This window comes from Syzygium oleosum, unplaced genomic scaffold (assembly GCF_021117445.2).
Source record: "Syzygium oleosum isolate NSW1041296 unplaced genomic scaffold, Sole_v2.1 Sole_v2.11, whole genome shotgun sequence".
NCBI classification, from domain to species: Eukaryota; Viridiplantae; Streptophyta; class Magnoliopsida; order Myrtales; family Myrtaceae; genus Syzygium; species Syzygium oleosum.
In genome coordinates, this window is record NW_026607495.1 from 10891729 (window position 1) to 10963817 (window position 72089).

Genomic DNA, 72089 nt, shown 5'->3' on the forward strand with positions numbered 1-72089 from the left:
CTCAACCCCTGGCACTACCTGCTGGCGAATCCTCTCCACCACTGCGAACATTACCATCCACAAAATCTTCCATTGACAAAGAGGAAGAATCTGAGAAGTTAGAAAAAGAGCTATCACCACCTGTTCCAACTCCTACTCCTACTACACAAAGCGACCCAAAGACTGAAACAGAAGAAACCGCTAGAGATAAAATAAAATAAAAAAAGAGAAGATGACGATGATCGAGTCTTCCAAAATTTTGAACCTACTGAAGGTTTCATTCTCGACCCCTCCTTTGATTCTGAACTCTTTTTTAATCAAGAACACAAGGATGCTTTTGAATCCTTTGATAACTATGATACTATTCCACATCGTTTTGTCGATTTCGACTATCTTGATGCCCATTGCATTTTTCTCTCTGAACTGTTTGAAGATCTTCGGCTAAAATCTTTCTGCACAATGCAAGATGAAGTGCACCCCACTCTCGTGGCCCTATTCTATTCAAATTTGCATTTGTCAAACAAGGACACTTTCAGCTTCTCTTTTGCCAAGAAAAACTACACTGTCACTTTAGATGAATTAGCCGAAATTATCAATACCGAGTTCAAAGTTTTCAAAAAGATTCCTGTTGAGCTAGACACTGCATACAGTTTCATTTTGGAAACTCCTGATTTTACTTGAGGCTCTAGAGAAATTATGTCACACCCCAAACCCCACGAGAGCACAACATCCCACAACGACCGTTATTAATGATGCGACATTCCAGGACTCGTCGCCGACACTTCATTTTATCTTTTAATTACGCATGCGGAAGCATCAACAACAATCGCCCAAATAACTACAATAAACAGGGATAGATAGGAAAACCACTAACAACAGTCACAACGAAACATCACATTAGTTATTTACTTGATTAACCCCTAGGCACATTTTTACAAGGTCACTTCGGGCATTCCACAAAAGCCTACAAAAAGATACCAGGCTGGGGTTAATCCACTTGCCAACCGGTCAGTCCAAAAATATGGGTTGTCCTAACCCATCACAAACCCCCATGTAGCCCCGGTGGTGACTCCAGATCAGACACTATGTAATCCAGCCCGGGGTCCGAACCCTTCGATCTCAAATCAGACGAACCGGTATTCGGATCGGTCACCTTCCCATCCGGGATATCGAGCTCCATGGGATCCCACAAAACCTCCTCGGTACCGCCTCCTGGAGGTCCATTAAAGCCACGAATTGGGCCAAAAATTTCATCACCCTCCCGAATATACCACGCTACGTACTCGTGAGCCTGCCAAGCGCCTAGACCCACATCTACCCAAACGGTGGACACTAGCTTCCGATAAGCTCTGTCCGGACCTATCGAATACTCTGTATACTCTGAATCTATGTCCATCGGGGCGCCAAATCATACGGACAGACGATTCATGCTCGAGGGTCTGAAATGGTTAATAAAACAACAATGAGAATAAAATCTCAATAAGTTAACGGCCTAAGCCCCGCTTAGAAGGCCAACTAGCCTCGGGGTTCCTAATCAGGCAACCACACATCATGCATAATATCGGTCATCAAACATCACAACAATGCAACAAGCATAACACATACTCAGAACACTTATCGAGATTTCCCATGCATCATGCATCCACACTCGCGTGTGTCCCATACCATGCCTAGTAGTTTTCACCTCACAATCAAGCACTATGCAGACATGTGTATTCCATTTATTACGACCCCTCTGGGCCACTACACATCAAGCGATCTGCAACAAGATGGCAGTCTTCCGGCATGACTGGGTATCGTCCCGCCCCATCTGGCACGGCAACGTCAAACGATCTACAGGATGACGGCATTCCAATACAACAACATCAAACGATCTAAAGTAAGATGGTATCCTGTAAGAAGCATTGAACCCACCATCGGGCCGCGATTCGGCATCCGGAGTATCGGCAATCCAGATAATCTCCAGGCATCCAATAAAATCGAGTGCGATCTGCAGCAGACCTCAATAAATCGGGCATCGTCAAGCAATCTACAGCAAGACGGCTTCGACATGTGACCACACGAATACACAAGCATTCAGGCCAATTCTTATCTGTTCAATTAGCCAATGCAAATATGAACCATGCTCGAATCAATGCCACATAACAATTTCACGCGATCACATATGCAAACAGTCGCTCGATTTCGTAAAAACATCATTTCGAAACATGCTTTTCTTTTCAAGGCATCAAACTCATTTCTCAAATATAATTATAAAATAATTTATTTTCAAAGGTTCAAAATCTTTTCTTGAAAATAGTTATTCAAATTATTTAGCTATATACGCTAATTTATATGTCGAAATCCAACATTGGCATCACAATTCAAACATAAAACAATCGTAATTCGGTATTAAAAATCATCCAAAAATATTAATATTTAATTTTCGGAATTTAAATATTTTATTAATAAATATATATTTTTTACGAATAAATTATTATTAATTAATTCCGAAAATTAATTTATTTATCGCGATAACTTATCGCCCATACACCAATAGCTTGTCACGCAAATAGTGATAGCCTATCACTCAATTAATAATAACTTATCAAACAATTCCCGATAACCTATCGTAAAATCACCAATAACCTATCAATCACTCACCGATAACCTATCACCATATCCATAGATTGCCTATCATCCGCCGATAACTTATCGCCAAAGATTATCCAATAATCCACCGATAACTTATACCTTAATCGGGCTTAATTAACCATTAACTTAATCTAAACTACCCTAAGCAATTTTAACAGCCTAAACAAGGGATTAGGGGTTAACTTACTTGTCTAACTACGGCGACGATGCGGGCTGTCCATAGTGGTTTCCGGCTTGGCACGGCGAGCGGCGGACGGGCGGCGAACAGAAGCGACAAAGGAGCGGCTGCTGGTGGCTGGTCGGTGGCTGTTCCAGGCATGAACAATGGCTGGTGGTGGTAGCTAGGCAGCTGGACAGCTGCAGTCAAGCAGCTGCAGTGGCGGGGACAGACTGCGAGTGACGAACGGCGGTGGACGAGCAGCTCAACCGGCGAGTGCAACCGGCGAGCGACGAAGCTAGCGTTCCAGCAGAAACCAGCCGGCTGTGGGCGGCTGTGATCAACTGTGGGCGGTGCTGCTCGGCTCGGAAGGAGCTGGGGTAGCGGTGGTTTCGTGGTAAGGTGGAGCAGCGCACGGCGTCGCCGTTTTCGATGGAAAATGGGCTAGTCGGTGGCTAAGGATGGAGAAGCCGAGAAGGAGCAAAAGCACGAAGAAGCAGTAGTAGCGAAGAAAGAAAAAAATAAAGGAAGAAGAAGGGAAGAGAATGAGGAGTCAATGATGGTAGTGGGTGGGTCGGTAGGGGAAGGTTAGCGGGAAGTCAGCCGAAGGGGAGGGTGGAGAGAGAGAGAGAGAGAGGGTGGGGTGAATGATTATCCTCAACAAAATATCCTCTAACAATTTCTTTTTGAAATTTCTCAAATTTTGTCCCCCAAATTACTATTTTATCCTCGGCCTGAGTACCGAATTACGGGCCGACTTAACCTAATCGGGCCTTGATGGCCGGCCTTTCTTGGGCGCGAGGCCCAAGGGGCTTTGCTCGGCTCACTTCCGTTACTTGCGTCAAATTTCCAATTCTTTGATCCTTTTCCGAGATTGAAATTTTCGATGGCAAACTTGTAAAATTATGAGGCGACGTCCTATGGTTCAGGTGTGAAATCCTTGAACATTCGATACTCGAAATCGGATCATAATTCGTGGCTGAAATCGATCAATCGCAACTATAGTACATCTCAAACTAACGGGCGGCTGTTGGAAGCAAATTCCTCGATAACCTTTCCCGTTTGATCAGTATTCCCTAAGTGATCAGGTTAGGGCGAGAATTAACTAATAGAGCGTCGATGAAATCACCATTTCGTAAATCACCAAAATAGGTCGAATTTTTCAGGATATCACAAATTGTTCCCTTGTACCTACTGCCTTTCAAAGCGAACTTCATTCAGAAAATCTTGACCCTCTGCCTGCGCCCCAAATCGTCATCAACCAACGATGTATCTCGTTATGAAGCACAGGTCATCTGGGCCATTCTCACTAAATATGAAGATTTTTCCTTGGCACACATGATTTTCATCAACATGTACCGAACTGCCAAACGCAAGACAGGCAAGCTACCCTACGGTGCCCTCATCACTCGCATCTTTAGGCACAAGCACATCGACTTCTATGATGTTGCACCACGTAGCTTACCTCATGTGGAGATCGGGAAAAAGACTATGGATAAAATGATGCTAAGAATGACGCCGGAGGGACGGGTCAATCAAAAGAATGAAGCTGTTCTCGTAGGTCAAGGAGATGATGAGAAAGCGAAGAAGGTTCTTCAAGAAAAGATGGTAGTACAGGCTGCATCATCCAGCAACGGGAAAGGCAAGGCAACCACACAGCAGCCGTCTGCTCGTCCACCTAGACCAAAGAGGTCCTCCTCTCCTGCCGAATCATCGGTTACTCCTGCTGCTACAATCTCGAAGCTTCAAGCTTATGTTCAGGACATCAAAAGTTCCATCACTTCTCTCACTAAGTACTTGGTGAAAATCAAACGAACATTGCTTAGCTTAGATTGCTATAACTCTGCCTGGCTTGACCATGAGGAACCAACTGTTCAACCCTCTACCACCCAGCAAAGAAAACGCTCTCGCACCTAACTTCTATTATCTGCTCATGTTTTTCTTTGCTTATGTTTGATGTTAGACCAGTTGTACCTATTTGCTCATGTTTGACTTCCTTATCAATGCAAGTACTCTCTTTTCTATATGCTGTCTATTATATGCTCTTTTTGCTAATAACAAAAAGGGGGAGAGAACCTGGATGTGAAAGATAGCGAAAGGAAGAGAATCTTGAAGAAGGAGAAATGAATTATATTGAAACAGGGAGAGCAACATACTGAAGTACAAAAAAATGTGAGATATGGCGAAATACTGTTTTGCATCAAAATAGGGGGAGCTTCATCGAAACAGAAAGAATAATGAATTGCGTAGATAAACTCTAATCTCTTGCAATCTATGTCTGATGATATTCGCTCACTAGAATCTAGAAGATCTACCCTTTTAACAAGTATACTATTAAAAGATCGTCTAGATATTGTCTCTAATATTTCTTGCAAACTTTTAAGAGACATTCTGCAAAGTATATTCTCTATGAAAAATCCTTACTCTGCAGATTTTCGTTAACAGCACCTTAAAACTCATTATAATTGTTTCACATCTTCAGGATAGTTTTGTTATCATAAAAAAGGGGGAGATTGTTGGAGAAACATCTCTAAAATGATTTTGATCATACCCAAACTATCCTTGGTATAATATCTACCTTGTCTAAGTGCAGATATATTCAAAGGACTAAGTGATAATCATAATGTTATTCATTGAAGAGAAGATCACAAGACTGTCCTTGAAGAATCGTGTAAACAGCACCATCAATCTCAAAGATCAGCTAAATGACGATGTCTTGTTCAAACTGAAGAGATCTAGTAATTGGTGATGTTCAAGTAACAGTTCATTTAATATGACCGTTATGTCACTATAATAGTCATTGGGACTAGATAGGTACAGCAAAAGATCCGACAGAAAGGAGATGAGTCATTCCGATAGGTAGTCAGTATCGCAGCTACAGTAAAACAGCATAAGCTATTTCGGAAAAGTCTGCAGAAGTTCAGGAAAAGCTATATGGGCAGTTAGTTTCAAGGATAGCAGCTGCAACGACTCTAACGGCTACTTTGGCTCTCCGGGACATCAGGAAGGACTAGTTTGAAGATGCCTATAAAAGAGAAGGTCTCTGAAGCCAACAAGTTAGAGTAAGAGTGTGTGTGCTTACAACAAGAATTTTGAAATCTCTTACTTCCTGTATACTGAGCAAAAAGCTCCTGCTTGTCGATAGCACTTGCTGCATTGTAATTGTGTTGAAATTTCAAGTGTACCAAGTGATAGCAGCATCCACCTCCTGGTAATGTGATCTACAATCTGATAGGAGTGGTGCTTGTTGAAGTGTAACTTGATCAGCAAATTACTAGTGTAATTCAGTACAACTTGTAGCTATTAGTGGTGAGAGTGGACGTAGGCTTGGGGATAAAGCCAAACCACTATATATCCTTGTGTGTAGCTGTTTATACTTCTGTTTATCATCTCTATCATACAAGTGATACTTTGTCTCTCATACATATGGTGCTTTCCAATATCTCTTTGCTACATGCTGTTTTCCGCAAAAAAAAACGGTAATATCTTTCGAAACAACCTATTCACCCCCTCCCCCCCTTTAGGTTGCATAGTTAGTCCCAACAAAACGGTCGGCTTTCCATCGATATCCACGTCCCCATGGATATGATCACTAGCCCGAGTCATTTTCCTAATTTGAACGTGATTAATGGATTTTGCGATCGTGTGAGTGATTGGCGTGTGATTGCTATTTTTGTTTTATTTATTCCCTTTAAAAAGAAAATCAAAAAAATATTAGTTAGGTTTTAAATTAGAAACATTGCATGTTTAGGGTATCTTAAATATCCTAAATATATCTAGAAGATAGGACATTTCTCTTATTTAAATTGGGACTTAGGGTAGTTTATTTCCTAGTTTAAGTTAGGGATTATTCTAGTCTTAATAGATTATTTAGGATAGTTAATTATTTCGAATTTTCATTAAAAAAAACTGTCAAAAAAGAGGTCATGTTATGATAAGTTAGAGTGTCTTTCTAGAATAGATTGCATGTTATTTTAGGCATTTTTTATTATTCCGAATTTTAATGAAAATACCAAAAATACTTCATTCGCCCGTCATTAGAAGTAGGTCATATCATTGCATGACATATAGTTTGCATGCTAGGTTTAATTAATAGCATGTCATATTTTGCACGTCATTGCATTAGGTTAGTTTTCATTTTAATAAAGAGAAAACCCAAAAAATACATTGAGTGAATTGCTTGTTAATTAAAAATCATATTAGGGTTGTTTGTATGATTTTCTAGCTAACATTGCAGATATTTATGTTGCTAAAAGGTACGTTGTTCTCCTAAACTAGTAATTTATTTACTGCTTTCTGGGTGTTAAATTGGTGGATTGCGCACCCGCATGGTCACCATGCATATTAGTGAATATGTAATAAAATGGATCTAGATTGCCTGCTCAAACATTTTTCATGAAAAAAAAAGGTACCGAAAGGGCGTTAGACTAGCTCTAGCGTAATTAAGTCCCCGAATTCAAAATCTCTAGTTCGTAGGAATAAAACATATCTCCCTATGTTTTATTTGGATTTCTAATCAACCTACCACAAAATAGATTAGTGGTGACTTTAACATGAAAACCTTTTCATGTTAAGAACTTAAACTCTAAGTCGCGAATTGGTAGGGTTTGGGAGGGCCCGAATTAGGTTTAGACTTAATAATCCATTAGCCGAACCCCTAAGTGGTGCACCCGCGGGAGGTGAGGTCGCGACACCTAATTTCCACAATAGTTACTAATTTCCACAAAATCGTCAAAGTTTATTAAAATAACCTATTCACCACTTCTAAGTTGTATCTTTAACCCTAACACGGTTGACGAGGGCTTGGCGGCCCTTGCCTAGTGCCGATGTGGGCGTGCAGGCCCTCACTGGCAACCAGTCACCGACACTTTTGGGAGTTATGAACAATGAAAAGAAAAAGAAAGGAAATAAAGAAAATGAAAATAAAAAATTTAGAAATTTATTTAAAAACTTGCAAAAATTATCCAAGTCAGTGCCGGCATTGCCACAAAGGATGGTCGACGTCCACATTAGCGATTTCCACTCAAAATTGGCCGAAATGACTATAGTGGCAATCATTAAAATGTTTAAGTGTAAAATTGGTGCAATTGAGAGGTTTAGAATTGAATTGGCCACTGAACAATAGGTTTATGACCTTTGGACAATTATCCTTATTTAAACATATTATCTATAATTTTATACCATAATTCATGTCATTTGTTAGAGAATATTGGTCATTTAAGAATATTGCATTTAGGATTTTAATATATTGCCTAATTCTTTATATTTATCATTTAATTAAAATATTCAAATACTACTATTTTATGACTTTTAGAATAGATTATTTTATGACAAAAATGACTTTCATTTAATTTTAATATCTTAGAATCAAATTAGTTACAAAAGGTTAAAATGGACAAAAATAAAACATTCAAATCCCAAGATATGGGTTATGTATTCTTGCTAATTAAAGCTTCGATTGATTTCATTCTAGTAATTTGATTTGGTCCCAGTAGAAAAAGTTATACTTAATAAATAAATTCACTTCGAGAAATAAAATAACTATTGTATATTTGTAACATGATCCATTAATTTTTTTTCTTTTAACTATGTGGATGTCAAACGGAATAAATCATACCCGTTACTTTAATATTACGAAAATAGATATTTGTAAACATGCAATAAAAGTTTGAAGGAAAAAAAATTACATTGCAATACTATTAGAAAAGAAGATAATTTTATATTTCTCTTGTTTTTATTTTTTACTTTTCGAATAGACTTATTTCAGATATTTATCATTATTATACATGAAACAACATTTTTTTATTTATATTTTATGTTCTCAGGAAACTCAACATCAAAAGTTTTATATATGCCACATTAGTCTTAGACCTTCGTAAAGCATGACATTTTTTCACAAAATTATAAAACAAGTTATAGAATTCTCATCTTTTTTTCTTATATGACACCTCATATTAATGGATTATTAATGATTCAAAAATATGCACAATGGAAATGCCCGCGCCTATTATCAAATGAATTCCCCGTTTGCTCGAGTCCTCCTCACCATCAAATTACTACACAGTCCTCAACTATTGCTTTAATTAGTCTTTCATTATCAATTTACTACATCAATTAAAAAGTCTTGAGAAGGACTTGCGAGAGAGATCGCGGGGGCACCCTAAGGGAGTGTCAAAATGTGACCGCTGTCTTTTGAATGATCCACTATCAGCAAGTGTCAAAAAGCACGCAGTATTTTAGGCCTTAATAAAAAAAAAAAAAGCAAGCAAATATCAGAGGAAGCTCAGATACATTGAAAGGAAATATCAGCAGAAACAAAAACAATTATCCGGATAACCAAGGCGAAGTAGAACGAAGACCGGTTCAATGACCTTGTTATCCAAGTTACACAGTGATGAAGCAATGCTCCATCAAAAGGTCAGACACCTTTTCCTTCAATTTTGGACTCAAATGCACAATAACCAAACTAGAGGGAAGTGCTGGCAACTCCTGAAGCATGTCACAGTGAAGTACATCAAGAATCTCTAGCTTGGGAAGATGCACGATTTCAGGAGGTAGCCTGGTAATAGTAGAATTTCGTAGCCTCAAGATTCTCAGATTTTTTAGCTTCCCAATATCTCCAGGAATCTCCCCATTTAAATTCCTACACGAGGAGGCATGTATTTCTTCAATGCTATGTAGGCGCCAAATAAAACTAGGAAACTTGCTTATGAAGCAATAGTCCATCTTTAACACTCTCAACCTCTGCAAATTACCAAAGGAATCTGGCATTTCAGAAATGCCTGTTCCCGAAATATCCAGCTTCTCTAAAGGGCTTTGGCCAATGGACCCTGGAAGTTTTCGTATCAAATGACAATTACTCAATGACAAGCATCGGAGTTTTACCAGCTCTCCAACTCCATCGGGGAGACTCAAGGACAAGCAATTGGAGGCAGAAAGAGTTTCAAGTTCCTTTGAATCACCTCCAAAGGGAATATCACGCATAGAAGTCTCATCAATGAGGAGCTCTTTCAAAGCTTTCAAGGCACCCAGTTCGGCAGGCAGCCTGTTGAGTTCAGTGCAGGACTTCAAATTCAGGCAAAGCAATTTTTTTAGACCACCGACCGAAGGATCCAAATGGACCAACCGTGAGCATCGCTCTAGAATCAGTATCTCCAAGTTCGGGAAGGTGAAAAATGTAGGACTTATCAGTAAGTCAGTGCAACCGGAGAGATTTAAGACTTTCAATTGCTCCATCTGTAAAACAGGAGAGAAAAAATTATAAGGTCCATTGCCAGATAATTAACAGAATAAATGCGTTAGAGCAGTAAATAGGAAACCACCTTGATTAACCTCCAACCTCCCCAATCTTCGGTGACCTTGCTCCATGAAAGATCAAGAATGACCAGTTCCGTCAGACTAAATTCTGCTGCTACGAAATCCCTTGGGCACCCTTGCCAACGAAGCCACCTTAAATTTGGAAATACATTTTCGAAATTTCCAGTCATTTTTGCATGATCCAATTTCAAGAACCTTATGCTTGGCATGCTCTTGAAATCGGTTTCCGTAAATGAATGGAGATGAAGATTTTTGAAGTCAAAGGAAAGGGCTTCCACCTCTTCCATTCCCTACATTTGCCAAGAGTAACAAATCAATCTGAAGCTATAAAACACAGCGGACAATTTTGCTAAGTGAAAAGGACTAAGGTGGTTCCTTTTCCGTGCATGCAAAGAAGACTTATAGATGGTAAACTAACTGAAGAACTGGATAACAAATTAGACCTTATACGTCAAGACTTTCATTTTACAGAAGAATAAAAACACATTGAAACAAAAGCCTTTACCTCTTTCTTGTTGATTACTTCCAGGTCTGTAACATGCATGTATTGTCTACTGCGCCTTCCAGGATATTTAGGTTCTTCTTTATCCATAGTTCTGCTGAGGCGCTTCAACAATTTATGCATCCACAGCACGTTGTCTCCTCCAATTTTTGCTAGGGGCATCAAAACATGGTGAGAAGGCAAAAGATCTTGATCGGGCCACATATATGAGGCAATTCGGCTGTCCACGCCATTGGCAAACCACGCTATGTCCCAAAATATTTGTTTCTGCTTTTCATGTAATGCTTCATAGCAGATTTTCAAAGTCTCCCTGCAATCCTTCAACCTCTCTTGAGATTTCTCCTTCTGTGGTTTTATCAAGTCCTCTATCTTCAACCAATCTTCTATTGGTTTTCCACGTAATAGTGGACCAATGACTTCAATAACAAATGGAACCTGTCCCGTGGCTTCGATAATGCGCTTCGCAGTTTCAAGATAGGAACCAATGACTTCCATAACAGGTGGAACCTGCCCCATAGCTTCGATAATGCGCTTCGCAGTTTCAAGATGGTCAAATATCGAACCGTGTATTCCTAAAGCATGATTGCAAAAAAGTTCAAAAGCTCGATCATTATCCATCTCATTCACTTCATAAATACGAGCCAGGCGTCGAGAAACATACTCTTGGAGAATTTCACCATTTTCTGAAGTAACAATTATCCGACTTCCAGGACCAAACCAGTCCAGCTGGTCTCCTACAAGATCATTAAGATGAGACTGGTCTTCCACATCGTCGAGGACAATAAGAACTTTTATGTTGCGAAATACATCCAGGAAAAACTTGATTCCTCCCTCGAAAGAAGCCACATCACCATCTTGCTCAAGAATATCACATATCAACTTAGTTTGCACAAACTGAATACCACCAACATTTTCTGCTTTTTCTCCAACCTCCGCGAGAAAGCTACAACTATCAAAACAAGAGGAGAGTTGGTCATATACGGCCTTTGCAATAGTTGTCTTGCCGATTCCATTAGTTCCATGAATTCCAACAATGCGCACTCCAACCTCATAGTCTTCTATATCCAATAATTTGATTACATCCTTCACTCGATCATCAATGCCAATTACATGTTCAATGGTGGCAACTGAGGTCTGCAACGACTCCAAAGGGAAACTAGGAAGTTTAAATTCCTTGAGATCTAAAATTGCGAATGTGGGCCACGTGACAGGACTAAGCCACATGTCATGCCATGTGTGAATTATGGAAGCAAAGTGATGTCATGTGGCAAGTACCGGAGTGAACATTCTTTCAATTCCGATTTAGACTATATATGATAGCTTAATGCAAAGACAATGAAACCAACTTGGAAAAGCATTACGAAGAAAAACAAATCCATATATTCATTTCAAAATCTGGCTCTGACTTTTGATTAAGAAATTGGTGGTATGCCACTACTGGATCTTTTATATCGGATTGTTTGTCAACGCATTGCACGCATTACTGGCAAAGTTTCTAATAAATATCTTATTACGTCCACTTAGAAATGTTGTTCCTTAAGAATTGATTTAAGCAATTAACAATGCCTTGTTTTACAGCAGGGTGCATTCAAACCTTTGATTGAGCTAATTCTATTGATACAAAACAAACCCCATCGTTTATGTAAGTGCATTTGGTAAGGCTCCATCACTTGACGACTACCTGGCCTCTAAGGTTACTTTGAGTAAGGGTGCTATGATTAGGATATCTAATATGCCCCATCCACAAGCGCTTGACCACTTAGCCAGCTACTCCTCGGATGTCTTTACTTTTATACACAATATCAAGGGTTTGTTTGTCATATTTTTTATTCCTTTATATTCGATCATTGTACAATTTTTGTGTAACATATAAAAAAGGTTGCATGCAAACAATCAACACAGTCAGAATGAGGTTACGCAACTTTCACTAGCACATTTGCATTTTGAATTTCTTCACTAGGTAGATTTGATTTTGTCGATCGTTAGAGACATTAGGTTTAGAAAGTATTTGAGCTTCATTTATATTATTATATAAAGTAAAGAAAACATCTTACTTTTGAGGGATTTCACTCATTCTTCCTATTCCTTCTATCAATTACGCTCAGTTACTTATATTACAACTATTATGCCCACAGACAGATACGTGAAATTGGTTATTCTATTTTATCTCACATATTTCAATATTAAAAATTTGATGCAATGACTTTAAAAAAAAATCTTGAAATATCTTTCTCTCCCACATATATTTATTAAATTTCATTGGATTGTGTACTTATTTTTAATAAAGTTGTTTACGCTTGATTTTTCAAATGCCAATTTTTCTGTACGTAAAAATATTTCTTACACAAGTAGGTGCACTATTACATAAAATACGTATATACATATACAAATGAAGAAGATAATAAAAAGGTCTATATAGGTAAATACTCACCTTAAATTGTTTTGGTTTTGCCGTTTTATCGCGTTTCCTCATGTCATGTCCCACTAATTTCTTTGGACCAGAAAATTTTGGAATCAAGGGAGCCGAATTAGGCCATTCAAACCATCTTAGCTTATTAGGAAGACATATAGGACCTTGGAAAGAATGATGTACGTTTCGCAAGATGAGCAATCTCAACCTTCTCATTTTTGTAAAAGCATTGGGATCAATACATATCTCTGTCAACTTGGGTGGCTCCAACACTATAGCTGTTACAGCACAATCTCCCTGTAAATGCAAAGACTATTTAGGTTAGGCATGTTCGGTAATTAGAGTAAAAAAGATAAGGAGCAGAATTTTGATGGTATTTGCAAGTCTTACCATGTCTCTTGATAGAATATCGACAACATCATCATACAACCATAGTCTGCTACGTCTCCCAGGATCATCGCGGCATTCCTGTCTCACAATATCCATACCCATCAATTGAATCAAGCCAGTCACTTTTAGGAGTCCGTACTCATCAATTTTTATCAAGGACCTCTCAATGAGAATTTGTAATCCTATTGCTGCCTCAAAATCGCAATTGTTGAGGACTTTCTTTACATACTCACTACTCCACTGGTTAAAGAAGCAGGCAATATGGAGAAAAATTTCTTTCTCATTTTCATGTAGTCCATCATAACTTATTTTGAGCACTTCATTAATTTCATAGTTGGGAATCCAAGAAAGTTTCTCTAGTGTTATTTCCCATTCATCTTCTCTTCTACCCAATAAGAAGGAACCCAGCACCACAAGTGCTAAAGGAAGACCTCCAGCATAGTTCAGAACACGATCCACCAAATCTGTCCTGATTTCTAATTTTTTGGGTGTCGTAAAAGCATGATTGCTAAGCAACTCACAAGCTTCAATGTCATCCAGTGGTTTAACTTCGTATAAATGATGTTCAATCTGATGATAAGTTAGCAGGTTTTTATCTCTTGTAGTAACAATGATCCTACTTCCATTGCCAAACCACTTTCCTTCTCCTGCTAAAGCACTTAATTGGCACAAGTGGTCCACATCATCAAGGACAATGAGAACTTTTGTGTGGCAAAGTCTATGTTGTAGTTGATAAATACCTCTATCAACATTGGACACATTTAATCTGTGTTGCAGTGATAAAATCTCAGATAATAATTGTTCTTGCAACAGAACTAAACCCTTGAAATCTTTTGAAGTTTCTCGAACATTTGCCAGAAAGCATGAACCCTTAAATTGTCTAAAAATATCATTGTAAAGAGCTTTTGCTAAAGCTGTCTTCCCTATGCCTCCTTGTCCCCATAATCCCACCATGACAACATCATCACTAGATTCAAGGTTTAACATCGATTTTAGCTCGACCACTCGGGAATCTATCCCAACCGGATGCTTACCAACATGCAAAGGTGTTCGTTGTAGGTGAGTGGAGATTTCCTCCACAATTGTTTGTATAAATTCTGATTCATCTCTGACAAAAACGGAAAATGAAATTGTGGCATTATTTTAACAATTTGAACAAGCAAATCACTAGCAGTCACCAGCCAAATGACAAAGCAACGCGTCAAAGTTTCACATAATCACAGCAAAAACAATTTGTATTCCCACTCAGTCGAATTAGAACTCCAGGAGCTCCGCACCAATCAAACAAGTTCAAGGTTTAACTTTTAGTCATTCAAGAGATTCATGCTCTTTTAATTTATGCATGATAAATTACTCATTTTTCCTTTTGAATGTTCTATGTGATTTATCTACACGCTTAATCAAAAAGAGCTATTTAGGACTTTGAACGAGGGTCAAAATTTGGAAACTATTAAATACTCTGAAGCACGATGTCATTGCCTTATATGGCCTATGCACACTAATTATCATGTATCAAGCAATGCGAACTTTCTTATTCCTTCCAGAGAGAAATGGGGTAAGTGCAATAACACTAATTAACATTTTGTCCATGAGTCGATCAAGTTTTTATCATTTTATATTTACAATCATGTGTGTGTCGATTCATTTTATTTTTTTACAAACAGTGTAAAGATTAGTTTCTTACACAAAAATGTGAACTCCACTCAACTTACCCATCATACAAATGCCACCCGGACAAGCAACCAGCAGAAGAAAGAGCTTTCTTCCATCTCTTCACAATCTTCGAATCCTTCCCGAACTTGGACTCGTGCTTAGCCAGAGCTCTCCCATAACTCCCTCTCCCCCCTTTCACTTCTCTTGGATCCACTTTGTAAAACAATGGCAGAACGGTGAGGTCATTTTGCTCCTTGCACTCCATAATCCTCACCACCTCTTCCAAGCACAACCATGAGGAAGCGTAATCCTCTGAGAAAACAATGATTGCGATGCATGATTCTTCGATGGCCTTCTCAAGCATTGGTGATATTTGGTCTCCCTTTCTCAGTTCCTCGCTATCTATAAAAGTATTTATTCCATTCTGACGTAAAGCTTTGTAGAGATGACTGATAAAGGTGTTACGCAGATCCCTCCCTCCGAAACTCAAAAAGACGTCGTATATCCATTGGGGTTTCGATGAAGAAGCCATTGGACGATGGAGCTTAGCAATCGGCAATAAAAACTTTCTTAAGATTTGGAACTGTATTTTACCAGGCGGCTCGTTCACCCCTTGATCTTCTTGTTGATCTATTCTTATAGCAGTGGACAGAGATGCACGACTTTTTTTAGTACTTTGGAAAATGGTGGTGCTTAGGGATGGACCCAGACATCTAAAGTATTGATCAGTTCTGGTCTAAGTGGACTCCATTATTGCACAAACCGACAAACAACTTTAGAGTGGTGGATTCTCGGTATCTAGGCCATGGGCTCGCTGATAAAAATAACTTTGCTGGCTTCCCCGAAATTTCTTACCCAACCTCTGAGAAGTTGTTTTTTTCTTGCTATATAATAATTTACCACGTGACCACTCAAGAGGTATATAATTACACCCGCAATTAAGTGTACCGACAGAAAAATGCGGATTGGGATAAGCAAGAAATTTAAAAAAGAAAAGAAAGCACAGATTTTAACTCTTCCTTAAATTCTAATAAAATGTTTTTCAGTGCAAAGTTCAATGGGAAATTACTAGAATAACGTGCCGTCACTAGTTTAATACTCTTCCAATTTGGAAGTGCTCTACAAAATTTATGGACAATGCTTTTATAACCTAGTTTAATACAATCGTTTTAATTAAGCACCGGCCATGATTGACCTCCTTCACCCCTCGCATTCTCACCTCCTGTACCGACAAAAGTTGAGCCAACACTCGCGTCCTTCCATGTTGCTTAATTACATCGACAGTCTAATTTTCGTGAAAAGGTCGCGAAAATTGCCGATCTTACCTTCATAAATTATGCGCCAAATTGACTCGTTGGATCCTACACCCTTGTCATGCCGATCACCGCCTCAACCTCCGAGTGGTTGAACAGGGTGACCTTGCGCCTACGCCGGTCACTTTCCAATATGACAACCTGGATGCCGACATTGCGATGGTGACTTCATGGATTGAGGTACATTATCATCCAAACTTCGGTTGGCTAGATAATTTTAAAAATAATACCTAATCGAGTTTTGATTTTTGATTGGCACGATGTTTAGAAAAATCCTAAAACAGGACCGTTCTGATGCTAAATTATGTTGGATTAAAACTTCCCCTGTTCCGCCCTTCTATCATCCTAAGAGAAATTGGTTAATAAAAAGTAACATGGTTAATAATGCACACCACAAACAAAACGGAGCATCCCATTTCATGTGGTGCCAGAATATTACGAAGACATGGAATCGAACAAAGAAGAAAAATAAAAAGGAGTCTGATGCCGAAACGCGATAGAAAAATTGACTGAACAAGAAAATTCGACAGAAGAACAATTCGTCCTCCAAATATGATTATCAAATCAAAAATATCCAAGTCTGCTGAAAAGAAACCCTAAAACAAGTTTATATAACCCCAAACCAAGCCCTACTAGGATTAGGAAACATCAAAACGTAAAATTACGAAACTACCCTTTACTAAATTAACCCATAAAAAATACTAAAAAAAAGAAAAACCCATCTAAACAATCTCGAATCGCGAAAATCCATCGTTAGTCACAGCCAAAGGCTGTGAGTATTGATCAGCACGCCGTTTCGCTTCAGCCGACCAAATTTGAGCTCAATCTGATATCGTTGACTTCAAACCCGCCGATTCGTCTAGTCGCATAACGGGTCTGCCGGTCCCCCTTAGGTGCATCATCCTCCTTGCTAGAGAAAGATTCGTCCTCGAATCTGCTTCGCCTTCATTGTTGTCGTCAATCTCCTCAGGATCTTCTTCCTCTTCAGGGTAGTAAGGTGACAAATCTGCTACATTAAAAGTTCCAGATACATTATACTTACCCGGCAATTCGATCTTGTAAGCATTGTCACTAACTCGCTCCAAAACTCTGAAAGGTCCATCAGCTCTAGGTTGAAGCTTGCCAAACCTACCCGCTGGAAATCGTTCCTTCCTAAGGTGAATCCAAACTAGATCACCTTCCTTGAAGACAACTCTTTTCCTGCGCATATCCCCGCATTGCTTATACTTCATGTTCTGCCTGTTGATCTGATTATGGACCTGGGAATGCAGCTCTTTGATATGCTTTGCATGTTCTTCAGCTTCCGAACTAAATTGCTTGAGAACTGGTATCGGTGTGAGATCTAAGGGAGTAATTGGATTACGCCCATAAACCACTTCAAAAGGAGTCTTGCCAGTAGTTCGGTTCTCTGACCTGTTATATGCAAATTCCGCCTGAGGCAATGCCAAGTCCCACTGTCGCGGATTATCTCCAATCAAACTCCGCAGCAAATTCCCTAAGCTTCGATTGACAACTTCTGTTTGACCATCAGTCTGAAGATGATGAGATGAACTAAACTTCAAACTTGTACCCATGTACTTCCAAAGAGTGCGCCAGAAGTGACTCACGAACTTCACATTACGATCTGAGGTAATGGACTTAGGAATTCCATGCAGCTTAACAATTTCCTGCAGAAATAATCGAGCAACCTGTGAAGCATCATAGGACTTGCTACACGGGACAAAGTGGGCCATCTTCGAGAATCTATCAACAACCACCATTATTGAATCCTTACTCCGTTGCGTTCTTGGTAAACCCAAGACAAAGTCAAGACTGACATCCTCCCACGGCGCAACTGGAACAGGTAGAGGCATATACAATCCTGTATTAGTACTCTTGGTCTTTGCCACATGACATACCCTGCACCTCTCTATAAAACGTGTCACATCACGCTCCATCCGAGGCCAATAAAAGTGTTCACTCAACAAGGCCTTTGTCTTATCCACACCAAAGTGCCCAGCTAAACCGCCCGCATGTCCCTCAATAATAATAGATTCCCTCAAAGAACATTGAGGAATGCACAATCTGTTACCTTTAAATATGTAACCCTTCACGATCTGAAATTGCTGAAAAGGCTCCGTTTTGCTCTTCCTCCAGATATCCCCAAAATGAGGATCATCAACATATAAATCTTTAAAAGTGTCAAAGCCTAGAACTTTTACCTGCATCGTAGACAGCAAAGAGTGTTTTCTGCTCAATGCATCTGCCACACTATTTAGCACTCCTGCTTTATGCTTGATGGAAAAACTGAAAACTTGAAGGAACTTCACCCACTTTGCATGACTTGCATTCAATTTGTGCTGCCCATTGATATATTGCAAGGCTTCATGATCAGAAAATAAGATAAACTCTTTCGAAATAAGGTAGTGCCTCCAATGCTCCAAACTCCTCACAATAGCATAAAATTCTTTATCATAAGTTGAATATTTCCTTTTCGCCTCATTCAACTTCTCACTAAAGAATGCCACAGGTTTACATTTTTGACTTAGGACACCCCCAATACCAACACCTGAAGCATCACAATGCACCTAAAAAATCTCATTAAAATCAGGAAGCACGAGAACAGGTGCTTCAGTCACCTTCTTCTTTAATAATTGAAAGGCAGCTTCTGCCTTCTTAGTCCACACAAATTTACTTCCTTTCAAACAATCCGTCAGAGGTGCAATAATAGTACTGAAATCCCGAATAAATCTCCGATAAAAAGACGCAAGCCCATGAAAGCTACGTACCTCATAAATATTTTTCGGAATCTCCCAATGTGTAATAGCCTCAACCTTAGCTGGGTCCTTATGAATGCCTTCCTTAGTTACTATATAGCCCAAAAAGGTCACACGATCAGTCAAGAAGTGACACTTCTTGGTATCGACATATAATTTCTGTTCCTCAATGTCTCGAACACCATTCTCAAATCTTTGCAAGTGTTGATCGGTCGATACACTATAAACCAAAATATCATCGAAATATCTGACGACAAAGCGGCCAATAAAAGGGACGAAACACACGATTCATCAATCTCATAAAGGTGCTCGATGCGTTAGACAACCCGAAAGGCATCACCATCCACTCATACAGACCATCTCGAGTTTTAAAAGCGGTCTTCCACTCATCTCCAGGACGCACCCTAATCTGATGATATCCATTCCTCAAGTCTATCTTCGAAAAGATAGTCGCTCCATGCAGTTGATCAATTAAATCATCAAACCTCGAAATAGGAAAGCGATACCTGATCGTGATCTTGTTAACAGCTCTGCTGTCCACGCACATTCTCCACGACCCGTCCTTCTTAGGAACCAACAAAGCTGGCACTGCACAAGGGCTCATGCTCTCTCGAATTGCACCTTTTTCTAATAGTTCCTTCACTTGCCTCTACATCTCCTCATGCTCCTTAGGATTCATTCTGTAAGCTGCCGTATTAGGAATAGTAGCTCCTGGAACGAGATCTATACAATGCTGAATGTCCCTCATGGGTGGCAATCCAGGTGGCAATTCCTCTGGTACGACATCAGCAAACTCCTCAAGTATAGGCAGAACTTGAGTTGAAATTTCTGGACTATCAAGATTCTGCTCCACGACTACGACAGCAAAAAGCTCTGGGGCATTCACCGCCTCCTCTTGGAACTCTGATTTGGAAAGCATATTACTTTTCCCTTCTTTTCTCAAATCTGAAGGACCCAAAGTAATGGTCCGGCCATCCTTCTTGAAGGTGTACGTATTTTTTAATCCATCATGCTGTGTTTTCCTATCAAACTGCCAAGGCCTTCCCAACAGAATGTGACAAGCATCCATTGGAACTACGTCACCCCACACTTCATCAGTATATTTCTTCCCAATCGAGAACTGCACTAAACACCTCTTGCTCACTTTTACCTCATTCCCCTTCCTAAGCCATGACAGCTTATATGGCTGAGGATGTTCGACAGTTTTCAACCCCAACTTTTCTACCATAGTGGTAGATATTACATTCTCACAACTTCCCCCCATCAATGATCATACTGCACACCTTTCCCCCACTAGTACACTTAGTATGAAATATATTATGCCTGAGCCACGATTCATCATCTACCTCAGCAATATTTAAAACCCGACACACAACTAAAGACTCACGAGAATCGGCATAGACAATGTCCTCCTGGATCTGGATCGCATCCTGCTTGCTCGCCTTGATTCATCATAAATTGGGTCTTCATCAAAAGTTGGATTATCTACAAGTGTCACAAACTGTCGGTTCGGACAATCAGCAGCAAAATGCCCGAGTCCTTAACACTTAAAACATCGCTTGCTTGCAGCTCCTCCACTGCTAGATCTAGCACTACCATGCTCTCCTTTTGTAGCAGATTTTGAACCAGCGCCCTTAACTGCTGCCGGAGCTGAAGAACTCCCTGCTTTCCCCCGGGACTCTTTATCTGACCACTTGGAACTGCTGCCTGTCTACTTAGAACCGCTGCTAGACCACTTGGACTTACTGCTTTTTCTTTTAAACTGCCCCTCCACCTTTAGGGCTAGTCTGCACACATCCTCATATGTCCAATACTGCTGTAATTGGACAACATCGAAGATCTCATATCGCAACCCTGCCGGATATCGTGCAATCGTCTGGCTCGTCTTCCTCCGCCACATCACAACGCATCCGCAAGCGATCAAATTCTTCTGTAAATTCCTCGACTGTTTTATCACCTTGCTTGACGTTATGATACTCGATAAACGCCTCTTGCCTATAATGGGTAGGCAAAAAAAATTTCTGCAATAACTTTTTCATCTTATCCCAGCGATCCACCTTCGGCTTGCCCTATCTAGCGCGTTGCTTTTTTACGTGTTCCCACCAAATCGAAGCATGCTTTCGCAGCCTGATAGCCACTAACTTTACTTTTTGCCCCTCAGTTAGGTCTTTAAGATCAAAAATCTGTTCTACCGTATGCAACCAATCAATAAACTCATCAAGATGAGCCTTATCATTAAACTCAGGAATTTCGATCTTCATTCCGAAATTTTGTGAAGAACGCTGATTTTCAGGTTGTACTCCTCGATTCCGCCCCTGGTTCAGAACCCCGAAAGGGTTTACGTCCTCCTCTTCATCATCGGATGAATCCTCAGATTCCGCTCCTTCTTCGGATTGAACGCCCAACCTCGCCTCCGCAAGTTGTCGCTCCAAATCCTGGATTCGTCTTCTCTGTTCTTCAATTTCTACGTCTCGCAGATCTCTTAGACGCGGTTGGTTGTTTGCTTCAGGAACGCCTCCACGCCCCCGGCCACCACGAGCCTGCCGTCCACGACCGCGAGTCTGTTCAGCCATTGATTCAAGCAACCTCTGCTTTGATACCAATTAATGCCGAAACGCGATAGAAAAATTGACTAAACAAGAAAATTCGACAGAAGAACAATTCGTCCTCTAAATATGATTATCAAATCAAAAATATCCAAGTTTGCTGAAAAGAAACCCTAAAACAAGTTTATGTAACCCCAAACCAAGCCCTACTAGGATTAGGAAACATCAAAACGTAAAATTACGAAACTACCCTTTACTAAATTAACCCATAAAAAATACTAAAAAAATAGAAAAACCCATCTAAACAATCTCGAATCGCGAAAATCCATCGTTAGTCACAGCCAAAGGCTGTGTGTATTGATCAGCACGCCGTTTCGCTTCAACCGACCAAATTTGAGCTCAATCTGATATCGTTGACTTCAAACCCGCTTATTCGTCTAGTCGCATAACGGGTCCGCCGGTCCCCCTTAGGTGCATCAGAGTCCGTCACGGATGACGCACTCTTAGGAATCTGAGCCGGCCGAGAAACATAATACAGGAGTCAGACAAGGAAAGCCGGCAAGCACGTCTCAATCCTCCCATTTGATGATCCAGCACTCCAATTGCTTTGAAGTCACCAGAAAGCAACGTTCTCTGGTTATTGCTTACGACTCGCAATTTTCATGAAGATTTTAAAAGTAAAAATAAACTATTTGAATATGTCAAGCACCCTTAAATTTCTACCATGTGACATCCAACCTTTGATTAAAATAGCGTCAACCCTATTCGTTGGATCCATGAAGAACGGATCCCGTTTCTCGGCTGTGCGGGGGTTCCCTGGGTCATAAAAAAAAAAAAAACATTGAAGGCGTTTTCACCATTAAAACATAAGTGTTTCAATGCAAATCCATGCTTAGAAGCCGCATGTTCATTACTCATGAGTAAGATGTCAAAACTATCTCTAATGACCAAATACTGGCGATCTCTATAAACCCCATTTTTTCAGCGTATCTTCGAAGCTGGGAAATGGATTTCTTGTGCAAACTCTGACAACTGCCAGAAAACAGACTTGAACATTTTGGTTTTCTTTTCACGGCCTGACCAGAGGTTACAGGCTGTCCATAGGAGCCATTGAGATCTACCCAACAAGATGCTCATTTCGAAGAAAGTGAGGCCAAAATACCACCTAATAAGTGCCATAAAAATATTCTCCTTTCATATACAAATCTCAAAACAATAAGGATCTTCTCACATTGGATTTGTCATCGTTGGGTATCGGTTAAAGTTGATTTATAACTTCGATGAAAACCACGTGGGGGTAGACTCATCAGTTAAAGAACGAAGGGTATGCGTCCGTGAATGAGGCACATGATAAAAGATTCGATTCTTCGTGCCACCAAGTATAATAAACCACGAGTTTGGTTCAACCATACCCACGATTTGGCTGGCCTTTCCTTAATCCCTCATATTACTTGGGTATTTCAAAAATTCGAACCAAACTCGAATTGAGACGCACAGTACTTGAGAGAATATCCGATAGAATATCTTGAGAGAATTGAGACGCGCTGTCCAGCTTCAGAGAATATTCCACGGAATATCTTGAGAGGATGGAGACGCGCATGCCGACTTCCTTGTAATCACTAAATATTATTGTTATACTATAAGGAGATAATTAAAAGCTTTCGAAATATATTAATAGGAACAGTTACAAAAAAATATGTTAGAATTTTTAATAATTACTAATTTGCAATATTGAAGCTCATTAAAACTATTTTTTATGTTGAACAAACTCATAGTATTGAATGAGGGAAGCACAAATCTTATTAGAAGTAGAGAGTGCAATAGAATATTACTTGCAAGCAGAATGACCAATCCCTTACAATTTGGAGTCTATTGTCTCACTTCTAGAGATAATCCCTAAAAAAGAGCTTGTTGTTATATATTTTATAGATATTCTAATTTGATACGTGTCATGCACTAGTCAATATCTTAATAGATTAATATTGGAGGTTGACAGCTTGTTAATCAAATACAAGGAAAAGTCTTTTCCCATGCTACTCACGCATTCACGGATTCACCTACTCCCACTTTCTACCAACTTTTTCAAACTTTTTCCTTTACCTTTTTCATGTAATTTTTCATTATCTTTCTATAGATTGTCTAAAACTATAATTTCTATGTACTTGACAATATAACATTTACGTACCAAAATACTATACGTTATAGTAAATCATATGAAACAACTTGATCTTAACATAAAATAAGCGTACTTGTACTCACACTAAACATATTTACGTAATATATATAAATTTTCAAGTGTTGTTATTTGCATAAAAAAATTAACTAGGTTGTCAGCGTGAGTAATCACATGACTTACAGATGAGTAGTTATCAACACTGTACATGTGAACTATTATCAATGACCATAAGAGCGATTGTTGATATCAATATACATCGATGACCATGGATCAGTTATCGATACACGATAGCATCTGATTGACAATAATCATGACAGAGTTGGTCAGCAATGATACTGATTAAAATAGATTGACAAATTACCGATTGAGAAACCAAATGAAGATTGATTGTCTGGTAGGCACTGAACTCAGTTATGGTATTTCAAATTTGAAATCAGTGTTGGATAGGGCAATGAAGTCCAACAAATCATGGAAGAAGAATAAAGTTAACTCGGCAGCAAACAAGCGCGAGAGATCAATGGCTCATTAATCTCAAAGAGGGGCAGCTGCCCCTCTGTTGAGATCAAAAAATGGGCCAAAAATCATGTTTTCATGTTGCCATGATTTCAAAGATGGGCAGCTGTTGTCACTTGATTTTTTGCCATTTTTTAAAATTTTCTTAGAAATCACAAAATTAGGATTAGGAGCCTTGGCCAAGCTCAAGAACCTATTTCTAAACCAAAAATAAATTTTTTAGAATTTTCGTGAATTTTTCCTTATTTTCCTTTGGCCAAAATGAGTGAAAAATTAAGAAAAATTCCAAAAAAAAAAAGAAAAGAAATTGGCCTTATTTTAATTTCAATTTCATCACTGCATCTTCAATTTTGGAAAATCTCAGTCGGGGATATGTTTTTCATAAAATTGGGTAAATTCATGCCCAAATCGAACCAAAAATTCAATTGAGTCATTTTTAGACAATAGTGTCTTCACAATAAATAATTTTGGGACCTTTAATTGCATATTGGTCAGTCCAATTTTACAATTTAACAAAATAATTGAAAAACCCCAAAAATTAATTGAAAATTAGGGATTTTAAGACCTAAATTGGGGATTTTATTCAATTTGAAATTTTCAAACAAGACTCATGCCTTCCCTAGGGTTAATAAGTCATGGGTAATCCAATTTTGGCATCAATTCTGCCTAATTGGGTCATCTGGACACTGAATTGAACAAAAAACCTACTAATCCGAATTCAAATTTGAGAATTTTTGGGTTTAGTTGCGACTAAATTGGTACAAATCTCATATTTTGATGTAAAATGTGCTGAAGAATCCAATTTTGAGGTTATATTTGAAAAATTGAGTCAAAATGGGGCTTAATTTATAAAATTTGACCAACTAAGGTCTGCCGAGTTGGTCAGATCGACCCGACCCGACCTGAGTCGGCCTTCTCCTTCGCCCGATTGGGAAATGTGTGGGAAAGGGGATAAAAATTTGCTTGAATCAGCATCTTCGCCGACTTTGATCCCATTATAAACACGTGCGAAATACCGATTTAACAACTGGAGAATCTCCAGTTGTCATCGATTGTCCATGGTAACTAACTCGGAGGTTGGTGAGAACGGAAAAGAGGCGGGAAATCGAGCTACAAAGAGAGAAAAAAGTCATTATCGGCGCACAGAAGGTGTTCAAGACCATTTGAGAGAGAGAGAGAGAGAGAGAGAGAGAGAGAGAGAGAGAGAGAGAGAGAGAGTAGAGACTTCCAGGGCCGAGTGATCAGTACTTTTCCAACGGGAAAAGTGCCAGGCAATCGGTCCCGACGGTGAGTTTCCTCACTGGAGAACCTGTAACAAGGTTGATTGTCGAGGCTTGAAGACGAGTTTCGGCCAAGCAATCCGAGACTTTTCCAGCGAAGCAGCGATTGTGAACTTGAAGAACAGACATCAGGGAATCATCCTACAGTCGTGGTTTGGTTCAAAATTTTAGAATTGATCATCAACAAAGAAGGTAAAGTTCAATCTTGAGCACGGTTTATCAAAATTTTCATAATAGGTTTTGACCTCAATCGCGCATGTTTCTTCGCGATTTTCGCCATTTTAGATGCCTAAAACATGTTCTAATCACAAGTTTCATTGTTTGATTGCAAAACTTGAATTGAAAATGCATTTGACCTAGTCGGCCACCACTAAACCCCCTTGTCAGAGCTCGGAGACCCTCACCGGAGTGCCATTTGTAACCAACAACCATTCAAGTTAGCCATTTCTGACTTTGTTTGATGCTCTGATGTTGATTTGATCGTTAGAAAATGGCTAGGGCGTTGGTTTAGTGATTTGAGTATTAGAAATGCTTGTATAGGATAGTTTCGGGTTAGGATGTTTAGGCCCTGTTTTCACCGGCTGGCGGTGGTCCGACGACGAATTGAGGATGCCAGATAGTTAAGGGATAATATGAACTTAACATAGATGTGATTGAAATGGTCAAAAGCTTGCCAGAAGGTCGTCGAAATGGAGCTCAAACCGGTGGCCTTGAAAACCTTAAAACCAAAAATTGTGTACACTATGTGTTTGGCAAAATGCCGAAGAGAAAAACATCGAAACGGCATCGTTTTGGTGTTGTACTCGCCGGAGCAACAGCCGGCGCCGGTGCGAGCCGATCCGACTTGATCGGACCAGTCTGAACTGTTTTAGCCCGGTTCATTCCCTTCGACGGGAAAATTTTGAAAATAAAAAAAAATGAAAAAATAACAAAATCATAAAAAAATCGAAAATTTTAGAAAATTCATAAAAATAGAAAAATAAAAAAAATCACAAAAAAATTCAAAAAAAAATCCAAAAAAAGGAAATTAAAAAATAAGTAAAAAAATTAGAAAATTTCAAAAAATCATAAAAAAAAATTAGAAAATTTCAGAAAATCCAGGAAATTCATAAAAATTTGAAAATTTCAGAAAATCCGTAAAAATTCAAAAATTTAGAAAAAAAATTCACAAAAATTTCCATAAAATGTAAAAAATAGATTTTGGGAAAGAGGAAATTCTCAGTAACTTTTTCAAAAAAAAATCAAAAATTTCAAAAATTCACAAAATGATCCAAAAACCCTGTGGCCACCCATCAAAAGTGAAATTTGAATTTTGTGAAGCGTTCAAGTGGCATTTTTTAGAACTCCTCAATTTACGGATTAAAATGAGTCTTTACCCCTAAAAAAAACCCAAAAATCATACAATTCATTGAATGAACGAGCCTTTAATGCTTTACTAGGGTTTTTGGTGTTTTGATTGATTTTCATTTTAAAGACCATTTTAGGATGTTTTGTGTGATTGAAATTGATTGTGCATTTAATCATTCATTGATTGATTTTTCCTATTATAATGGTTAGAATTAGTGAATAGGTCTGTCGAACTTGCGTGACACGTTAGACACTTCGTATTATTTTAGATACCGAAAGGTCGTTAAAGATTTCAATTAGAGATCATTAGCATAATCAAGTCCATGTACCCATGTAATCTCTGGTTCGTAGAATCATGGTATTTCTCCCGTACCTTGATTAGGTTTCTAGTCAACCTACCAATAATGACTAGTAGCGACTCCAAATCAAAACTTAGGTTAAATAAAAAAGATTAGAAAATTAATACCCACTATCTCGTAAGGTATGGTCTGGGAGAAACCCTCGTTTGTCTAGTGATGAGATGTTTGTGGGACGTTTGGGCGAAATATCCGTTTTGGACCTTAGTAGCCTATTCGGAGACATTTTCCTCATTCGTGACGAACAAAAGTACCTCCATAGGCGCACGAAAAGCACAGCGCAACACATTGTCTCTGCGCCTTTCACAAGTTTTCAGGGACCTGGAAAAGAGGGCATTTTGCTTTTAAGAAACCCCAGAAAGCTCACTCGTTGGCCAACTTGTCAGATGTAGGATTGTCTTTGGGCTCATCCTCTGAAAAAAAAAAAAAAAAAGGAAAAATTCCAAAAAGGGGCCTGAAGTGGAGTTATTTCTCAAATAATGACCTGAAGTGGACATTGTCTCAAATAAGGACTTGAAGTGGTCAAATTGTCTCAAATAAGAGCCTGAAATAGCCAAATCATCTCAAATAAGGACTTTTGGCCGGCCGGTGACTATTCCGTCGTAGGAGAAGGTGTATTTTAGTCAAAAAAATTATAAGTGTATATATATATATATATATATATATATATATTTACTTTCCTTTTCTTTTCCTTTTTCTTTTTTCTTTATCCTTTTTTCTTCTTCCCTCCCAGCCGTGCCTGGCCGGCGACCTCCGCCGACTTCGGGCGAGGGCCGCCCACCCCGCGTTGGGCGAGGGCGAGGATTGCCCTCACCAGCGTCGGGCGAGGCCAGCCCAGGCGAGGGTAGCCCTCACCGACGTCAGGCGAGGGTCGCCTAGCCTCGCCTCGCCCTCGCCAGCCTAGGCGAGGGTGGCCTCCACCGGACCCGATGATGGTCGGCAGAGGGAAGAGAGAAAAAAAATAAAAGGAAAAAAAAGGAAAAAGAAAAGAAAAAAACAGAAAAAGGAAAAAAGAAAGAAAAAAAGTAAAAAAGTAAAAGACAAAAAAACCCTTTGGCCGGTGAGGTCAGGCCCTTATTTGAGACTAATATGGCCACTTTAGGCCTTTATTTGAGACTAATATTCATTTCAGAACCTTATTTGAGAAAATGAGGGCACCTCATGGCATTATTTGAGATAAGGTCAACTTCAAGTTCTTATTTGAGAAAATGACTCCACTGCAAGTCCCTTTTTAGAATTTTCCCATATATATATATATATATTTATATATTTATATATGGAAGCCCAAGCTAGTTGCTTTTAGTAATATTCGTAGCCGAGGTAAGTGCCGGGAGAGAAAAATCATGCAAGAAAGAGACCTACTATTTCCACACATTGATCTAATTGTAAACCCTATGTAAACAAACGAGCAAGTGATAATCCTGAAATTGACCGGCATTATAAAACTTTAAACAAAGTGCAATCTAAGTCCGATACTTCTTATCTTATCCAATATAGTCCTTAAGCTTATTTAGTAATATGCAATATAATCTCCTCTTCGATTTTCCGACTCTCCCTATGTGGCTTCACATTTCCGTGACCGACACTTTGTTTGGTGATGAAATATGAGCCGCAAAACAAATAGTTACTTCATTTTTACCTCCAATTATATTTTCCTTAATAAAGGAAAGATTTCCTCTAAGTTCCTATGACCCTTCACTTTTTTTCACTTTCCTCAATCCAAATACACTCCGAGTCCATTTTAAGAGTTGTTTTGAGGGGTTGGGAATGAAGAACCACCACACGTTTGTCATAACCTATTTTTTTTTCCAATTTTAGTATTTTTAACTAGTGTTGTACTTATATTCTTGTCTTATCCTAAAGCATACCAAACCTCTAATTCAATAGTATACTAGTAGCATAACCGCGCGTTGCACGGCAGTGAATTTTTTTATTCGTGTAAAATTGGAATAGATATTATTTATTAGATTGTATCCTATTTCATATTAATCTTCTCCTATAAGACAAAATTAAGGTGGATTTTTTTGTTCATATTTTATCAATGTAAAATACAATGACTCGTTCATAGTTAGGAAATTCCCAATTGTCCTTGTTGTATGACAGATGGATATTTTATATGTAGTCAACTATATTATTGAAATATTGAAAGAGAATATGAAAAAACTCATGAAAAAATTCCAAGGAAATATTTAATAGGAAGAGTCACCAAAAAATGTTGGAATTTTCAATAATTGCTAATTTGCAACATTGAAGCTCATCAAAACTATTTCTTTTCGTGGGATAAGTACATTAGAAGTCCTAAAACTTATCACAAAAGTACAATCAAGTCCTAAAACTTTAAAAAAGTGCAATCAATAGAAGGACTTGATTGGACTAATTTGACAATAGTTAGGACCTGATTGCATTTTTTGAAAATTTTAGGACTCGATTGCAATTTTGTGGCAAGTTTTAGGATTTAATTGCACGTTTTGAAAGTTTTAGACATTAATTGGATTTTCATTACAAGTTTTAGGACTTCCAATGCACTTATCTCTTTTTTCATTGAACAAAACTCATGATATTGAATAGCGAACCAAAATTAATAGAGTGCAATAAAGATAGGGGTGAGCAAGATGGACCGCTCGAACCGGGATCGGACCGAACTGATTGGTTTGGTCCGGTTCTTGGGAATATCGGTCCGATTCCCGGTTCCTAAAAGTAGAATCGATTTTCGGGCGGTTCGATTCCCAATTATAGGGTGGGAACCGGACCGACCGGACTGGACCGATAAATATATATTTTTCTAATTTTTTCACATATATATTTATTTACCTTTTAAATTTTTTGAAAAAAAGAAAGAAAACCCAATATAATTTTTTCAATTCTCTCTCACATTTACCAATAAGTGATTAGTCTCATTGGAACCGGACCGGATGGTCCCAAGACTAGCCGATTCGATCCCCAGTCTTAGAAATCGGGAACCAATCCTCCTAATCCGATTCCCGATCGAACTCGATTCTTAAATTAAATCGGAGCGAACCGATAATCGATCACCGCTAAATAAAGTTATTGCTTGAAGGGAGAACACTCAATCCCTTGCAATTTAGAGTATTGTGTACGACTTCTAGAGGCAATCTCTAAAAAAGAGCCGGTTGTTGTATATTTTAATAGATATCCTTTTGCGGTACTTGTCATGCACTAGTCAATATCTTTAATTGATTAATATTGGTGGTTGACAGCCTGTCGATCATATGCAAGGAAAAGTTGCTTCGAAAGTTACACCCACAATCACCTAACTCCCACTTTCAATATCTTTGATGGATCCATATGGGTGGTTGACAGCTTGTTGATCAAATCCGAGGAAAAGTTGCTTCCCGTACTACTCCCCCACTTTCTTATATCTTTTTCAAACTTTTTCTTTTACTTTTTTGTTTAGTTTTTCTTATTTTTTTCTATAAATTGTCTAAAACTATAATTTTATGTGATTGACAATATATAGTTGACGTACAAAAATGCAGTATATAACAAACAAAATATCCCCTTTTGTAATATATATAAAATATAATTTTTATGTAATTGAAACAACTTGATGTTGATATAAAATAGGCGTATTTGTCTTTACATTAAACGTATTTTTGTAATATATATAGTTTTTCAAGCGTATTTCGCAATTGTGTTGGAATAAAAATCGTATCGTCGATTTAATTTAATTCGGCATCTTTCAAGTTATAGGAAAATGATTAAGTGACTATTTTTAATTCACAGTGATAATAACAGTCTGTTCTGAATCACAAAAAAATAAATAACGAATAATTATAAATTTTTGTAGGATCTATTCCCTTAAGAATTTGTGGCCCACAACATGCCGTTACAGTTACCTAAAGACTGATATGCTAGCATGACTCCAAGTTATATATGTACTTCCAAACTTATAACGGAAGAAGTCATTGAATTTTTTTCATTCAATATGTAGATTACCAAATTTAAATAAGTAGAGTCTTGAACATTTTTAAGATGTCTCATATACTAGAAAATTTATGCTCAAAAGATTAAAGGAAAAGATCATGCTCAATATATATACACCCATCTCACACAACAACATTAAGTATAGTTTGATGATAAGTTACAACAAAATACCAAACAATTTTTCTTGATTGAAACAATAAAATTATGAATTCATTGCATATCTGAATTTCACACCTTGCCTTCTGTCACGCCCCGAACCCCAACGAGCTCGCGATATCCCCTGCTCCGGTCGAAATGATGCGACGTCCCAAGAATGTCGCCGACCCAACCCAAACATCAGAGACACATGCGGAAGCGAATAACAAAACCCCGGACAAATAATGACGACAACGGGGTAGAACAATGAACAATCCAGCAACCACATATTCATACAACACCAAATATACAAACATCATATTACGGACATAAATACGGACTAACATCCTCGGTCACCGTTTAAACAAAAGTTCGGGGTTTGGTTATCTTAACTTCACTATCGGATAACCCAAGTTATACAACCCCTAAAACACCCTAGGGAAAAACCTAAGGATCGCCCTCCTCCAGTCTGCTTCTGAATCTCTGGCTTGAATTTCTGGAACTCACCTGCAGCTCCACTGGGCACCAACAGCAGCTCCCGGGACTTCCAAAAAGAAAAGGCGCACTTCCCGGGTTTAGGGCGGGGGGTCTGAAAGTGGCGGTTATACAACCGTGAGACGAATCTCAATAAGTGTACAACCCCAAACCCCACGTAGGCACTTACGTACCGCCAGACGAAAACACACATAACACACAACGATCGGCCAAACTAACAATCACATGCGACCCTACCTGGAATCCATCACGCACGTTCCTGCACGTTAGACAATAACACAGCCAACACATCACAACAAGGAATTACAAACGCGCGCGTGCCTCAATTATAAGACAGAAACCACTTGGGCACGTCCCATACCGTGCCTAGCAATTTCTACCCCATAATTAAGCATCACATCGCGCGATACAAACACACTCGCACGCTACTCACACCATGCGTCACTTTCCACAATCCTCTCGCTTGTCTTGCCAAATCCCACTCATTTTCAGCCTTTCTACCACTACCGCGCCCGCGTAAAACGCATCAGAGCCAACGGTCTTCGATCTCGTCCAGCATCGTCACCCCGTCGGGCCGGCATCGTCACCTCGTCGGGACGGCATCATCCCGCGCAAACGTACACGCCCCAGACGGAATCCTACACACACTTTCCTTCTACCGCGCCGCGAAACGCATCGAGCCAACGGTCTTCGACCACGCCAGGCATCGACACCCCGTCGGGCCGGGCATCGTCACCTCGTCAGGGACGGCATCGTCCCGCGTAAACGTACACGCCTCAGGACGGATCCTTTCCAACCAATCCTACATTTCCGTACCCTCGTTCCACTCAAGCCACAGTTACACATGGCCAGCAACACTCACGGTCATACACAACCTCACGCCTTACACACAATCCACCACGTATGGTCAAACATACACACCTCACACACATTTCACAATTACTCATTCTCGTCACACGAACACGCACACATAACCACACACTCTTGGTACACAAATTCATTGCACAATCACACTCCCATACTCACACACCTCACGGCCACACACACGAGGCACACGGCCAAGCCACATTCAGCCTTCAATTTAGTCCTAAAATAGCCACATAAACTACCCGAACTAAACCCTAAACATGCCCTACGATACCCGAACTCCTAAATGACATTTGCGGAAAACACTTACCCAAAAAGGCGAGACAGAACGGGGCTGAAACGGGCCGGGACAGCGGCAGCAACGTCGCCGGCGATGTACGGACGGCGTGAACAGTGTACCCCGTACGGAAGCGGTGAACAGTACTTCGTACGGACACCGTACGGATAGGCTGGGACGGTGGCCGCGAGGTGCCGGTGATGGGCCGCGGCGTCCGTACGGCCTGGCGTGAACAGTGATCCGTACGGGGACGGTGAAAATGTACCATATGGACCGGTGAACGGACGGGTCTTTGGGCGGCGACGCATGGACGTGGCCGGACGGGCCGGGTGTCGACGGAGGCAGCGACGGAGCTCCGCTGAAGCTCCGGCGGATCATGTTGTGAACGGGAAGAGAGAAAAAGAGAGAGAGAGGGCTATTTCGGACTAAAACCGCCGTGTGGTGGCTGAACAGTGAGAGGGAGGTCCAAGGGGTCTTTGCCGCGGCGATGGGGGTGGGCGGCCAATTAGCCTCCGTGCACTGCACGTCGGCATGAATGAAGGTTTGAGCAGAAACGCAAACCGCAGAAATGGAAAGGGGAAAAGAGAGAAAATTTTGGGGGAAATGGCTGAATGGTCTGAGAGGAGAGAGAGAGGGTCTGGTCAAATAGGTCAAAGATGGTGTGAGTGGAATCCATGTGTCTCAATCTAGGCCAATTAGACAATTTTGCCCTTGATCCAATGGCTATCTTTCCTTCTCATCCAATAATTTAGGGGTAAAATGGTCCTTTGTCCCTAACCATGGTTGACCAGACCTGGTTTAATCCCAATTAACCTTGGTTAACCCCAAAATTTTGACCAATTTTCGGAATTAAATAAAATGGTCTTAGGGGCATTTTCGTAATTTTCCGATCCCGAACCGAAATTCCAATTTTCGCACATACGTGTTCCATATGTGCGTGGCCATCATAATATGGCGTCGGAATCGTGAAATTCATCGCGCAAGCCCTCGAAAATCCATGTCAAAGTCTCGGGAATAAAATAATATTATTTTTCCAATTTTTGTCGAAATTCCAATTTTTGGCCAAAACCACTCCTGGTATGCGTGGCCACCCCAAAATGACACTAGCCTCGAAAAATAACCTCAAACGACTTCAGAATCGCCATCGGTGACCAGAGGGGCAAAATCGTCATTTTCCGGTCCTGACCAAATCCATTTTTTGCGTAAATGGGTGGCCCAAGGTTGGCCAAGCCAAAAACGTCATCGGCCGTCCAAAATTGTCACTTTCAAAATTCTCGATTCCAGGGCCCGAATTCTAAGAAATGACTAAAATTGAACAATCGCGACTTTAGCTTATCTCTCCGGCTAACGGGTGGCTCTCCGGAATTACGCGCTCTCGACCCGTGACCGACACTAAGTCAAATCACGTTTAAGTTTACTCCACCCGGGACGACTCGGTTGTCATATAATTGCGAGGGTCTGTCGCTAGTTCCCTTCGGACACGATCAATCAAGTAGACCGTCTCGGTTGGCTCAAAACATTCCTCGTCAATCCATATGGTCGAAGATTGAACCCAGGTCGAGTTCTTTGGTCGTGCGAACTCAATCCCGTAACGGCCCTACCCTTAAGGTTAGCATCCCGAGAATGCGCATTTCCGGGTGAGATCTCACTATAAGTGCATTGGTCAAATTCATTTCCTAAATCCCGGGAAAAGGATCGAAAATTCAGACTGTTACACCTTCACTAGCTGAGCCAACAAGGAGCACAATTAAATACAAAAATTGGTATGTAAGTAATGTAGTAGATTACAAGTGAGCATTTGAACATGGAAGTCCCATTTGACAAAGAATCAATTTTGTGAACCAATTCCTAACATTGTCTCTCCGCCATTCACAAGCTTTCAGGGACCTGGAAAAAGGGCATTTTGCTTTTAAGAAACCCAGAAAGCTCACTCGTGGGCCAACTTGTCAGATGTAGGATTGTCTTTGGGCGCATTCTCTGAAAAAAAAATATGTGTGGAAGCCCAAGCTAGTTGCTTTCAGTAATATTAGTAGCCGAGGTAAGTGCCGGGAGAGAAAAATCATGCAAGGAAGAGACTTACTATTTCCACACATTGATCTAATTGAGATTCCTATGTAAACAAACGAGCAAGTGATAATCCTGAAATTGACCGCCATTATAAACTTTGAACAGAGTGCAATCTAAGTCCGATACTTCTTATCTTATCTAATATAGTCCTTAAGCTTGTTGAGTAATATGTAACATAAACTCTCCTCTTCGATTTTCCGACTCTCCCTGTGCGGCTTCCCATTTCTGTCACCGACACTTTGTTTGGTGATGAAATATGAGCCGCAAAAAACAAATAGTTACTTCATTTTTACCTCCTATTATATTTTCCCTAATAAAGGAAAGATTTCCTCTGGGCTCCTATGACCCTTCACTTCTTTTCACTTTCCTCAATCCAAACACGCTCTAAGTCAATTTTAAGAGTTGTTTTGAGGGAAAAATCTGGCGCTATAATGCATCTTTGGCGAAGTGGGGGTTTCGAACTTGGTTACATAAGATTTCTGGTCGTATCAAAATGTCATTGCCAAAAAGATGCTGGCGCCAGAGCCTCCTGCCACGGAGCCTCCATTAGGCATGTTCGCGCGAAGATTGTATTCTGATTGGGCCAACAGCCCGCCCACATGGGACCTTATCACGAAAGCCCAGATTGTCTAAGCTTTTTTTTCGTTTTTGAAACCCAAATTCCAATGTTCTTTGGCTAGAACTAGAAGGACAACAGTTTTCCGAAACTCCCTTTTAGCTATATCTCTGATTGATGAGCTAAGTGACATCCATTATTTGTGACCCACCAAAAAGAGATATGGTTAGAGGGAGTTTCCATATTGCTCAGGCTAGATTCACTGAATGATTTATCATGAGTGATGGCATTTCAAGTTGATGGCTTGCCCAGAAACAAAGTAGTATTGGTTTAACACATCGGCCAGTTTTTGACATTTCCTCGGCATCGGATTCAAAAAGAAGATAAACACACCTGCGAACGGAACATGTGAGATTGTTGGGCAATTTATGTTGAGTTGAATCTCTTTCATTCTCCTTGTATTCACTCATGTGTGCATTAACACTGATAATACATTTGCGATCAGGATTAATAAGCAAGAGGAAAAAGGGTCTCCTTGTCGGATTCCTTTCAAAGGCTCGAAATATATCGTAAGGGCTCCCCATTTAGCTCAACAATGAAAGTTACAGTCTTCACATGTTGCATTATCTAGTTCACCCGAATTTGCACAGAACTTATTTTCTTTAAACACGCTTCAAGGAAATCCCTGTCGTAGGTTTCTTGATGTTGAGTTTCAGAATAGCCTGGAACTATTCTCCTTTTTTCTTCTCTTTAATCGATAGTACCTCCGGCACTTGTATTTGCCTCCATCACACAAAAAACACTTTTCATAGGCATAATCAATTCAGGTAGCCAGGGCTTGAGCCTATTGACCGAGGCTTTTGCAATAACTCTGTATGCAAAATTGCCTAAGCCTATCGGAGATACTGATCAAGTCTTTCAGGGTTAGGGACTTTAGGAGTTAAAGAGTAATTCGCATGCTGTTTAACAGAGGATTGAGGGTCCCTGATTCAAAGGACTACCATACTTCCTTGAAAACATATTTCTGTATCACATCCCAATTCTCTCTATAAAACAAACCATTCATTCCATTAGGCCCAGGTGCCTTAAGTGATCTCGGTTCAAAAATAGGATATTTCACTTCTTCCAAGTTGACAGCTTGAGTTAGGGAGCTATTCATATCCTCAGTCACCAGAATAGGACACTAATCAATTGATGAAATGAAATTGCAACGTCCTACAATAGTGTACAACTCCATGAAATACTGCAGTGTTGTCTGTTCTAGTTGGGGTTCTCTACACCGTCATAGGGATTCTTGAGAATAGAGATCCCGTTTCGCTGTCTTCTTCCAATGGTAGTTGCGTGGAAGAGCTTTTCCCAATACAACGAATCAATTCAAGCCCTCATGCTCCAATACATTGCCTCTTGGCGCCACAGTTCTCCATCTGAGATTTAAGTTAAGCTTCCCTGTCCCTATCATGCATAGCTCCATTGCTATTTATTATTTGCTGTAACTCATAACTCAGGGCCTCTACTGGACGTCTTGGATTAGAGAATTTTGTTTTACTCCAACTAGCTATATATCTTAGACTGTTCTATTTTTCCAAACAAAGATTTTCCACAGCAATCGCTGGAGTTTCAGGCTTCACAAACTATTTTCTGACAATCTTCAGGATTCGCTATATCCGGTGTCAGAAGTAGTGATAACTCAGGCTACACATAACGAAGTGTCCTATAAATGCACTTGCAATAACGACTGATCATGATTATACTTTTAGTAATTGCTGATGATGAACCATACTTGCATTATGAATAATAGGTAATGCTTTTCAGAAACGTGTGTAGAAACCCAGCAGAATAAGTTCAAAAGGGAAAAAAGAAAGAACAGGAAGCAAACAACAAGGAAAGAGTAACTGCCAATTTCATTTGTTTTTAAATGCAATAATTTCATCTAACATTAATATGCTATAAGAGTATCTAAGTTTTTCTATACATGACTGATGGAGTCCAACTTCAGTGTCGCTCCCTCTATTTGAAACACAATGCTATGAAGAGCAAAGCACTTTCGCACCGGATCCATGATTTCTCATGATGAGCAACAACCAGCATTCTTGACGGCCGAGACATCGTCCCTGTTCCCGATCTTGATCATCTGTCCCTTTGGCAGGGCTGCAGGGTCGTCGCCGATGTTGAGAGCCTTCCTGCTGACAACGCGGTAGATCTGAGTCAACACTTCTGTGAAGGCATTCTCGACATTTAGCGCCTCCAACGCAGATGTCTCCATGAAGAAGGTGTGCACTTGCTTTGCAAATGCTTTAGCATCGTCAAGGCAGACCGCACAGAGATGGTGCAGGTCCGCCTTGTTACCGACGAGGATGATCATGATGTTGGCCTCAGTGTGGTCTCGGAGTTCCTTTAGCCACCTCTCCACATTTTCGAACGTGCGTGCGGAGTGATATCATAGTCTAGTCCACACCATGATGATACGCACTTGTGAAATCACGGTATCTATGTTAAACACAGCAGGTTATCAGACAAATATTATCATCTCAAAAGAAGATCAGATATAATTAAGGATAGATCATGAACAACTTCCCATTCCCAGGCAGGCCTCTACTCGCTGTAATGTTACATTAGCCAGTAATGATCTCTGCCAAACACACAACTCTAACTTATTCCTAAAGCTGGCAATTAACTGCCTTCTTGTTCAATGATCACAGACAACAACTTGTATTAGCATGTTTCTTAGTTCGTGTAAAGCCATACCGGTTCAGAATTGCAATCCAACTCTTTGAATGATTTGTTGGGGAAGAAGCAAATTTGAATAATCACAATTGGCAGCACAACAAATGTAGAAAGCGAGTTAGCCATTGTGACCGAACTTCTTGCACGCGACGTGCAAACAACAATGCTAGTATGAACTTTTTCTTCACCCACAATAAACTTAATCATCCACGAATGCTTGACATTAGTTTGCATCTCAAACTCTGTCATATACAAATTCTCATCTCTGAATATACACGAATCAAGGTGGGTCACTAAATCCAAACATTGTCAATCTTACCTACCAGACATACACACGAATCCACCACAGACCATGTCTTGGAAAAATAAATCATGCGTATAACAGACTTCTATAATAAGGATTGCACGAGATTTGCCTAAGATTTGATTTGCACAGACAGCTCTACACAACTAGATTCTGATACTGAAAAGACAGTTTTAGAAACAAGACGTCCAGCTAAGAAAGACTGTCTAATCAAAAGCTGTGTAGGATATGTAAGGAAATTCATAGAAAGGAGGAGATGTAGTTGTTCTCAGGAAGAAGCTGAGTGCGTAGAAGAAGAATCAGGAGAAGAATCTGGTGAAGAGACTGAAGTAAGTAATGCCCGCCTGCCTATTTCGGTTGAAAATGTCATATGATAGCCTTCAATCGTTTAAGGAGAGACTTGATTTTGTTAAACTTTGCGGTGTATTTGTGCCAAATAATTGCAGAAGCGGAAAGGGACTGAAAGTGTTGTTCGAATTGAAAATCCAAAGATGGAGGGAGAAGTTAAGCAAGACACGTTGGGATACAGTTGTTGCCTTGTTGGTGAAGGGGAGGGAAATTAAAAACTCGAATCTTTATCTGTAAGATGTAGTTAAGTCAATCAATCAAAACAAAGAGCAAAGACAAGCAGTGTCGTGGCTCGTCTTTGTTGATAATCCGTCAGTTTCTTCTCGATCATTCATCATATCCATTCCCTTCTCCTTTCTAGTTTTGGTTTTTGGTGCTCATTATTGCACATCTTATTTCCTGCAGAGCGTTTAGCCCTCATTCGGCAACAAAGAGCAGAAGCTGCCAAGAAGCGAGAAGAAGAGAAAGCTGGTAAAGTTCTTTGAGGCTGCTGTATTTGTCGTTCTGGTTTCACCCTTATCACCAAAACTGATTCAAAAACTCTCTTTTCATCTACAGCCAAAGAACTGAAGAGGGCAGATGCTCGCAAATGAACCTTAGAGAGAGTGCACAGTGGAGTGTTCTCTTGCAAAACAACAAAAAGAATAAGTGAAGATTAAAGACATCACTTTTCTATTTTAGCAATTGATGTAAACAGTATATTTTCTCTTCCCAGTATTACTACTGAAAGCATGTGGTACTGTCCTCGATTGGCCTTCCTATGAGTAAAGGCGTTTTTGGTGACTATCTAGAAAATCTACGATGTTCGACTTGTTCGCAGAGGAATGTTTTGCTTAGAAGTTGTGACATCAGGTGACTGCTCCTTCTTGTGCAAGTTCAGGCTAAGAACCTGTGTTCCGACTATCCAGTTAATATATGGATAATGCTGATAAAAAGATGATATGATAAATAGGCACTGTGATTACCAGCACATGGCTATTTGTGTTAGACTTAATTATCATAGCCATGATGGGTTGACGCTGCCAAGCATCTCCGCTCACCCAAGGTTGATTTTGAAGTTGGATTATGAGGTTTAAGGTTAATTCGATCTTCTATGATCATATCTAAGAAAAAATGACCCACTTTTCAAATATTCTAAAAAATAGTGTGTACTTTTACTTGAGAGACAAAGATGGTTGTAGGCAGTGAAAATTTGAGCTAATACGGCATCATTGTCCAATTAAATTTCAGATTGAATTGTTGCGGTGTACGATGTTTGGACGAAAAAGATGTCATCGTGTCTTTTCTATCCCTCGGATAGAAAAATATGCTCTTCCTTTGGGACATTCGAAAAGTGATGCCTTTACTGTCCTCAACGTGCTTTTTTGGGGACATCTTGTAAGCGAGGCATTGTAATTGGGATTAGGCCAATTTTCGATAGTATTAGATGGCTCAAAAAGTTTCTTTATTATGGTCATGGTGGATGTACTGGGTTGTAACCAGGTCTAAAGGTCCACGCCCGGCAGAGTATGCACGGAGGTAAATGTAATGCAGAGTAGACCTGTTAAACGGGTGGGTCGGGTCGGGTCATAAATGGTCCGACCCAAATTGACCCATTAACCCGTTTATGATCCATTTATTCATAGTGTAAATATCTCGACCCATACCTGACCCGACCCATATCCGACCCGACCCATATTGCTAAAACACTTTTATATTTAACCTAATCCAGGAATACTTGTTTCTTATGATTTTTTTTTAAAATTATACTGCTAAAATATTTTATGCAATACAAAGCTAGTGAAAATTTTTTATAATTTTTTTAAAAATTGAGGTTCTGTTTGTTTTACGAAAAATGTGACATTTCTAGAAAATATTTTCCATAAAGTCATTATCTAAGAAAATAAAAAAAAATTTTAATATTTTTTTTATTTTTTAAATCGAATTTTTAATTATTTTTTATTTTTATTTTTTTCTTTTTCCTTTATTTTTGGCTGATCGCCGGTCGCCGGCCAGGCGAGGCTGGAGCCTCGCCGGGATCGGGCGAGCCTCGAGGTCGCCGGAATCGGGCGAGCTCGAGGCTCGCCAGATCGACGAGGCTCGAGCCTTGCCGGAGGCCAGCGAGCTCGAGCTTCGCCGGCCTCCGGCGAGGTCGTCCCGCCCCGGTGACCGGTTGCCGTGGCCAACCACCGGCCGGAATAAAAAAAAAAAGAAAAAGAAAGAAGAGAAAAGAAAAAATAAAAAATAAAAGAAAAAGAGAAAAAATAAAAATAATTAAATTTCGATTTTTTTAAACATCTTTATAAAGAGGGAGAGAGTGTGTGGATGGGTCTAGTGGGTGGGTTGGACATGGATTTCAAACTCAACCCATTTAGACCCATTTATCTTTAAGCTTTAAAATTTAAAACCCATTTAAGGTTGACTCTTTAAAATTAAAGTGACCCATATATGACCCATTTATTTTTAAATGGGTCATATATGGGTTTAAGACCCATTTTGACACCTCTAGTGCAGAGTGACGTGGACGACTTTATTGGTAGCTGAAACATGATGGAGAAGACGTAAAAGGTAGGAGAGAATGAGTGAAGCTCTCGATGTTAGGTAAATGACACAAATGATCACTGTACTTTAATTTAATATGCAATGTGATCACTAAAATCTAAATTTGTTCAATATGGTTCTCGAACTTATGCTTAATATGTAATGTCGCCCTTGAACTTTTAATTTGTTCAATGTGATTTCTGAATTTTTTGTATATTTTTAATTTAGTCTCTGAATTGTATGAGAATGTTCAATGTTGTCCCTGAACTTGAATTAATAAAAGGGTAACGTTAAACATTTCCATATAGTTCATAGACTAAATTAAACATGTACAAAAAGTCTAGGGACCATATTGAATAAATTAAAAGTTCAATGACGATATTGTACATTAGGCCAAAGTTTAAGAATCATTTGTGTCATTATCTCCTTACAGTTCTTATGTCTATTTCCCATGGACCGACTTGATTATAAGCACCAATTTTCTGGGCCTGTTCATTTCTTATATGTTACACTTAATCTTGTTACTTCTTCACTAACAAAGTGCGTTTTTGCTGAGGACTTCTGTGAATTAGAAATGTTGATTGTGTTAAAAACACACAGCAGAACCAGAAAATGATTCTTGTACAACTACAGTCCATCCTAAGTGAAACAAAATCTTTCTCCATCCAACGACTTGTTCTCATTTGTTTGATGAGTCTACGGACTCGGTCATCGGAGGACAAATGGTGGGGTGCTTAATGTACCCCCAAGTGTCATAGTCGTTCGAGAAAGATTTAGCAAATATAAATATGCTATTAGCTTTCCTAATCACGTGATGATTTCGTGAGGTCCGCTTTTAATATCTTGAATCCTAGGTGAGCATGATGCCGTGAAAGAGCTGATAAATTTTGTGCATTCGAACCACAACCATGATTTCACGTGAAGACCAACCACCGGCTTTCTCAACAGCTGAGACATCGTTCTTGTTCCCAATGCCGATCGTCTATCTCATCAGCAAACCTGCAGGGCCATCAGTCAAGAGCCTTCTTGCTGACCAGACGACAGATCTGAGATCATTGTTGGGACTAACTATGCAACCTAGAGGGGGTGAATAGGTTGCTTTAGAGGTTTTGAAAACTTTTGAGGAAAACATCGTGTAACAAATAAATATTGGGTTACACCAGATGTATGAGAGGCAATGTATCACTTGTATGCTAGAAATGATAGGTAGAAGAATAAGCAGCTGCACATACGGATATATAGTGGTTCAACTTTGATTCCAAGCCTACGTCCACTCTCTCCACTAACAGCCACAAATTGGGCTAAATTGCACTAGTAATTTGTTGAACAAGTTACACTCAGCATACACCACTCCTATCAATTGATAGATCACACTACAATGAGGTGGATGCAGCTATTACTTGGTACATTTAAACTTTCAACATAATTATAATGCAGCAAGTGCTATTGACAGACATAAGCTTTCTGCTCAGTACACAGCAAGTAGTAGATTTCGGAATTCTTATGAGCACTTTCTCTAACTTGTTGGCTTTAAAAACCTTTTCTTTTATTGGCATCTTCAAAATAGTCATTGATGATGTCCTGGAGAGGCAAGGTAGCTGTTAGAATCCCTCGGGCACCCTCGCCAACAAAGCCACCTTAACTTTGGAAATACATTTACAAAATTTCCAGTCATACTTGCATGATCCAATAGCAAGAAACTTATGTTTGGCATGCTCTTGAAATAGGTTTCTGTACATACATGGAGAGGACAATTTTTGAAGTCAAAGCAAAGGGCTTCCACCTCTTCCAGTCCCTACATTTGCCAAGAGTAAAGAATCAATCTGAAGCTATAAACTACAATGGAACAATTTTGCTACGTGATAAGGACTAGTCTGCTTTCTTTTCCACGGATGCCAAGACAATCTATAGATGGTAAAATAACTGAAAACGGGATAACAAATTAGACCTTATACGTCAAGGCTTTCACTTTGCAGAAGAAAGCAAAAACAATTGAACCAAAAACCTTTACCTCTTTCCGGTTGATTACTGTCAGGTCTGTATCATCCATGTATAGTCTACTGCTATGTTGCACCGACACGTGAAAATGGCCAACGTGTCGGTGTCAGACACGTCGACACGCGTTGGACACGTTGACACGCGTGGACACGCCTCCGACACGCGGTCAACACGGTGTCGGATTTCAGACACGAAGTCAACTCTCCGGACACGCCTCCGACACGCGAGTCCGGCGTGTCCGAAGAGTAAATTTGTAAAAAAAATGAAAACAGAGAACAATAAAAGGCGTCGACCACCAAATTAGGGCTAAAACACGATTGCCTCTTTACTTCTCTGTTCGACCGACGAACTCCCGTCCTCCGCGCCGCTCGCCGCTCGCCGCTCCCTCTCCCGCTCCCGCTAGCCGGTCGCGCTCGCGGCTCACGCTCGCCGCTCCCTCTCCCGCTCGCGCTCGCCGCTCGCTGCAGGTAGACCTCTCTGTTTCGAAAGAAATTGTGGTGGCTGGGGAACTGGGAAGAAGGGAGAAGTCGGGGAAGGGGGCGTGTGTGGGTGGGTTGGGGGAAAAGGAAAAAGTGGTGGGCTAGGTCAGATGGGTGGGCTGCGTTTTTTTTTCTTATAGGGAGGTCAGATGGGGAGGTCAGATGGATGGGGAAAAGAAATTTTGGTGGACTGCTGTCTTTTTTTCTTATTAAGAGCTGTGGTAGGTCATTTTATAATTGTGACGGTATTTAATTATTAAAAATATATATTTAATATACGTGTCCTGACGTGTCGGAAAATGGTATTTTTTGAGAATTGACGTGTCGCGTGTCGTGTCGTGTCGTGTCGCGTGTCGCGTGTCGGTGCAACATAGGTCTACTGTGCCTTACAGTATATCTAGGCTCTTCTTGATCTATAGTTCTGCTGAGGCGCTTCAACAGTTTATGCATCCACAGCATGTTGTCTTCTCCAATTTTTGCTAGGGGCATCAAAACATGGTGAGAAGGCAAAAAATCTCGATCAGGCCACATATATGACGCAATTCGGCTATCCATGCCATTGGCAAACCATGCTATGTCCCAAAATATTTGTTTCTGCTTTTCATCTAATGCTTCATAGCAGATTTTCAAAATCTCCCTGCAATCCTTCAGAATCTCTCGAGAGTTCTCCTTCCTTGGTTTTATCAGGTCCTCTATCTTCCTCCAATCTTCTATTGTTTTTCCACGCAGAAATGAACCGATGACTTCAATAGCATGTGGAACCTGCCCCGTAGCTTTGACAATGCGATTCACAATTTCAGGACAGTCAGGTATAAAATTATCTGTTCTTGAAGCATGCTTGCAAAAAAGTTCAAGAGCTTGATCATTATCCATCTCAGTCACTTCATAGGTACAAGCCAGGCCTTGAGAAACATATCTTTGGAGAATTCCATCATTTTCTGAAGTAACAATTATTCGACTTCCAGAATCAAACCAGTCAAGCTGGTCTCCTACGAGATCACTAAGATGAGACTGTTCTTCCACATCATCTAGGACAATAAGAACTTTTATACTGCGAAATACATCCAGGAAGAACTTGATTCCTCTTTTGAGAGAAGCAATATTGCCATCTCGCTTATGAATATCAGATATCAACTTAATTTGCACAAACTGAATACCACCAACATTTTGTGCTGTTTCTCCAATCTCTGCAAGAAAGCTACTACTGTCAAAACGAGAGGAGAGTCAGTCGTACACGACCTTCGCAATAGTTGTCTTGCCGATTCCAGTAGTTCCACCGATTCCAACCATGCACGCTTTACCCCCATCATCTTCTATTTCCAATAACTTGATTACATCTTTCACTCGATCATCAATAGCAATTACATGTTCAATAGTGGCAACTGAGGTCTGCAACGATTCCAAAGGGAAACTAGGAAATTTCAACTCCTTGAGATGTAGAAGTGGTGGAATCCGTTCCAAATTAGGACTTTCCCATATCCTCAGTGCAGAGAGATTAGGAAGTGATGAGAGGGTATGAAGATCACTCTCTGTGTACTCCACTATAGGTAGCGCACCAATTTCCAAACGCTTGAGGCTAGTAAGCTCACCAAGTGCTGGGAGGCTTTTGCATCCTGCACAATCAAACAACCGTAGCTCCACTATCTCAACCATGCGAGATATCCAGCTTGGAAACCTTGCACTCCCGTAGCCTCTTATTTCTAAGCTTCGAAGATTTAAGCTTGGCTGCAGCTCTTTGAGTAGAATTTCATCACTTTCTTTTCCGGCAAACACTAATACTAGCGAAACTAATGAATCCTTCTCCTTCAAGTTCGCAGCATTTGATTCTGCTAGCACATCTTCCATTTTTCCCTTAACTTCAATTCGAAGGCTTCCTCTCAACTTGCTTAACCTGTTCAACTCCCCAAGCCACCGCAATTCTTGGGACGGGAATCATCCCCGGGCAAAAGGAAATCTGTTAAGAGTGTGCAAAAGAGTCAACTGGCCCAATCCACGTGGCATGTGAGATAGTGCATTACAATTGCTAATCTCTAGTTGCCTAAGGTTGACCAATTTTCTTATATCCGTTGGCAATTCCATTAGCTTGTAACACATATTTAGTTTAAGTACTTGCAATCTATGCAATCTTGTCATAGAATTAGGAAGCCTTATGATTCCGTCATTTTCAGAGAGATCCAGAAATGTCAGGTGCCTCAACTCACAAATGGAACTTGGCAACTTCTCAATACCACTATCATGCCAATCCAAGGCACGCAAGAACTTGAAACTAGAAATGAAATCGCAAAGAGTTTTTTCACCCATTTGAGTTTCACACCTCGAGGTTTCCATCTGATCTGTTTTGATGAATGTCCTCAGATGTTTTGCTCTGAGTAGTGTAGATGGAAGTCCCCGTTTTAAATCTAAAGTTGAACCCCATGATACATGACGAATTCTTCCAACATTAGACGACCATGTCCGATCAATTCCTTGAGAATACTCATTTTCAGCAACTATGCGTGCTAGGGTATTCAATATACCATGCATCTTACAAGCCGTCACATTTCCAAATTCATCTTCAATGCAGTCGCGAAAGAAATTTCTCCTAAGTAGATCCATGAAATAATCATGAGCAATATCTTCCATATCCCAATCTACATTGTCTATTGGGCGGATAAAGCCTTCTGCCATCCAGAGACTCGTCAACATGAGTTTATCAATCACAGAATCCTCGGGAAACAATGAACAGAAGACAAAGCACTGTTTTAAATGGGACGGGAGATGTTCATAACTAAACTTTAGATGTGCAATAATGCCATAAAAATCTGCAGAAACTTCTGGGATCTCGTGCTCGAAATGTAACCACTCGGCTGCACGTTTCATTAACAATAATATACTTCCAATTGTTCGTATAGCCAGAGGGATTCCACCGCATTTTTTGACTATCCGCCTCCCGATAGTTAGCTTAATTGAATCTCTAGTCTCTTCTTCTTCCTCACATGCCATTCTCATCAATAAATCTAAAGACGAGTTTTCTGAAAGGGCCTCGAGGAAATAAGATGGGGTTGTGCCCATGGAGTGGGCAACAGACTGAACGCGTGTTGTTATCAGAATCTTGCTTCCTTCCACACCTCCCATCAATAAACTTTTCAATCTCCCCCATTGCTCATGAAGATGCGACATTACATCATCGACAACCAGGAGATATTTTCTTCCCCGAACAAGTTCCACGACTCGATTTTGCAATTGCTCCAACTCAATGTCGTCTACTCCCTCGTTCGTTGCGCTCTCCGTGATTTTTTGCAATGCCATTTTGAGATCGCACAAGTGACGTACACATACCCATATCCTCAAATCAAAATGCTTGTTGACCATGTCATCTTTGTACAGACATCGAGCAAGAGCCGTCTTTCCAACCCCACCCACACCACATATCGAAACCACTAGAATCTTTTCTTCAGCGTCAGAGCCTAACAAGAACTTCAAGATTGCGCTTTTAGCGCCATCTCTCCCTATAATCTCCTCCTCGTACCCAAAGGAGTCCGACCGCTCTCTCCTCCTCCTCGACCCGCTCTCTACTTGCACATCCTCCCGCAGGTCAAAATCCCTCCCTTAAGCAGCAATGGCCTCCATTCTCTTCCTAATTCTCCTCACGCGGGCGGTCATCTTCAGCCCCAGAGCCAGTTGGTTCGAAGGCGAGAAGAAGGTGATTACCTGCTCCAACTTCTCGTCCTTGCCCGGCAATTCTCGCCGCGTGACTTCGATGCTCCACTCTTCCAGCAAGTCCTCCGCGTCGTAGACAGCAGCTTTGAGGTCGTCGAACCATTCTCGGATTCCTCCGGGGGTCTGGACCACCATGAACTGCTGATCCATGAAGTCGTCGAGCAACCGCTTCTCCGCATCGCGCACTACGCTTTGGAGGGCGGAGACGGTTTTCTTGAGCCTGTGTAATTCGCCGCCGACGGCCCATGACTTTCCATACTTTGGCAGATCATCCAGAAGGTCAGATATCCTCCAGATGATCGCCTCCGCCATAGCTCTTTCGGTGATGAAGGGTCCCTGCTGCTCCTCTTTCTCTTTCGGGACGCTGCTCTCGCTATGCGTCTTCTGGGGAGGGCTCCTCCTCTCATGTTATGGCAGGGCTAATCAACACAAAGAATTATCACAAAAGTGATAAAGTATACCGAAAGTCGTAAAATTTATTATAGAAGTGTAATTGTGTTTTAAAATTTTCAAAAAGTATAACCAAATCCTAAAATTTATCATAAAAGTATAATCGAATCTTAAAATTTAATCAAGTCGTAAAATTTATCGCCAAAATCCAATCCAATTATAAAACTTTCAAAAAGTGCAATCAATTGAAAATTTTTATTGAAATCAATTTGATAATTTTTAAGACTTAATTGCACTTTTCGAAAGTTTTAGGATTCAATTACACTTTCATGATAAGTTGTAGGACTTAATTGCACTTTTTGAAAATTTTAAGACACAATTGAATTTTTGTGACAAGTTTTAAGACTTCTACTGCACTTATCCCATTGAAAAAAAGTAATCTATTATGCAATTGGCCTACTTTTACAAGGTGCATTTTGATTGTTGAGAATATGGTGGCCGGAGTATTTTAAGATTTTTAAGGTGCGAAAATAGCTTTAACCTTTAAAAATTACAAAAACATAAATGAGTTCGTCAAAAAAATCCATTTAAGATAATAAATTCCAAGCCCAACAAAACTTGTGTAATGGGAGGGATAGGCCACTTTACCTTCGGGCGATCATAGACTTGCATTTCATCGTGATTACATGACCAATATTTAATTAGAGCCGTCAGATCATATTTTCTCTCCCCATAAACTATCGATGATCCAATAGATGAAGATGCAAGGGCATGATGCCAATTGAAGAAGGCAGTACTAGCCTAACCCGACTTATGGACCATTTCAACAAAATTGAATCTCTTGAATATCATAATTATCACACCACGATTTCTATCAGAAAAGGGTAATGACATGGCCGTCCTCTTACCTAAAGGACATAACCTAAAATAAAAAAAACTGACGTAAACCTACAATCACAATATACACACACATCTATATATCTTATAAAATAGGAAATTGGTTTTGAGATCAGAGTTTCTAAAATCCATTAAGAGGATATGTACGTCTCCAAACTCAAATAAACCCAAAAACTATTATTAGACATACACAACTCATACCCAATAGTGTCCAAATCCAATTACTGAAATCCTCGTTGATATCGTTGTCGCCATATTTGCCGTTAGTAGAAAAACCTTTAAAACGTTGGAAAGAATGGGGTGAACAATAACAACTCAGTGAGTAATGTGTATATCTTTCAAGCAGATCGAACACCCACTATGTATATTTACATAACATACCGAAACTTATTTCATTCAAATCCACAGTATAGCATATGTACGAGGTTAAAAACAAGTTTTATGTTGTCAACAAAAATTTATACATATCTGAAATACTCATTTTGTCAGCAATATCAAAACAAATATCAATAGTCTAGTCCATTCATCAATCTCAACAACTCACATATCAATGATCTAGTCCATTGATTAGTCTCATCAAATCTCACGTCAATTACCCATTCCATTGACTAATATAATATTCAATATCCAAATGTGGTCACGTTTAACGCCGTGACAAAGGCAACCAAGTTTATCCCTCTTGGCTAAGTCTACTGCCTATATCAACTGATGGATCAGTCCAGAAAGACGTCTTGATAACCCTATACATACTCCCCCTCAATGGGTTCTAATCATAGTAACATGAGCATAAACCTCATTCTCTAATAATCACGCAATCAAAATCAAAATAATAATTCATCTCATAAACCAGTTTTACAAACCAAATCAAATCACATTTCACAACTCAATTGATCAAATAGAATGCATTTCCTAAAGCATTTGCCAAATCAATACATATATAACGTTTTATAAACCATACTCAAAGTCAAAGCTTTTAGTAATTCTTTCACAAAAAGGTTTCACAAACCCAAAATATATAATATTTCAAAACTCCATTCATTGTAAAAATATATATTCCACGAGACATTTCTCACACTATTTCGGAATTCATTCCACAAACTTAGTTCACAAATCATTATATATATAAGCTTTCACAACTATCAAAACATAGTAAGCGTCTAATTCATATTTTATGCAACAAACATGATTTAATAACTCATACGATATTCAAATCTTGGGATAAGATTAGCAGAAGTGCCATAACTTTCGTACGGTGCTCACTTGAATGCCATAACTTTTTTTTCGCTCACTTAAGTGCGACATCGGAGTAAAATCGATCATTTGAGTGCTATTTCAAGCAAATTATTCTACGTGGATTTTTTTATTAATTTCCCATTCCGACATGGATTTTTTTTTGAATTTTTTTAGTAATTGTCCACGTCAGCGTCGGCGATTAGACATGGGCACGGGCCGGTTTCGGCCTGGAACCGCCCCGGGTCAAACCCAGGACCGGCCCGTTGACCGGGCCCGTGGCCTACGGGCCTGGTTCCGGTTCCAACAATTTTGGAACCGACCCGAAACCGCCGGTTCCGGGCTCGGTTCCAAAAAAAAAAAAATTTGCCTGCAGGCCAGGGCAGGTGGCCGTTGGGGCCTTGGCAACAGCTAAATTCCCAACGGCCAAATTTCCTTCTCATTTTTTTCTTATAAATTCTCTCAAATTTTCTCAATACTCTCAAATTCTCTCAATACTCTCAATTCTCTCAAATTCTCTCAATTTTCTCAATCAAAATTCTCTCAATTTTTTCAATCAGCGCAATTCTCTCTTAATTCTCCTAATCAATTTGCTCAATTCTCTCAATCCACTCGAAAAATGGCAAGTGGAAGTCAAGCGGCAACTGGCAAAGGTAAGAATAGAATGATGGAATCCGAACATTCTTTTGATCCTCGTGATTATGCAGATTTTTAAGATGATAAAATCAACATTTTTCCTGATGTGGAGCGCGTCCTAACACAAGAAAGTCTTCATGCCGAAATGTCAACAACAAAGGAGGCGGAGCGGGAACTTACATCCAACATTTGGGACCACTTCACGAAAACGGAAAAGTTTGATATTAGTCCAAAAAGGTATGATATAATTTATAAACATTGTGGGGCAATATATAAATATACAGGTGGACAAGGATATGGAACATTCAAACGACATCTTAGGAGCAAACATTCAACCGAAGCGGGAATCGATACCAACCAACAACAAATTTCCGAGTATGTCAATCCTAACACTTCTCATTTATTTCGTTTTAATGAAAAAACTTATAAGGAAGAATTAGGTAAAATTGTTTCCGTTGAGCATTTATCATTTAATTTTGGAGAAAGATTTGGTTTTAATCAATTTGTACAAAAAGCTTGTGCTCCACAAGCAAAACGTGTTCTTAGAAATATACTTAAACTAGTAATTAAAGATCTTTACAAAAATAGAAAAAAAGATTTATAAAACTGTTTTATGCAATTTAATGGATTTGTGCATATAGGTAGTGATATTTGGAGTGATCATTAGCAAATTCATTCTTACATGGACATAACATGTCATTGGATAGACGACAATCGTAATATTCAAAAAAGTGTCCTCGCATTTAGAGTTTTCGATTGTAAGCATACGGCAAATAATATTTATAGAATAATTAGGCAAATTTTAGAAGAATATTGTTTGCTTAACAAAATTTTTTCAATTGGTTTTGATAATGCCGCGGCAAATACCGCTTCAATTGCTGATTTAGAAAATATTTGTAGACCTGCTTTTGGCGGAAAAATTTTTCACGTTAGATGTGCTTGTCATGTTTTAAATTTATGTCTTGAAAACTCTTGATATTTTTCTTGAACCAATAAAAACAGCGATTCAATTTTTATGAAAACATCCCCAAAAAATGAAAGAATGGAGTAGATTTTGTAAAGCAAATGGAAAAAGGCCAAGAAGATTTCCAAGAGATGTTCCAACTCGTTGGAATTCTACTTTCCACTTGCTTAATGAATTTTTTGCATATAAAGATTTATTATGTGCATTCATTTCTAATAATATACCTCAGATTAATTTATACCCACAAGAGTGGGATATTTGCAAAAAAATTTTAGATATTTTAAAGGTTTTTAATTATGCAACTTATACTTTGTCCGGTGTTTATTATCCTACTACGCATGTATTTTTTGTAGAGTGTATTAATATTGTCGAAGTTTTTGAGGAATATGAAAATGATGTTGAATTACAAAATACTATGTAACAATGAGAATAAAGTGGCTACATTACTATAGCGAAATTCCCATTATTTATTTAGTTGCTTGTGTTTTTTATCCACGTTGCAAATTAGATGGTTTATGTGATTATTTGCATATGTATTATCAATATTTACATTATAATATGGTAAATGTTATAACCATACTAAGGAGGTTAAAAACGTAGTAATAGAATTATATAATGAATTTTGTACTAAGGGAGGTGATATTGGATATTCTCAATCTATCGAGACACAAAGTGAGAGTACAAGTAAAATTAGTAGAGGGTACCAACTTTTATTACATAGACAAAAAAAAAAGCAAAAGGCAGTAATAGGAAACATTTCTGAAATAAAGATGTATCTAACCGTTTCTTTTGAGTTTTATGAATTCGAAGGTAGTATAGGTTTTTTAATTCTGGATTGGTGGAAGAGGCACGCAAGCCAATACCCAATCCTTTCTCTTATTGCAAAACAAATTTTTGCAACCCCATGTTCGACAGTTGCGGTCGAACAAGCATTCAGTGCCGAAGGTAATATTTTGGATGAACAACGTTCAAGATTAGTTCCGCAATCAGTGGAGGCTCAAGCTTACATCGATGATTGGACGAAGGCTCAATATCGACAACAAGAGATAGATCGGAATAATGAATCCGAATTCTTTGACGACGGAGATACCACCACTACCGGTACCGGTACCGGAACGGGTAGCGACGACTGAGGGTAAAAGAACTACATGGATTTTGATTCTTCTATCCCCAAGAAGATATGTAAGGCGCTTAATGATAATTCATTAAGTTCAAGCCCCATATCTTTCTCTCTTTTTTTCCCCAAATTTGATTACAATGTACATTTTGATTACATTTTATATTGAATAATTCATTATTTCATAATTTGATGATTCATTATTTTTTATTTCATAATTTATTTTTTAAATTTTTATCGGCCGGTTCCGAACCAGGCCAGAATCGGAACCAGCCCGAAACCGTCGATACCGGTTCATACATGACCACAAACTGGAACCGCCGGTTCCGAACCGTGGCCATGTCTATCGGTGATGTCACGTTGGATTTTCCGGCGAGGCAAATTGTCGATGGCACTTAAGTGATCGATTTTTTAAATTTGTGACACTCAAGTGAGTGCCACAGTAGTATACTTATTACAAAAATGCGTATACATGTGTCCATTGAAGGAGTCATTATTTAAATATTTGAGAAAATTAACAATTTAGTCCTAAATCTATTGTACGAATGTCAATTCAGTTTTAACTTTCCAATTTTGTCAATATAGTTCCACACATTTGCATGATATTTAAATGTAGTCTTTCCTGCCTATTGCCGTTGCAAATTGCAACATGGAAATCAACAAATTGCCCACATCAGCATGCCACTTAGGATGGCCAGCGATGACTAAACGCCATGTCATAGATTTTTTGTGGCAATTGGCTGGAAAGTCTACATTGAAATATCGCCCAAAAGTTTAGGACTACATTGACAAAGCTGAAAAGTAAGGTTGATTAAGTGGAATAATTAGTTATTGACAAAAAAATTATGACAATTTTAATTGCATCATAAGACAATCCAATCAAACCATTGGCAAATACATATTTTTTGTCAATTCTAAATGCATCAAAATTTCCAATGAAAAGAAAAGAAACGAAGGTAAGAAATAATCTTAAATCTGGGACCTGCAACAGATATTATGTTCAATTTAAGCTAATAGGGGGCGTTGGAAGTCAAAAATTGATGGAAAAAGACCTTTATGTGTTTATCCTTTTCACATAATTGCTCATTTAAATCTACTTATTTATATTTGAGTTGATGCAAGTAAAATAAGGAGAGAGTATGATGGGTTTCTAGAGTCAAGGGCCGTATGGTGGTTGGGAAAACGGAAAGGTGAATGATGTAATTTATAATTAATACTGCTTTGTATTAGTACATAATAAATTTTTCGATGATATTTTAATTTCGATATTTATTGAAAATTAAATTTAAAATATTTTGGATTTTATAAGCAATAGTCCTCATTCATGAGAAGTACCTAGTTTTAAATATATGATACCCACTTCTATTAATATGTCTTATAAAGAATTAATGAAAGCAAGTCATTTATCTACGTGGGAACCTTATGGTAAAATTCAGAGGTATAACTGCATTGATTGGCCTTCCCCAACATTTTCACTCATAAATAAAAATATTTGAGTATAACGATAGCATAAGTACCATAACTTTCATACGGTATTGACTTGAGTGTCACATTGGAGTAAAATCGATCATTTGAGTGCCATTCTCGGCAAATTGTCTTACGTGGATTTTTTAATTAATTTTCCATTTCGATATGGAAATTTTTTTTTTGAACTTTTTATTAAATATCCACGTCAGTGCCGACGATGCCACGTAGGACGATCGGCGTCCACGTCGAATTTTCCGGCGAGGCAAATCGCCAATGGCACTTAAGTAATCGTTTTTTCAATTTTGTGGCATTCAAGTGAGCAAAAAAAAAGTTATTACACTCAAGTAAGCACTGTACGAAAGTTATAGCACTTCTACTGTACTTATCCCCCCAAATCTTTATCACCTTCAAGACATTAGTTTATAAATTCATAGAAAAGATAGCACCACTGATCTGGGAAAGCTGAAAACCGACTTACGAAGGTTACTCGAGCTAACGAACTCGTATTCTTATCAACTAATCGAAAAACGATTTCAAAATTTGAGTAAAACACTACTCTAACGAACGATTCGACTAAACCACGCTCAATCATCAATGAATTGACTTCTACGCCCTAACAAAGAAACTCGTTTATAACATATGTTAATATTTTTTGTTACGCGTAACTCATACGTCAAACTTCCAAAATTTGTTTCAATCAAAACATAATTCGAGATCAATTTTTCGTCAAACGCCACAGCTACACAATGTCCTAAACTATCAATCATGTATAAATTCACAGCTCAATAACTCCATAATCAAACCTCATAGTTCAAAATTGATATAACTTTGAATTTGTGTCATAATTTCGAAAATTATTCCGATTAGATGAATAATTGGCTCGAATACTTACAAGGCCTTGCAATTTGGAGTTGATTCGGCTTGTCGGAGTGTCCGGATCGACTATGCACGATTTTATTTTTCTTTTCTTCTTTTCCTCTTCTCTTTCCACGAACGAGCTCACTCTCTTTTGCCTCGTTTATGTCACCGCTTCACTGCTTCGTCTGTTGGAGAGGAAATAAATGGGTTAGGGCTTGGCCTTGGCTTTAAGAGATATGGGCTTGGTTTGAGGCCCATTATTACAATGATAGTCCGATTCTATTAGCATATGAAGTTAATTAAGTTGGTCATCAAACTATTAGATACTCTTCTTAATATTTTAGATTTTATTTTCATTTCGTGCATAACCCTAATGATTTATCATATCAGCTAGTGTAAATAACCCTATATTTGTGTCCCAAATTCAAATTCTGGCTCACTTCTAGTAGACTTGGCAATCAAATCGGGTCAGTTTGTATGTTCTAGTCAATACGGATCTATGTCTTAAATTAATAATTTTAAATGGATCAAAATTTGATCCACCCATACTCAAGCAATTCGAACCGGATTGTCCTTTTTTTACTCCATTTTTTCCTCAATAAACGAGTCATTATCCAAAGATTTCATTAAATACAAATTCTTAATCAAACTAATAAATAGAAAGTTTGTATGTTAATTGCGACAGTTCACTTTGTACATTAATTGCGATTGTTCCGAAAATCTCTAAAATTGGTTTATTTCACGAGTGCGTGCGCGCGCACACACACATACATACATACATACATATAGAAAAGAAATTAAAGTAGAAGAGTTTCTGGTTACTCTATAGAATTTGGAAATGTGATTAAATTTGGAAAAACGATTAATCTATATGTATATTTTTGTTATTATTATTTTCTAAGAAATAAATACTTAGAATTGATTATAAAAGTATTTATACTTAATTTAAAATGTTTACATTTGTTGATTATTCTATAAACGTAAAAATAATCTATGAACTTGAATAATGAAGAAAGAAGAAACAATATATAAAAGGATTAATAGAACAAAACAGAAAACAAAAACCATCATAGGCATAGTTTAAGTGGAATGTCAAAATTATTCATAACTCGTCATAGTCAATCATGATTTATGAGATTAAAGAAAGATCCTAGATATCAGAATTTAAAAGCTACAGCAAGTCATAGCTTATCCCGAAAGAAAACTTTTCTGCTCAGTCCATATTTTGTATTTTAGGTTATATTGCATCTCACTAGCTAGCAGGTTCAGGTTTAATATTGGTGTCTAAATAAGTGCCTGCATACATTCTATCAGGAGCATCTGAACTTTCTGTATGAATCTCATCTGAGACAAATCCAACTAGGAAGAATGGGACTAGACAATGGGAAATTTTAATGTCGTTTCGTTTTTTTTCTTCCTTCCCATATAGATCAGAAATCTGCATTGTTGTCCGTGACAGGATGTAGAGTTGCCTCCATACGATTTTAAGAGTAATATCTTTCTCATCATTGTTGGAGGTGGTGTTAAAATCATATGGTGCACAATTTACACCCCACAATTTGATTGACTTCATATATAAATTGATTCTTTTCGAGGGTGTGAACCCAGTTAAAAAGAATCGTCCAATTCAGTCGCGATTCATTTATGATTCGGCTTGATTAATCAATGTAGCTGTGTCTATCAAGTGCATCACTAAATATTACTCTAAATTCCATGCAAACTACGTAGTCGATCTTGACTATACTTCTCCGTCAGTTTCTTCTCGTTGGTTTTATTGAATGATCATTCATCATATCCATTCCTTCTCCTTTCTAGTTTTGGTTTTTGGTGCTCACTACTGCAAATCTTATTTCCTGCAGAGCGTTTAGCCCTCATTCGGCAACAAAGAGCGGAAGCTGCCAAGAAGCGAGAAGAAGAGAAAGCTGGTGAACTTCTTTGAAGCGGCTATAATTTTCGTTCTGGTTTCACCCTTATCACTAAAACTGAGTCAAAAACTCTCTTTTCATCTACAGCCAAAGAACTGAAGAAGGCCGATGCTCGCAAATGATCCTTAGAGAGAGCGCACAGAGGAGCATTCTCTTGCAAAACAACAAAAAGAATATGTGAAGATTAAAGACATCACTTTTCTATTTTAGCAATTGGTGCAAACAGTATATTTTCTCTTCCCAGTATTACTACTGAAAGCATGTGGTACTGTTCTCGATTGGCCTTCCTATGAGTAAAGGCGTCTCCGGTGACTATCTAGAAAATCTACAATGTTCGGCTTGTTTGTAGAGCAATGTTTTTATGAGGAGTTGCTACATCAGGTGACTGCTCTTTCCCGTGCTAGTTCATGCTGAGAACTGCATGGATCGTCCATTAATATATGGATTACCCTGATAAAAAGATGATATGATAAATAGGCACTCTGATTACAAGAACAAGGCCGTATGTGTAAGAATTAATTATCATAGCCATGATGGGATGACGCTGCCAAGCATCTCTGCTCAATGTACCCAAAGTTGATTTTGAAGTTGGAATACGGTGTTTCAAGGTTAATTCAATCTTGTATGATCTTTTTGTTCCTTGAATAAGAAAATATGCTTTTTCTTTTTGGACATTCGAAAAGTGATGCCTTTACTGTCGTAACGTTCTTTTTTTGGGACATTTTCTAGGTGAGCCATTATAATTGGGATTTGGCCAATTTTCTATAATATTAGACGACCCAAAAAGTTTCTTTATAGTCATGGGGGATGTACTGGGCTGGAATTAGGTCTAAAGGTGCTTCCCTAGCCCGACTACGCGAGGGAGGTCAATGTAATGCAGAGGGACATTGGACGACTTTATGGCAGCTAAAACATGATGGAGAAGATGAAAAAAAGTATGAGAAAAATGCGCGAATCTCCTGCAATTCTTAGCTCTATTTGCCGTGGAACGACCAGATTGCAAACCCCAATTTTCCGTTTACTTCTTCACCAAGAAAATGTGCTTTTCCTAAGGACTTCTGTTAATTATTTTTGTTGATTGTGTTAAAACATAGGAACACCAGAAAAGAAGTCTTGTACAACTACTGTCCACCTTAAATGAAAGGGTTAATACCACGAAAAACCCTAAATCGGTACATCTGTAATAAATTTACCCCAAATTATTTTTTTGACCACAAAAAATCCCAAATTGATACACATGTGACAATTTTACCCCGAATTATTTTTTTGACCACCAAAAACCCCAAACCAGTACACCTACGATAATTTTACCCCGAACTAATTTTTTAATATTATTTTTTTAGTTTTTCTTTTCTTTTCTTTTTCCTTTCCTTTTGTTTTTTCATTCATCTTTTTTATCTTTAACCTCTAGCCAATCGCCGGTCTGGTGACCGGCCAGAGGTGGGGGCCGGCGAGGCTAACCTCGCCGTTGCTGGGCGAGGCCAACCTCGCCGACAACTGACAAGGTCGGCCTTGCCCCACCCCTAGCGAGGTTTGACCTCGCCAGTTGCCGGCGAGGGGTCGTCCTTGCCGTCGCTGGCGAGGCTTGGCCCCGCCGGCAACTGGCGAGGCCGGCCTCGCCCAGAAGTGGCGAGGTTGAGCCTCGCCAGCAACGGCGAGGCTGAGCCTCGCCAGCGACGGCGGGGCCGACCCCTCGCCGGCAGCTGGCGAGGTCGGCCTTGCCCACCCATGGCGACGGCAAGGTCGGCCTCCCCCAGCAACGGCGAGGTCGGCCTCGCCAGCGGTCAGCGGGGCCGACCTCGCCGGCAACTGGCGAGGTCAACCTTGCCCACCCCTGGCGAGGTCGACCTTGCCCCCCCTGGCGAGGTTCGACCTCGCCAGTTGCCGGCGAGGGGTTGTCCTCGCCATCGCTGGCGAGGCTCAACCTCGCTACTTCGGGCAAGGCGGGACCTCGCCGATCACGGCGGACGACCCCTGGGCAATCGGCGAGGTCGAACCTCGTGGGTGGGGCAAGGCCGGCCTGGCCCGGTTCGGCACTGCCGGCGACCTGTTTCTCGACTCAGGACCCGCCGGCGAGGTCGGGCCTCGCATGGGGCCGACCCGGCCATAGGTTGAAGATGAAGGAAAAAAAAAAGAAAAGGAAAGGAAAAAGAAAAGAAAAGAAAAAATAAAACAAAATTCCAAAAAATAATAATAATATTAAAAAATTAGTTCGGGTAAAATTATCGCAAAGTATCGGTTTAGGATTTTTGGTGGTCAAAAAATAGTTCGGGATAAAATTGTCACATGTGTACGGTTGAGGTTTTTTGTGGTCAAAAAAATAGTTTTGGGTAAATTTGTCATAAGTGTACGAGTTTAGGGTTTTTCGTGATATTAACCCTAAATGAAACAAACTCTTTCTCTGTCCTGCGACCTGTTCTCATTCGTTGAAGAGTCGCCGGACTCGGTCTTTGAAGGAAAACTAACAGGGTGCTTAATGTAAGCCCGAGTGACATATCTGTTCGAAAAACATATAGCCGACATAGATATGCTATTAACTTGCCTAATTACGTGATGATTTCTCAAAGCCAACTCTACTCTGAAGCATTCCGGAACGAAACCCATCTTGAAGCATGGAACTCAGATGCTTCAGGGCTCGGTTAACCAGATGGTCCAGTACTGTGTCTACTTAGTATGGATTTGCTGCTTTCTCATTCATTTGGTCTACGGTGACATCGTATTTTTCAGTATGCATTCTGAAGATTGAGACTACCTTTGTGGCCCTAAACTTTCTGATTCAAATTGAGCAAGGAGCTAAGGCCTATGTGCTCGATAAATAAATGGGATGTAGGCGCGATGACAGTCCTAACGCGATGCACTTTTGCTTGTTCCTGTTGCATTTAATGCATTTCTTTTCGATGGTTGATCTAGATAACGCTACCTAAAGCAGCAAACTGTAGAGAGAAGGAGGAAGAGGATGGAGCATGAACCTATGAGATGAATGTGAAGAAGCAGGAGAAATAGAGACCTTGGAACAGCGTGCTGATGTAAATGGGTTCCGCCCTGCACAAGTAATATCAACCTTTTCATCGCCACTTCTTGTAAGGTTTCTGAGTATTTACTTATTCCAGGTGCGAAGGCTATCCCTGGACTCAAAATGAACAAAATCAGGAACCTAATGGATCGAATCCATTCTTGTCTGCTACGATAGAGCTGGACCTTTCTCATCTTGACATTTCACTTTTTAAATGAGATTTTTCCTTTTATGAGGAACTTTTGATTTTTGCCATCGCCCAGTTTCGAGCAACCGTCTCTTTCCCTCTCGGTTTGATGAAGGTTCCAGTTCGACATGGACTTGAAAATGATTACTGAGTAAGCCTACAACCACTCCACTCTTTTAACTAGATGGAGCAAAATATTTGGGATTCTGATGGATTACCAACAATTCCCAAATCTTAACCAGCTAGCTTGTGAATTTGACGCTTCAGTAGGATCAGGGTGAGAAAAATTTTAGCCACTTAAGGCCATCACTTCACGTTCTGCCACATTTTCAGCAATGTAATAAGCTCCTGCTGTCACTTCATATTCTTCATCCAGCAACGTGCATATACACTATGAATCCTATGCAATGCTGATGGCCTCAAAAAGATTTCTGTCCGCTGCTAGGCGTGTTGTTATTTTCCAACAAGAACAAGAAGCTCCATCCCTAAACCAAAAAGAGGACCTGGACCGTTCATCTCTGGAGGTCAGGACCTCATTGAATGTTCACCGACAGATTACTCAATCCTAGAATATGACACACCAACAACAGTGAAGACATGCTGAGTATTAGAAAATTTAGAACATGACAGAACTAGTGAGAGGACCACTATAATAATGAGCAAATAACATAATGTCAAGCAATCATATCTAGAACTAGGAAGTTCAGTGGGGTTTAGCAACAGCTTGCCCAAGTTTCCTTGAGACTTGTTTTGCATCTGCCACCTAGGCATAACACGATTTAAATCATAGGATGCTGCAAGAAGCAAACCAAAGAGATAGCACCAGGCCATACAAACTCAACCCCTTTCATTTCCAAAGAATTTCCTGTACTTTCTCCTCTATCACTTCAAATTGAATTGGCAGTATATGCTTGTAGTCATAAGATGGGGATCATTGAATTGGTATGTACTACTGAACTAATGTAATAACAATCCTTTACTTTTTCTTGTTGCTGATAATATCCCTATGCAGAAAAAAGAAAACAGAGATAGGAAAGAGACGGAGAAAAGAAACAAAATTACATACAAAAAACTCAACAAATTGAGACACATAAAAATCAAAAACAACTAAGGTGACCCCTGCAGGCGAGTAAGACAAAACAGAACCAGTTGCATAGATGATGGAACAAGCAAATTCCAAAATGCCCCCATAGTTTGAGATAAATTCAATATAGAGACCACACATACAAGGAGTAAACTACGATAAGAACGTCCACATACATGCGCGCGCACGCACAAAAAAAAAAAAAGACGAACGAAGAGTAGTGTCTTCCAATTGCAAGATATCTCTTTCTTTGTTGATTACTCATACTTTAAATCATTCCAAAGATGCCTCAAGTTCAAGCTCTTCAGAAACACAGCTTGAGATCATTCATAATCATTGATGCAAAATTCAGTGCCTCTGACATCTGTAGAGTAATCTGTCACGAAGAGCAGTTTGACAAAGTCAACTTTCTCAGTTATCATTCACTCGTTTAAGCCCGCATGGATAAGAAATTTCCAAAACATACCTTAGTTTTCCACCTTCAAGACTAAAGCATGACATACACAGGATCATCTGCATTTTGTCAACAACAAGGTCTGAGCTAAAGCGAAATTATGAAGCCGTCTGCCTAGTGACACCATCAGCTAACTCAAGGATGTGGAGACAAAATTGCCCTTCATCTCTGGCGAGCACTTCAGAAATTCTTGTGTATTTTAATCTCAAGATTCTCAAAGAGAACAATCCCTGAATGTTGCAATGTCCCGTCAAACTTCCGCAGTGGGTGAAATCCAACTCTTTAAGCTTCTTAAGATCTTTTATGGCTTCAGGAATTCCTTTTAGGTAAGTACCAACCATCTTTAACACTTCAAGATTTTCCAAATATTTGACAGAAGGAGGTAATTCCTTAATTAAGGTCTCCGACAGGTCCATTTCCTGTAGTGAAACAAGCTCTCCAATGACAGCCGGAAGTTCTTTTAGGTTTTTGCAACTTCTTAAAATAAGCTTCCGAAGATTCTTTAACAATTTAATGGAATCAGTGACATCACCCAATGCTTCACATTTGCAAGCACTGAGAATTTCAAGTGCCGGCAGAGAGCCTTCCTCGAATTTAAGTCTTTCAATTTTAGTTCCATCAATGAGAAGCTCTTTCAATGCTTTCATGGAACACAGTGCTTGTGGCAAATCTTTAACGAATTTGCAACACTTCATGTTTAAGGAAACTAAATTCTCAAAGTTAGAAATGGATTTCTGAGTCGTTGGGCTTAATAATAAACAACCTTCCAGGACCAAGCATTCTAACTGCGTTGAGGCAGGGAATTCCAGACATGAATTGATCCAAGTACAACCTTTTAGGTTCAAGACTTTCAAACTCCCAGCCTTCTGCAAAAACAAAATGATTCAAATGTTTATTCCCTACTTCAATTATAACTCTAAAGATAAAATGCAGGGCGCATTTGTACATAAAAAAAGTGCACAAGCACATATAGGCCTTACCTCCATCAATTGTTTCCAGTCTTCCAAATTCAATTTGACTGAGCTTGGGCATAAGTTGAGAATTACCAGGTTTTCCATTTTGAATGCAAACAACTTAGATTTCTCATGGCATCCGCGCCAATCAAGCCATACTAGCTTTGGAAGAAGATTCTCAGGATTTCCTTCAATATCAACATTGTCCAACTCAAGAAACCTCAGACTTGATAGATGATGAAATACTTCACCATCAACTTGATTAAAATTGGGGGTCACACGAAGAGCTTCAACCTTGCTGGTACCCTGCCAATTTGTTGAAAAAGTGCAAGTGTGAATTTCGAACAAAGATATATGCAATGAAACGATAATATAATCATCGTATCTAGAAGGAAAACTTGTCTAGAATATTGGAGAAATCTCAGTGTGATTTACCTTTTTTTCGCGCAATGTTGTTTGGACATCGTTGTAATCCCATAGCCTGCTGCGCTGCCCGGGGTCTTTATCTTCTTTCTTGACAATTTCTCTTCCCAAGAATTTTAGTTGATTGTGCACCCAAAACTCATTTTCTTCTCCAATTTTTAGAAAAGACATACTTTGAAGGTCACCGACACCTCTATATGGGTCACATCCACAGGCAGCCCACATGTAAAAGGGGATTCTCTTTTCAACCCCGGTAAAGAAACATGCTATATCAAGAAATATTTGTTTTGCATTTTCACTCAAATGGTCAAAGTCTTTCTTCAACATTCGTTCCACTTCTTCTTCCAGCCCTCTTTTTAAATGATTCAGAGTCTCCGTCCATATTTCTTTGCTCTTCCAATACAAATATTTTCCCACAGTTTCAACAACAAAAGGAAGATTTCCGATAGCAGAAGTGATTTCGCTTGACATTTCATGGTAGCCCTCTAGCGGATGATCTAGTCCAAAAGCATGCATACAGAAAAGTTCAAGGGCATGATTTTCACTCATTGATAAAACCTCATGTTCATGGATAACATTTACCTCATGATCCTTGTTTTTTTGAACCTTGCAATAATTTTCGATGACATTTTTTCTTCTGGTCGTGAGGATGATAATGCTTCCCAGATCAAACCAAGTTAGCTGCTCAGCCAATGGTTTGATTTGTTTAAGGTCGTCCACATCATCCAGGACAATGAGAACTCTGTTTGTTTTGAATAGGTGCTGTATAATTGTGGTACCTTGATGGGAGGATTCCACCTTTGGACATTCTCCTCTCTTGAGGTCACGAATTAACTTCTTCTGCAGAGATACCACACTTTTTTGTTCAATCTTATCCCGAACATTTTCAAGAAAACTACAACCTTCAAATAGGTGACCGATTTTGTTGTATACCACCTTTGCAAGAGTGGTTTTGCCAACCCCGGGCAGACCGCACACTGCAAGCACCCATCTCCCTGTCATCTCCTTTTCTTTAACAATTTGTCCATCCTGATATTTGAAACCAAGCTTTCGCATCATCTCTGGCATGTCTCTATCTATTCCAACTAAATTTTTAGTCACGTCTTGCTCATCCATCTTCAAGAGTTTCCAAAGTTCAGAAATGAAATCCTCTAGTTCTTGATACCTACAAAATGAGAAACGGAGTTTACCTTTTTTCATTTTGTTTTTATAATAGATAGGGGACGGGAGAGGTGACCAGCGGTAGCAACTCCCCCTTGACATTAAATTAACGTCCCAGATCACGTCCCAGATCAGTTATGGAATGGTTTGATTTCAAGGAAGGTATGGAGGGCACCAGACATCAATCAACCAAGAAAAAGAAAACATGAGGAAGACTGCAGAGAGAAGACAATACAATAAACATACACCTGCATTGCGATTAAAAAGTCAAGAAAAAATTGGAATCTCCAGAAGTTAATTGGATCCCATACATAACGTGGTGACATCTTAATATACAAGCCAATTCTCCTATCTTTTCTTTCCGCAAGCTAAACAAGTAAAGCAAGATCAGTTAAGCGACCAGACTTTACCCGCTGAAGAGATCCTTGAAAACCGGTCCCCTAATATCACCAATCTCTCTCAGAGCAGCCTTCCACTTTTCAATTGACCCGGGATATCTGTTTTTGCGCTCGTGCTCGGCAAATGCCTTTTCATATGTTCCCAGCTGACGGCGAACGACGCAGGGCTCCACGCCAAAGAAAACGGGATGAATTTCTTTATCCGACTCCACCATTTGGGCCACTTCCATCAGGCAAGCTGGGCTAGAAGCGAAGTCCTCGGAGAATACAGGGATGCAGATGTCGGAATGCTTGATGGCTTCCACGATCTTGTTATCGATCTTTTCACCGTACTTGATCTCTTTGCGATCTAGAAATGCCACAATCCCCGAGCCTCTGAGCCGGTCGTAGAAGTACTTGACAAAACTGTCGCGTGAATTTGGTCCTCTGAAGCTCAGAAATACTCGATAGTTGCAAACGGCCATTGGAACACGAACACCCATTTGCATAAAAAGACTAGCTCGAATGGAGATCAGGATGATGAAGCTTGAGAGAATTTGTTCGAGTTCACAAATCTGAATCTGGAGCGTTGACCCCGTTACCCATCTTAGCCTTAGTCTTAGTCTTGCCCCGAGTGAAGACTCGTCTACCTCTCTTTTCTTTTCTTTTCTTTTTTTTCATTTTATTCCTTCTGATGTTTTGGCAGTTCTATCCTTCCAATGACGGGGTCAAGATCTCGCCAAGGGAAATTATTACACAGCGTACAACATTCAGGAAAAGTATTATGTCATTGTAGTATAGATGTTAAATAGAATTTGAATGATGGTTTCAATATGAGTTTTACATTACAGCCAAAATTCAATTTAATATATGAACACTAAATTCATTACATAATAACAATAAGTCAGACAACAAGGTGCCTGGTACTCCGCACAATTTAATACCTGCGTGATACTAAATATCTTCTTATTTTTCATAGGCCTTTACACCTTTTTTTTTCCATAAACAAATAGTCCGAACTTTGTAATCCTCCTGTACATGAGGTCGTCAAATTTGCGAGCAGTTAAAAATGGGAGAATACATTTCAACACCTTCTCTTGTCCACCTCTATTTTTTTTTCTTCGTTTTCGTTATAGATAGAGATTTAGTTACCCGAGAACCAAGAACACCCTACAAGCCAAACCGGTTAAGTTCAGGTCTTTGACTTATGTAGGTAGTTTTGATCCAAAGCAGTTTATACGTAGTTGGTAGAATTTGAACAAGTAATCTACAGCATCTAACGACTGAGGGTTGTCTTAGTGGCCACTCTCACAACTTGAGAAGGGAGAGGTAAGGAGCTCGATTTCCCCACCTTTTCAGAGGGGCTGGGGTGGAGACGTTTAGTTTTAGGTGTGGGGTTCAATTCTCACGCTCTGCATTGGACTTCATCCTAAATAATGGATAATCAGCTATGTCTGATCTATGAACTTTCAAGTTTTTACTCTTTTGGATGATGCTATATTTCATTTAAGTGAATAGGCCTCTATACTTTCCCGAGAAAATATTTTCCAAAAGCTAGTCAAAGTAATCATACATATCTACTCACCTTGTTAAATATTTTTATACACAGTTAATCAATGTTAAAAGACGAAAATACCTCCATCTAACAGTACGGGGACTAATATGGACTAACTGTGCGGCCATTTCCATTCTATCTCTATGACGTTAAAGACTTTTGAAGATGTATTATCTTCATTAACGGAAGTAAACACGGCATTACAATGAACGGACATTAGTAATCCTACCATATTTCCGAAACACATTGCTCTTAGGCGATTTGCAATCCTCACACTGCTGTCAGGTTGTTCATTTGGGCTCGACTAACTACGTAGAGGCTGTCCTGATATTCAATTTATTAGTGTTGCAGAAAATTGTTGGAAAATATGAAAAAAAAAATGTCTGAGGCAGACAAGCAAGCACTTTCTTTAAGGATAATTTTGCCTCTTGAAATATGAAACTCGGTGCGATAATCCAAAGCGGCTATTTTCCTAGGATACAATAGATATTCTTCTTTACTCCACACAGAAAAATAGAGGGAACATGAACAACAACCTTATATGTAAAACCCAGTAAATAAATAAAAAGGAAAGAGAGAATTTCTTGTTTTTGATATATTTTGATTGTGATTTGGAGATTCTCTTTATAGTCAAAAGAGAGTGTTCATAAAGAAACAAATCAAATCAGTCGTTACAAAACTATTACAAATTGATGGCAATCATAAACCCATTAGAGCCGTTACAAATCATTGGCTTGAATATTTTAAAACTCGTTGAAATATCCAACAATTAGATCCATAGCAAATCATGAGAGGGGGAGAGATGGAAATGAAAAAAATTGAACCATTCTCTTTTGAAATTAGTTGGACTCGAGATGGTAAAGAGTTTATTGAGGATATAGATGAAGTAATATTCTAATCCTCCAATTCTATTAGCATGTGAAGTAGTTTCATTTGAATTTTTCTTTGCGACAAAATATCTTTCACCAAAAGTTGTTCTTCGATTTTAATTGACGACAAAACCTGAGAATGTAACTGTGACAGATAGAATCAAACGTAATCAAATTATGTCGGAATTTAATTGATGACAAAACTTTAGAATATGAGGATACATCGTCAAAATTTAATCGACAACCCGGTACCAGGATACAGCAAGGATACATGCCAGAATTTAATCGACGACATAAATCTGAAATCTGCAGTTAAGAAACACGTTGGAATTTAATTGACGATGCGAGTTTGGAAATTAAAAGCACGGTGCAGGAATTTAAAGATAATTAAAAGATAACATGTTTGTTTGTTTGTGCGCGAGGTTTGGGGGTATCCCGTGGTTGAGCACTGGTATTTATAGTGACCATGGCATAACTGCTCCAAAGCAGTTTCTTTGCGATTTTCGCCATGCATCCATATCTTCGAGATTCTCAATCCCATATTTTCACAATGTCACAACCTTGCATTCAGGTGGTTTCTCCTTTAAAATTGCCTCTTGATTGATTTATCTTTTTCCCACGATCTCCTGGATTTTGACTGTCTCTTTCTTCACGATTTCTAATTGGAATATCACAACCGTTTCTTGGCGCCTCTCTGACGTTCGTTTTTCATTCGGATTCTCAATTGATAATATCTTTCTTACGGCCTTTCCAACTAATTGTGCCATAACATTTGTCATCGTCAACCACCTTCGTATATCGATAGCTGAATAGTAGTCATTGATGTACATCAATATCGATTACATTTCTGTGGTCGTCGATGATGGCCGACGAGCATAAAAATAACTTGTTTTCTAGTTGCATGCCTATGTATATCGATGACCCGGTTAATTTTTGGAGCAAACATATGCCCCATTTGTAACATCCTGAATTTTGACCTGTTATCGGGATCAATAAAGTGTATATTAATTCTCGTTTGATTTTAGTAAGTCTCGCCCGGACTTGATCAATCACGGGATACTAACCAAATGGGAAAGGCTAAATAGGATCAGGTACGTGGACCAAGGACCCGATCGCGATTGAGTGCCGAGTTCGAGAAACATCGAGGGAATATTTTGGACCAATATGGGCCGATCTTAGGAAAATGACGGATTGATATAGTCAGATACGTACGATCGGATCGCGGGTGATTCCGCACGACCGAAAGTACGCCTGACTAACGAACCCCGATTTTAATCCAAACGATCGCGACCCCCGGTACTAGTGATAATTCCTCTCGTTCTCTCGAAATTTGAGACCATCATGACTCAGACAATCCTAGGTCGATACGCGTACCACCTAAACAGCCGACCGTTAGTGAGAGGCCCTAAGACTTCGAAACGAGTTATTTTGATCGCAATATTGAGCCCAAACTTCGATATCAAAATTTCAAGGGTAATTACGACTATTTGGTGAGACGGACGTCATTTTATAGTGGCCAAATAAGTTTGGGACAAGAACAGCTGAATATAGAAATTTCGACAGAAATTGGGGAAAATTACAATTTTGCCCCTGGGGACCTCGATGCTCGTTTCCGAGGCCAAACGAAATTATTTTTCGGAATCGATGCCATTTTGGGGCAACCATGCACGTCTGGAGTGCATACGGTCAAAAATTGGAATTTCGACCCCGGAACGAAAAATTACGGTTTTACCCCTCGAGACTTTTGGACCGGTTTTCGAGGGCTTAAAGGATGAATTTTAAGGATCCGACACCGGATTATGTCTACCATGAATATATAGGACCGGTATGGACAAAAATTGAAATTTCGGTTCGGGATCGAAAAAAATTACGAAAATGCCCCTAGGCCAATTTTAATTAATTCCGAAAATTGAATTTAATTAGGGGTTTAACCAAGGTTAAATGGGACTAACCAGGTCTGGTCAGCCTTGGGTTAGTGACAAATGACCATTTTACCCCTAAATTATTGGATGAGAAGGAAAGATAGCCATTGGATCAAGGGCAAAATTGTCCAATTGGCCTAGATTGAGACACATGGAATCCACTCACACTTGTTGACCCATATTTGACCAGACATTTCTCTCTCTCTCTCCCATTCTCGTTCGATCCGCCGAGCCATTCTCCTCCTCCCCTTCCCCGTGAATTTCTTTTCCCGTTTCGTTTCGGCGTGCACGGTTCGTCCATTCCGGTACTGTTCACGCCGGAGCACACTCAGCTGAGCTGTCCCCGCCAAGCCAGCACCACCAGCAGCCCTTTCTCGCTCAAGACAAGCCACCACAGCCCCGGTTTCACCTAAACAACAGTAAACAGCAGCCTAATTGTCTTCGCCGGTCGCTGCGGACCGCGGCTTGCACCGGAGCGCCGCCGTCGATCCTTACCGTTCGTCGGTGATCGACCGCCCGTTCCCGTCGTCCCGAATCGTTAATAGGCGAGTATAAACCCCTAAACCCCTAATTAGTCTAATTGTGCATTTTTAGGGGTTAATTAGGCCTAATTGAGGGTTAATTAGGCTTAATGGTGTGTGGGATGTTTTGTATGGGTCATTAGGACCTAATGAGATGATTTAATGGTGGTTTAATGGCCTAAATTGTGATCTGGTCTGGTACTGTTCATGAGTACCGAAAATGCTAAATTTTGTTCAAGTTTTGTACTAATTGAGTTCAATGGTTAATGACTTAAAATTAGGCATTTGGTAGACTAAGTAAGCTTATTTGAGGCTTAATTATGTGTATTTGGTGGTTGGATGTTTAGGGTAGGTGATTAGGGCTTAATGAGATGGTTTAAAGGTGAATTAGTGCCTAAATGTGCATTTTTCCTGGTACTGTTCATGGGGCTCCGAAATTGTTTTAATTTGTCTAAGTTTGTACTAATTGGGTTCAATTGTTGGTGACCTTGAATTGGTCATTATAGGGCTTAATTAAGCTTAATTGAGGCTTGATTATGTGTATTTGATGTTTGGGTGATTATAGTATTTGATTGAGGCCTAATGGAATTGTTTAGGGGTAGTTTGGTGCAAAATGGACATTCGGTTCTGGTACTGTTCACCAGAACCGAATTGTACCATTGGGCTTAATTGGAGACTTAATTGGTTCTTTGGCTATTGACTTGAGTTTAGGCATTTTTAGGGGTTGAGTAGGACTTGTATGAATCCTATCGTATGACCCCGAAGTGGTGAAAACGAATATTGAGATTGAATTGCCCAAGGCGGGCCTTAGGCGCATTAGATTGAGGTGTGAAATGAATGCGCGGAATGAACTTGAAATGGATTGGATTAGAGTGGAAATGCTTGGGTATGCCAAGAATGAGATGAACATGTCTAATTTGAGCATGGTTATGCTTGGTGTTTTGGCATCGATATTTAACCTTAAATTCCCGAGCATATATTTTGCATATCAAGTGGTGATTGGTTGAAATTGAGTGAAACGATGTACTTGCCTGAGTTATAATCAATTGTGGCCTTCGGGTCGGGCCTACGGGTCGTTTTATCAACTGTGGCCTTCGGGTCGGGCCTACGGGTCGATTTATCAATTGTGGCCTTCGGGTCGGGCCTACGGGTCGATTTATCAACTGTTGGCCTTCGGGTCGGGCCTACGGGTCGTTTTATCAAGCTCGTGGCCTTCGGGTCGGGCCTACGGGTCGTTATATCCAGCTGTGGGCCTTCGGGTCGGTATAATTGCACTTGACTTATAGTGATGCCAAATGCCTAACACCTGCGGGGCTATGAGACATTATATTGGGTGTGAGCTCGGGTGAATTAATGTTGTATTACTTGGTTCATATTTTGATGCGTTTTATTTACCTTCTGGAGGTGCACATTAGCCTAGTTTAGGATTAGTGGTTTGTACTTGCTGAGTTTTCTCACGGTTGTGGTAAAACCGACATTTTCAGACCCCCGTCCATAGAATGCCGAGGAGCGGGACCCTGAGCCCGAGATAGAGTTTGAGGCTATGAGTTCGAGGAGGAACCAGAGCATCGAGAATTCTTCCGAGACGTCCGGGTCGACCCCAACCGGATATCCTAGGGGGACCTCGGTTTTAGGGGCGAGGGCCGATACTTTTTGACCGTAGCCTCTAGTGGTTAATCGATCCCCCTAGGCCACCGATCCCTTTTTGTACTCGTAGCCCTTTTGTTGTAGCTCTGGTTTTAATGGATATTGTATATATAAGTGTTATAATGAATGTATATGTTGTTTTTAATCGTTTGAATTTTGTTGGCTTGTGCTACTCATGGTTGCTTTTAAATTGTCTGGGTGTATATATATAATATATATACGTCGTTTCCGCATGTGGCGTGTTTTCTCTGATTTGGGTTTTCGGGTCGGTGACGTAACCTGGGAGCGTCGCACCTTATTTCGACCTATACGCGGATGTTCATGCTTCGTGGGGTACGGGGCGTGACATCCCCGTCCGAATTGGTATCAGAGCAAGGATAGCTCGGTCCAATCTAGTTGAACCCTGGAGTGATAAGGAGGAGTGACCATGGGTAGCCATAAGGTGACCTAGTATGCTAAGTGTACCTCCAGATTACTTGTGTTTGAATGTTGTGGTGATTAATTGAACCAGTGTTATGCAGGTGCGGCAGGACCCGAGGTAAGTGTGTAAGTCCTTGGGTGAAATTCTGTGCCGTTGTGCTAGCCGCATGCTGAGTGTTTGATTGCTTTTGTATTGATACCTGTCTAGGACTTAGACCGATTAGTTGGTTTAGGTCTCTAATTCCTGGACGGAATTATATTAGGTAATTGAGCACT

General features: G+C 39.6%; 4 protein-coding genes, 3 long non-coding RNA genes and 2 pseudogenes across 7 annotated transcripts; 3 read left to right on the forward strand and 6 right to left on the reverse strand.

The window, feature by feature from the left end:
- Positions 1-9138: 9138 nt before the first annotated feature.
- On the reverse strand, positions 9139-14015 carry LOC115693921 (disease resistance protein RRS1-like). Its single transcript, XM_030620991.2, has 6 exons — positions 14010-14015; positions 13390-13959; positions 13242-13296; positions 10593-11770; positions 10093-10377; positions 9139-10006 (listed from the first exon to the last, which is right to left on the reverse strand). Exons 1-6 carry the CDS (start codon positions 14013-14015, stop codon positions 9155-9157), a joined length of 2946 nt encoding a protein of 981 aa, XP_030476851.2. The 3' UTR covers positions 9139-9154.
- A 33-nt stretch (positions 14016-14048) lies between these two features.
- Positions 14049-15574, reverse strand: LOC130139243 (toll/interleukin-1 receptor-like protein; annotated as a pseudogene).
- A 21127-nt stretch (positions 15575-36701) lies between these two features.
- LOC115666757 (ras-related protein RABA1f-like) lies at positions 36702-38749 on the reverse strand (annotated as a pseudogene).
- A 676-nt stretch (positions 38750-39425) lies between these two features.
- On the forward strand, positions 39426-39866 carry LOC115666758 (uncharacterized). Its single transcript, XR_004003957.2, has 2 exons — positions 39426-39518; positions 39606-39866. It is a non-coding gene; the product is annotated as an uncharacterized LOC115666758 (long non-coding RNA).
- Positions 39867-43119: 3253 nt separating this feature from the next.
- On the reverse strand, positions 43120-45897 carry LOC115667259 (disease resistance protein L6-like). The gene is made up of 3 exons (XM_056315828.1): positions 44419-45897; positions 43579-43622; positions 43120-43362 (listed from the first exon to the last, which is right to left on the reverse strand). Exons 1-3 carry the CDS (start codon positions 44915-44917, stop codon positions 43135-43137), a joined length of 771 nt encoding a protein of 256 aa, XP_056171803.1. The 5' UTR covers positions 44918-45897; the 3' UTR covers positions 43120-43134.
- On the forward strand, positions 43370-44538 carry LOC130139262 (uncharacterized). Its single transcript, XR_008817431.1, has 2 exons — positions 43370-43622; positions 44419-44538. It is a non-coding gene; the product is annotated as an uncharacterized LOC130139262 (long non-coding RNA).
- Positions 45898-45902: 5 nt separating the features above from the next.
- On the reverse strand, positions 45903-48055 carry LOC130139244 (putative disease resistance protein RGA1). The gene is made up of 3 exons (XM_056315781.1): positions 47735-48055; positions 46154-47608; positions 45903-45998 (listed from the first exon to the last, which is right to left on the reverse strand). The coding sequence occupies exons 1-3, from the start codon at positions 48053-48055 to the stop codon at positions 45903-45905; spliced, it is 1872 nt and encodes a 623-aa protein (XP_056171756.1).
- A 9103-nt stretch (positions 48056-57158) lies between these two features.
- LOC115669076 (uncharacterized) lies at positions 57159-57537 on the forward strand. Its single transcript, XR_004004283.2, has 2 exons — positions 57159-57227; positions 57315-57537. It is a non-coding gene; the product is annotated as an uncharacterized LOC115669076 (long non-coding RNA).
- Positions 57538-61982: 4445 nt separating this feature from the next.
- Positions 61983-65513, reverse strand: LOC115680527 (disease resistance protein L6-like). Its single transcript, XM_030604337.2, has 4 exons — positions 64913-65513; positions 63354-64506; positions 62946-63224; positions 61983-62831 (listed from the first exon to the last, which is right to left on the reverse strand). Exons 1-4 carry the CDS (start codon positions 65386-65388, stop codon positions 62064-62066), a joined length of 2676 nt encoding a protein of 891 aa, XP_030460197.2. The 5' UTR covers positions 65389-65513; the 3' UTR covers positions 61983-62063.
- Positions 65514-72089: the final 6576 nt, after the last annotated feature.

Bases quoted from the DNA above. Each gene is read 5' to 3' on its own strand.
- LOC115693921 (XM_030620991.2), bottom strand. The intron at 13,297-13,389 runs GTAAGACTTGCA...TTGCATTTACAG, and splicing joins ATATTCTATCAAGAGACATG to GGAGATTGTGCTGTAACAGC. The intron at 11,771-13,241 runs GTATTGATCCCA...TCGCAATTTTAG, and splicing joins ACCCAAGTTGACAGAGATAT to ATCTCAAGGAATTTAAACTT.
- LOC115667259 (XM_056315828.1), bottom strand. From the start codon at position 44,917: ATGGATAATGATCAAGCTCTTGAACTTTTTTGCAAGCATGCTTCAAGA. The intron at 43,623-44,418 runs CTATGTTGCACC...ATAGCAGTAGAC, and splicing joins TACTGTAAGGCACAGTAGAC to TATACATGGATGATACAGAC. The intron at 43,363-43,578 runs GTAAAGGTTTTT...TGGCAAATGTAG, and splicing joins CAGTAATCAACCGGAAAGAG to GGACTGGAAGAGGTGGAAGC.
- LOC130139244 (XM_056315781.1), bottom strand. From the start codon at position 48,055: ATGGCGGAGGCGATCATCTGGAGGATATCTGACCTTCTGGATGATCTG. The intron at 47,609-47,734 runs GTAATCACCTTC...GACCTGCGGGAG, and splicing joins AGGACGAGAAGTTGGAGCAG to GATGTGCAAGTAGAGAGCGG. The intron at 45,999-46,153 runs GTACTTAAACTA...CACTCTTAACAG, and splicing joins CAAGATTGCATAGATTGCAA to ATTTCCTTTTGCCCGGGGAT.
- LOC115680527 (XM_030604337.2), bottom strand. From the start codon at position 65,388: ATGCAAATGGGTGTTCGTGTTCCAATGGCCGTTTGCAACTATCGAGTA. The intron at 63,225-63,353 runs GTAAATCACACT...ACAAATTGGCAG, and splicing joins CAACATTGCGCGAAAAAAAG to GGTACCAGCAAGGTTGAAGC. The intron at 62,832-62,945 runs GTAAGGCCTATA...TTGTTTTTGCAG, and splicing joins ACTGGAAACAATTGATGGAG to AAGGCTGGGAGTTTGAAAGT.